We start from the raw sequence: 72,089 nt of genomic DNA, 5'->3' as shown, positions 1-72,089 counted from the left end.
CTAATATTGTTTATCCTTAACAACAAAAGAATAGCACAAGTAATAAACATAGATTATATCAAAAGAATAACACAGGTAATAATTATAAATAATTAAAAGATATACTAAAATAAAATATATAGTAAGAAAGATAGTTGCGGGTCACTTGTACATAATCAAAACGATTTTTTTTTTTTTTTGAAACGGCAAATCTGATATATAATAAAAAAGCCCAAGACTAGTAAGAAACTAGCCAACTGAAAGGTAGGGATGTTGAACGGGTAATTTTTTCGGGTTTCGGGTAATTCGGGTCGGATAATTCGGGTTTTTCATGTTAGAAAAATTACCCGTTACCCTACCCAAACTAAATTCGGGTAATTCGGGTTTGGGTAATTCGGGTATCGGGTCGGGTTTGGGTAATTCGGGTATCACCCGAAATATATGATTTTTTTTTTGAATTTCACCTAAAAATAAATTTAATGAAATAAATACGTCGTGCTTTATTAGTCTTGTTTATATAAACAAACAAGACATAAACGAAGTTACTCAAGCTTTGAACATTGAGATTTTCTACTCAATAATACATGATATATCAAGTATTTTTGTAACGATTTAATCTAATCTAATAAGATGTTAAAAAAACAAATACCTAAAGATCTTAATTTAAAAGTTTAAAATGTTTAAGATAAATGTAGTCATAAATTTTGCCATGTTTTAAAGTTTCGTCAATATAATGAGTTTGTTAGTTGTAATAAAAACTATAATATAGAAAACAGTTAAGTTTTAAAGAACGTGATGATATATAAAAATTACTTTTAATATTGTCAGTGTCGTATTGTCGTAATAAATATATTTATGTTTTATAATAATGATATTAGTTTAAGCGTGATCAAATACTTGTTATATAGTACAAGCTCTATAAGAAAAATGAAATTTTAAAATAATTTGGGTAATTCGGGTATACCCGAAATCCAAAAAATATACCCTTTACCCGACCCAAAAAAAATTGGGTAACCCGATTATCCGGAAAAATTTACCCGGTACCCGAAAAAATCGGACGGATAATTCGGGTATCGGGTATTTTCGACAGGGCTACTGAGAGGTAAAGAAACAGTACAAGAGAAATTAAATTGAGTACAATTACAAATATAGAAATGGAGAAATACTCCAATCAACTCACTTAATCGTCTATTTACCCACTCTATATTTCAGCTAAATCGTATATATTTCAGCTAAATCGTACGCCATGGATTTAATGTGATAGCCACTAACAAAAAAATTCACAAAATTACTTTCTTATCGCCTCTAATTAACAAACCTAACAATTGATTTCTTATATATTAATAACAATAACATCATAATAGAAATCATTGTGAATATAAAGTATAAATTAAATAACAAAACCTTGACATTAAATTATCACAACCTTTAGTATTAAATCGGTTACTGTTTTTATTATGTTTTTTTATAATTATATCAACAAGTATCTAGATTGCATTGGGCACTGTGTATTGCTTCCCTACTTTTTTTGTTCATCTATATTACCTCGCTAAAACAATGGATAAGTATTCAAAGAATTAACAAGTATTAAAAGGGTGAAGCGAACTGGAGAGATGAAGCACCGACAGAAGCATAAAGAGGTTGTACACAGAAAAGGCGTTGAGCACTCAGGCACCAGTGCAGACGACATAAAGAGAGCACACGACATGCAGTTTGTTAATCGGCGAAGGAGATTACCAATCCAGCAGGGGTTTTATTCTTCCCATGAGATTTGGCACATCTTTTTTCCAGCAACAAACATACTTTTTTGGAGTTTAATTTTTTCTCAAAGATTCTTTGAGTTGAAAAGGTTGTAAATTATATTAGTGTTTTGGTAATTTATAGAATTATGTAGTATCCTAAATTTTACTTAGTTTCCTATTAAAATACCAATCGTTTTGACTTTTAATCAGTGATTTTCTAAGATTTTTTTTAATGGGTTACTTATTTTCTTGATTAATTAGACTTTTTGTGATTTTTTCTAACTAAATCGCACATATAGATATTATCAGTAACTCTATAAAACGAGAGGGGCCTCCAAGGGATTTTTAAACGACTAATTACATGTAATGTAATATATGTATAAAGGTATAAATGAGTTTAACATCAGTGGGGGCCATGGCCCCCTCTGGCCCCAAGAAGGATCCGCCACTTTACGAACTAGTTTTAATTTAAGATGGTGTTAGTTTATATTTAAAAAATTGTTTGTTGATTTTTGTAAGCAACTATTGTTGTTTAAGATTGAAAAATTATTGATTATAATCGTGTGTTTGTAAAAAAATGATATACATTATTAGCAAAAAGTTAAAACAATAACAAAAAAAAGTTATATTAAAAAATTTAAAAATAATTAAAAACTATAAATTTGTTTTAAAAAATATAAAAATTTGAAATATTTTTGAAATTATATCTATCCAATATTTTTTTTTTTAAAAAAAAAAAACATCATTTTGTTCATTATGTTATGCATGCCTCCAATTTGCCAGGCATATTTGCTACATCACTGAAGCATCCATGATAAAGGAAAACCGAATATGCTAAAAAGGGTGGACACTTTTTACAAGGCTTAAAGACTTTACGAAATTTATTAAACATGTTTTACAAGATTGAGCTAAACAATGACTAATAAATCACTTAATTTCATGCACATGCAATAACGCGTACTGACATCTTATGGAAGTCTCGGCCACACAAGCAAGATTCATTCATAAATGCATCATTTAATTTGAAAAATACTATACATGAAACACCTGAAATTATTTGTACTCACCTCCTTGTCATTCTTCACCACAAATGGCTACCCTCTATCCTTGAAATCATTTTCAATAGCATTCCTTTTCATCGTCAACATAAAGAGGTATAAAAAAATAAAATCGCATAATATATAATAAAAAAACCATAATTTCAATAAGAAAAAAAAGTAATTACATATTTTTCAGGCTTAAAATTCGTAATTACAAAGCAAAGCACCATTCATAAAATCTCATATGATCCATACTTAAGTTGTTGGTAAATATAGTATCGATGATGGTTTTAAGAGTCAAAAAATATGTGTAATACCCGTTTTGATTTTCGGTATGGTATTATTATTATTTTTATAGTTAAAAATAATAATAACTAAAAAATATTAAAATAAATCATTTTATTTAATATAAATAATTTATATGTCCAAGGGGGTATTATCCTAATTCTGTAAAGTATCTTGCTAAAGAATTTCGGTTTAAGGGTAGATTCCGTCAGAATGGTCGTCTTCAAGGACTAAAGCTGACTTTTTCGAAAATTATTGTCTCTGTCTTCTCTAAACTGCAAGCAACAACACACTGGTTTCTGTACTGTTTTAGCACCTGCAAGACTTGAATATTTGAAAGTAATTTATCCTAATCTCTCAAAGGTCCTCCCCTTTGATTATTATATCGATTAGTTCCTTCCTTTTGGTTGTAAATCCCAAGATCAATCAAGGTTCCCTCTCTTGGCCACCATAGCTAGGGCTTGAGAAGAACATTGTTGTAACATTCGATCTAAACCAGCGCGTATGTATTGCACTACTGGAAATTTTTTGAGGGGTATCCCGGGCTACCCCGGGCTCTATATTGAATCCGCATGTGGCATTCCTACTTCTATGAAAAACAAATATGTAGTACAAAGCTAGGCTAAAAACTAAACAAAAAATAACACTAAATACAAGTTAGCATCCACACAACGTTACCATGCCGACGGTATGACTTTATCACCACGTACCTTGACTCTCAACATAAAAAAAAACTTGAATTACTTGAGTTGCCAAATAAGAGAAATGAAAGGAAAATAAAATTGTATTTTATGTTTCAAAATGTGAAAAAAGTGAAAACAAAATTAAACATTTTATTCATTTCTTTCTAAATCCTTCCAAATTGGAAGAAAAGTTGGGAAGGAAAGTTTTTATTCCATTTACTTCCACTTCATTTCTTTAATGAAACTCATAAACATCCATTTATTTTATTTTCTTAAAACTTTCATCCATTTCTTTTCTTTTTTTCTTGTTAAATTGAACTTGGAAACATGGTGTTAGTGTTTGTGGGGGGGGGGGGGGGGGGGGGGGGGAACTAGAAACTAAAAGATATACTTTATTAGAAAAATTCCAGCTTGGGTTTAGTTTGCAAAATTTAGGATTTAGAAGACTCGTTTTACTAAATGACTTGTACATAAGCATTAAGATACCTTAGTGAATTCAAATCTATTAAATATGAGTTAATATATTTAGTCACTAAATCCTAATTGTATTCTAATTGTGATTCTATAACTGTGATTGAAGTGTGATTAAAATTAGTGATTCTAATGACGACCTACCATTGGAATGGAATAAATGGTTTTCAAACAAAGTTAAACTTCAAATATGAAACACCCCTCATAGGGGCTACGTAACATCCCAAAAACACGACTCAAAAATTTTCATTTTTTTAAAATTACTAAAATAGTAATTCATATCATTTTCATAAAACCAAGTTAATCAAAGTTTTATCAATACCTCATCGTTATCAAAGTAAATCACAGAATACGAAAATATGTGGTGTGTGCTCTGTAATCATCACAAGCTCTTCCATTTGAAAACAAAAGTACCTGAAACATAATTGAAAATTATAAGCACAAAGCTTAGTGAGTTCCCCAAAATACCAAATACCATACATACATAAACACATAATGGGCCCTGCCCAATGAGTATAACGGGGCCTTGCCTAACTCGCGTAACGGGCCCCACCCTAACTCGCATAACGGGCCTCGCTCATATACAATTCACATAAGCATAACATGTAACAACATACAGAGTAACCATCACGCTCCGTCCAGTAAACATACAAGCACATACACATACACGTGTCATACATACAACGAGTATTCTAACATAACAAATCATAAGTCGGCATTGGTGCCTTCGACCCACTAAACACAGTGAGTAAACTCACCTCGCATTGCCGAATCTCACATATATAATCTCTGGCTACTGGTCCAACAAAATCCCCATGATATCAATCACAAAATAATCATCCAATCAATAATGGGATTCCAACTCACACAAAGAGTATAAACTAGGGTAAAAGACCTTTTTACCCTTCTCTATGATTGGCCCAAGGCCTAAGCGAAAACCAATAATCCAAAGACCTAAATTCCATATAAAAACCCAAGGCCCAAATATGGCCCAATTTTCCAAATTGGGCCCAAATCCGTTTTCCCCATTTGGCCGTTTGTACGCTTTAGGGTTTGTACACTAAGTGTACCTGTTTGTACACCCAACGCACTCCCCTATTTGGCTGTTTTCCATTTCTAGCTCTTAACCCATTAAGACATTACTCCAAAACTTAGATTTGACTTCCTTAAGATGATTTATCATGTAAAGTTGCCAACTTTACGTGCATGCATGAATTAATAAAGCTTTTAAATCTCAAAAGGACTTAACAAATGATTTAATGCATGCATAAGACCACCAAAACCATGAAGCTTGCACCTTTAAGCTCAAGAAACTTATAATATGCCCTGATCTAAAAGAATAAGCCCCACAAACGACTTAGCTCAACAAACTAACCCAAAATACCAAAAGCATAAAAACTATGACATGAAGAGATATAAACATATAATGATAAAGTTTGGGACTTTATAACTCAAAAGTCACCAAAAGATGGAGCTAAATCTCGATCTTTAAGCTTCCTTCCAATGAATGAATATTCCACTTCTTCTTCTTTCACTTCAAGGAGTATAAATCACCAAAAATCAATATCAAAGCTCAAGAACACTCAAAGAGGCTATTAGGGTTCGGGATTAGGGTTTTAGAGCAATAGAGGCTGGTAAAGAGGCCAACCGTAGGGACTTAAGGACCTTATATAGGGTGCAACACCCCAAAAATAGGAATTCCATATCATCCTCATACACCCAATGTACCCCTCATACGCCCATCATACGAGGCCTCATGTGACAACCCGATATTTCGAATTAATGAAATAACCTAAAAAGTCAAGAATTGTAATCTCTTTTGATATAATGAAATTAGCGTAAAAAATAAAATGTTCTAAAGCCTCTATTGGGTTGCCTAAAATGATAGTTATAGTGTCAAGGTTTTTAGAAATGTAAAGAACACTAAAATCTGAGTTATAACGAAGAAGTTATGACCAATCAAAAATTTGTGTCAAAACCGATAAAACACTAACAAATGTAAAAAGAGAAATTTCAATAAAATACTTTTTAGCCATAGGTATCTAAATGAAAGTCGTAGATTATACTAAACCGTGAACGTCCATAAAAAGAACGTCAAAATCCGGCTTCATATGAGGAGGTTATGAGTTTTCATAGCAGTAGACAGCTAAAAACTCGAAATAGAGATCGAGGGATTTTTGGCCGAAACAACCTAAATGAGAATCGAAGATCTCAACAATAGTAGCACAACGGTAAAAAGTCTGACAAAAACGGACACCGGATGAAGAAGTTATGGATTTTTAATGGACTTTTCCTGTCCAGTCTGTTAAAAATATAATATTAAAAATAAAGTCAAAATTAGCCGACGGAGTCTAAATGAGATTTGTAGAGCATAATCTCACCTACGTGTGGATATAAAGAATGTTGAAAACGGAGCTTGTACGCAGAAGTTACGGATTTTACAAGTTTGAGACACAAAACTCGAGGCTGTCAGGCAGCTCACGACGTGAACCTGTGACTGATGGGTTCCAGAGCCTATCAACGAGTTGTCAAGTCTACGGGAGGAGACAGGTTGAGCTCACGACGTGAGCCACCCATGCTTACAACGTGAATCCTCAAAATTCACCCCTATAAATAGAAACCGATGGTTTCGGGTTTAGGTGCTTAGTTCTCTTCTTTCTCGTGCCAAAGATCTGCGTTTTAATCCCCGAAGTCATCCTGAAGCCCCGGTCTTCACATTCAAGTTCTGAAGGACGGTCTTACACTCCCAAGATTCCCGAGAATTCCGAGAAATCAACTTTCTCCGATCGGAGTTCTGCTCGGTTTTCATCTCACCTTCTTTAATCTATCAAGTGAGTTCATACCCCTATAACTACATTTTCAAATGCTTTTATACAATTTTAAGAGGGGGAGGGGGGATACAAGAAACACACGATTATCCTCGCGTGAATAACATAAATCTTTTGCTATACTTTTTGTTATAATCAATCATATGTGATTTATAACTATCTTATGAAAATGTTCTCATGCAACCTATCACGATAACACTTTGTCCATTTTGAAATGAAACATATTGTTATATAAATATCAAACACTTTATTTCTATTTTTAGTATAAATGTTCAATGATGTTATTACAAATGTTATACTTTACGTACAAAGTCGGCACTACACTAGGGTTTACCATACAAGCGAAACACACTTTTGGAAAAACTATAATAGGTATAGTTTACAGGGAAATCATGAGATTTTACATACTATAAGTACTATATCAAAGAAATACTTTCAAATATAAGAACAAGTGGACTTTTCATACGTAAATCTATTTGATACTAAGTTTTGTGAGACTTTCAACTTAACGTACTTTCAAGTATGCCGTTAAAGTCATGTATTATATACCATAATCTCTTGTAGGGCGAGCGTGATACTTGTGTATAGATCTATACGGGATTGACAATCCCGCACCTAAACTGTTAGCTACAGTTGGACCGGCAGGTCTGGGGTAACAAACATCATAACATTCCAACGCCTGAAGAACGTTGTTACAGGTAGCCTAGGTCAATAGCATGGTTATAAAACTCACATGGAGTATTAAAAACACAATGATTTACGGGTTTATCAAACGTCTTAGTAATTTTATACATACATAAATCTATTATTCTAGGCATGACAATTACTAATGCATTACAGTTTTGGAACTTTTAAACTACCACACACTCATGGAAAAATATTGGATTTTTCAAAAGTAAACTCAGTGATTTTATACCAAACTTACAAATTGTATACATAAATGCTTATGAACTCACCAAATTAATTGTTGACACTCTTTCAAAACTACTTGTATTTCTCAGGGATTCAGTAAAACAGGTAGACTTCAGCTTTTGGAGAAGTGACACTAAGTCGTCAGTTTAAAACTCATTTTGTCATCATATTGTAATTTGTTTTGAAACCAGTATCATTTAACAATGTAAGTTTTAAATTATATAAATGATGGTTGTTTTACTTTCTTTACTATGTATTCAATTGTTACGACACTACATGAAGTTATCCACCCTCGAACGATTCCGCCATTCTGGTTTGGGGGTGTGACACCTCGGATCCGTGACCATCATCCACTAGTACGCTCAGCATACGCCTTGCGTACTGGACCTCGCACCATTACTCCCTGCGTACTCCCTATGTACGCCCCGCATACTAGGGTTATCCTTAAACCCTAAATTCTTTCGAAGGCCATAACCTTTTCATTATAAGTCTGATTTCAACGATCCTTATATCCAAGAAAAGGTAACGAGAAGCTCTACATTTTTCTCAACTCATACTTTCCTTAAAATTTCCCGAACAGAAATCCAATTTCCAAGAAAGCACGAGCTGACACTTTACCAAAATACCCCTTAGCTCCAAAAAGCAAACCGAACACCCAATTCATCTTAATTATACCACCCATACCCAAATGGGAAATGATTCGGGACAAGGCGTTACTGTTGGGTTTTATACAAACAATCCTATGTGTGCATGCAACCCTAGTTTGGATCTATGTTTTCTCTATTAGACATACAACAAAAGAACACAAATAGAAAACCCTAATATGAATATAATATTTTCGAAAATCACATATGAAAGATTAGATGACATACTTTTGTTTCTATATAGAAATAACAACTCAAACTTGAAGATCCTTGCTTTTGAGAACAAGTATCACAATTGTAGTACCTCTAATGGCTCACAAACACACTAGGACAAGAGGATGAATATGGGAGAGAGGAAAGAGAGTGACTTTCTCCAGAAATCGGCTCTTCTAGGGTTTCACAAGAGTAGGACGAAATCAAGGGGTCTATTTATACTTTAGGCTAGCTAGGGTTTTAAGGTGGTAGCCCTAATCCTTAGCTTAGGGCCTAAGTAAGTCCATTGACTCCCTTACCTTAGGGCTTGGACGAAAATACCTAGAACCTTCTAGGGATTTTCGGCCCTCCCTAATAAGAGTGATCCAATGGCCCACAACCTCAACTATCAAATAATTACAAAACAAACCCTGTATTTTTAGTCCGTTCCTTTAATCCCAAAATTAATTCCAAATTAATTTCTAATTAAATACTAATTAAAAATATGATTTCTAATTAATATATTATTCTTATAATATAATAATAAACCATATTTATGCCCCATTTTATTATTCTAAATAATAAATTCACCCTTTCTCTTCAATAGTCATCATGTCTAGTTGCCAGTGTGAAGGCAACCCAAAAGGACCATGCCACCATCAAATCAAGTACATACCAATTACAGTTATAGGATTAGACACATAATCCAACAGTATCCCACTTGGATAAGTCTAATAACTATAATTGCAAGTATGATTTCAGAATCTGACTAGCAATCGCAGCTATTAAAAGCCGCTGTCGAACTCTGACCTAGTCAGTTGCGTGTCCTTAAGATAAGGGATCATCTAATCCTCCGTTCTGCAAGATATCATGTAGAAAAATATATGGAACATAATCATTATCAATGTCTAACAGTTTGTTTCCTGATTTCTAATTTGTTTGACAATGAACTTAATTAAACACATCAATTCAGTCCCAACCGGGCCCCGCACATAAGTCAACACAAAATCATCAAGGGGCCTAAGATATCACTTTTACCCTCTTAGGATAAAAGGAACAAATAAAGTTTGACTTATATGCATTGTACTATTCACTCATCAAATCGTACACAACAACATGTTTTATAACATCAAGTTAATGATGCGTTTACACGTTATCAATTCACAACTAACCTGTAAACAACAACTCATATATCTCGGTTTAAAGACTATACGATACTATCGTCTCACAATTACTCGTGAAAAGTTCCATGAAGTATTCAAATGAGTGTGGGTTTAATCCAATACTCAAATCGTATTTAAGGAGTACTCGTGAACGTTGCAACAAACCTTTGCTATGTCTAAGCACTTAGAAAATCTACAAACCAATTCATGACAGTCTTGCCTCATTACTTACTCCCAAAGTATGATCGGCTACGGATAATTTGAATAATCCAATTATTTTGGAAGTAAAACATGCAAAAGTGAAACAATAGCAAACAATTGACACAAGATAGTAAACTTTACTCATAAATAAATCTCCATTACTTAATCATCAAATTTCAATTACATTTATCTATTACAAGTTTCTAAAAATATATCTAATCACTAAAACTAATATCGTCCTTTAGACCAATGATCCTCGCATGTTGAACATGCTTGATCCTACTTAGACCATTTATGAGGGGATCCGCAGGATTCTCTTCTGACGATACCCTGTTGACCACGAGGAGTCCTTATTCTACCCGATGTTTGATGAAGTCGTATTTTCTGTCGATATGTCTAGATCTACCATGATCCATTGGTTCCTTGATCAAGGCAACCGCTCCTTCATTATCGTAGAAAATCTCCATGGGATCCTTTATGGTTGGTACAACCTCAAGGTCTCTAATGAAGGTCTTCAACCATATAGCCTCTTTCGATGCTTTACTCGCAACTGTGTACTCTGATTCACATGTTGAATCAGCCACGGTCTCCTGCTTGGAACTTTTCTAAATCACTGCTCCTCCATTTGGAGTAAACACCCAGCCCGACTGAGAGCGGAAGTTATATTTTTCGATCTGAAAGCTGGAGTCACTATACCCTGACACTCTCAAGTCATCACTCCCACCAAGTATAAGGAACCAATCCTTAGTCCTTTTTAGGTACTTAAGAATGTTTTTCACTACTATCTAGTGAGCTCTACCCGGGTTCCCTTGATATCAACTAACCATGCTTAACACAAAAGCTACATCAGGGCGAGTACATGTCATGGCGTACATGTTCGACCCAACGATAGAAGCATATGGCACCCGAATCATCTTAGCTATCTCGACATGGGGACTCGGACTCTGAGTCTTACTCAGCTTGGTATTGCTCTAGATTGGTAAGTCCCCTTTCTTTGAATTCTCCATGCTAAAATGTTTCAACACCTTGTCCAAGTAAATACTCTAACTAAGTCCTGTTAGTCTTTTACTCCTATTTCTCAAGATTCTTATCCCCAAAATATAAGCAGTCTCTCTTAGATCCTTCATACCGAAGCACTTTCCAAGAAAGGACTTAACCTCTTGCAAGGTTGGAATGTTGTTTCCTATGAGCAGTATGTCATCAACATATAATACTAGAAAGCTAACTATACTCCCACTAGCTTCGACATACGTACATAAATCATCCTTACTTCTAGAGAAACCAAAATCTTTGACTTTCTCATCGAAGCAAAGATTCCATCTGCGAGATGCTTGCTTCAATCCATAAATGGATTTCTCAAGCTTGCACATTCTATTGGGGTATTAATACTAGGACTATTAATACCGAGTTACATAAACAAAGAAACATCTACTATAACATTGCTAAATGATTGTATGCCAAATTAACTGCTTTACATCATTCATCGGACATAAGCAAAGAACAACATAGGAAACTTTTGACCTTTTTAGCCTTCGAAAGGGAGAACATAGATTTAATTTCCTATGACTGTGAAATAAAGATATCAGAATATGATAAAGTCCCAAATGATTCATATGCTTATGGTATAGTGAAAATTGATGAATGTTTGGATGTAAATGAATTAGTTGACGTTGTGAATGAGACCTTGACCAAAAGTGAAAAAATCAGGATTTTGAAAAGAACTGAGAATTCGACATCTGAATCCTAAAAACAATTTTGCTGATATTGAAAATGATTTCAACAATATCAGTGAAATTGAAGAAGAGGAAGTTGTTGACTGTTCTCAATTGCCTGCCATTAATTTCCAATCTTTAGATAAGGGTAAAGAAAAATGTTATGATTCATCGGTTAAAGTTGACAAAGACCAACCCTCGACTTCGAAAGTTCATGATCATGATTATGTGATTGTTGAAGATAGTCAGACAGACAGTGATGAAGATGATGATGATGATATTCTGTAAGAAACAACCATTCCTCGAGTTGTTGTTGAACAAGTATACGAAGATACCAAAAAATTCGACACAATCATGAAAGAAAATGGTTCTCATTTTCTTGAACCAAATATAGTTTTGTATCCTAACTTCAAATGCTTAGATGAAGTTTTCTTTCCAAATCAAGTGTTTGTTACGTCAGGAAATAGTGAAACGATCAAACTTGCATTCAATTAAATTGTTGAAGAAGATAACAAGAACGTTTCGAAAGGAGGATTTTTTTGTAATCAAGGTACTGTAGAAAATAATCTCACCAAGAAGTCTTACACATTTCAAAGACAAAAACCAAGTTGAACTTGGGTTGTGAAAATAGAAAAATCGAAGGTTGAACAACAAAAGAATGTCAATGTTTATGTAAAGCCATCTCAAAAAGTTCAAAGATCAAAAGAAGATATTCAAAAGATCTCTAAAGAATATGGAATTACAATGAACAATGCTTGAAAGAAAACTTATTGGAAGAATTTTGAAACTAAAAAGAAACAACAAGCTTCAACAAAAATGTTTGAACAGAAAAAGACTCAAAGAGTTAAGACTAAATCACAAAAAGATTTTTCAAAAACCAAAGCGAAAGTTTCGAATTTAAATCAAACATGACATGTTCAAACTTCTTACCATCAGAATTATGTGAAAACTCAACAAACAAAGAATGTTATTCATCATTTTCAAAACAAAAGGTTTTCAAAAAATAATTCTCAACGACATGGTTTTCAATCAATGGACAAAAGACTTATCATCGTGTTCCACATCAAAATCAATTTTCATATACACAAAAAAGTCTTTTCAAAAACAAATGTTGGTTATCAAAATCGGTTTCAACCACATGTTTCATCAAGAGTACCAACACAAAATTTTCTTAAGATGGAAGTTCAAAGGAAACGAAAAGAACAGTTTAAGTCAGAACAACCTCATTTTCCAAACCCACCTTCGAAACAAACAGTTAAATTTCATATGTCAAAGGAAAAACCGATGTGAAAAATATCAATCATTGATTAGAAGGAAAAGGAAAAAAGTTTTCAATCCGTAAAATTCTCTCAAGAACAGATTAAGCATGCTTATGAGAAGTATTTGAATGAATCTTCTTATGGAAGCTCGTCATCTCAAGAATCAAATCCTACCGTTCAATAATGGAAAGCTATTCTGAAAGAAAAAGTCAGTGAGAAACGAACTCAGAAGAACGAGGCGAAAGTTAATGTTGATTCTAAACCCTTGAATGATTACATTTATGTACCCTTATCTAACGAAGTCGACTTAATTGATAGTTTAAAATCAAAAGTTCAAAATTAGATATTAGGGTCTTTGTTTCATCATGCAGTTTATTCTAATAACCAAGGATTCAAACAACCTTGGGGATCTAAATTCTTTCACTGGTTGTAGGTTTTGTGTGACGAGAAATATGATGATAAATGGTATATCGATATTGGTTGTTCTCGTCAAATGACCGAAAAGAAGGAAAACCTGAGAGACTTTCGAAGTTTGGAAAATACAGGTGTAATAAAGTTTGGCAACAATAACAAATGCATGATTAAAGGATATGGTAAGGTGACAAATGGCAAGTTTACAGTTAACAGGGTTGCTTATGTCGAAGGTCTTCAACACAAAATGATAAGTGTTTTGCAACTTGTTGAGGGCACTGGAAATCAAATTGTTTTTGATGGAGAAGGAAGTGTAATATCGAACTAAGAAACCAAAGAAGTTCTTCTGAAATCAAAAAGAAAAGGTGATATGTTTACACTTGACATCAAACCCATTGTTGGTATTCCTTCAGTTTGTCTGCTTTCGAAAGATTCTTCAGACATAAGTTGGCTGTGGCATCGAAGACTATGTCACTTAAATTTTAAAAATTTGAATAAGTTGGTGCTAAAAGATCATGTTCGTGGTTTGCCAGTTTTAAAATTTGATAATGATACTTTGTGTGCAGTTTGCGAACAAGGAAAATAACATGGACAAGGACATCCAATTGGTATTGATTCGAAAATCATCGAACCTTTGGAACTGCTTCATATTAACCTTTGTGGTCCATCGACATTTGAAACACTCAACAAAAAAGAGGTACATTTTTGTTATTGTTGATGATTTTTCTTGGTTTACTTGGGTATATTTTTTTCGTTTAAAATCAGAAACAACTCAAATGAAGAAAAGGGTTTGCAAGATCAAGAGTGATAATGGCTCAGAGTTTAAGAACAAGGTCCTAGGTTTGTTCTTAACAGACAAAGGAATTTCGTATAAATTTTCTTCTCCATACACACCGCAGCGAAATGGTGTTGTTGAAAGAAGAAATTGATCTCTTTGTGAAGCAACGAGAACAATGTTGACATATGTGAAAGTTCCACAATATCGTTGGGCTGAAGCAGTTTCGACAGCTTGTTTTACTCAAAACCGGTCTTTTATTCATCGTTGATTTGATATCACCCCATATGAAATCATTGAACGTCGAAAACCAAATGTTAAATTCTTTCATGTTTTCGGTTACAGATGCTTCATTATGAATCTTAAGGATAATCTTTCAAAATTTCAGTCCAAGGCTGATGAAGGTATATTCTTAGGATATTCGCATAATTTGGTGGCATACAGGGTGCTCAACAAGTGAACCAATAAAATCAAAGAAACATTTAATCTCACATTTGATGATTATTATGTCAAAAGCGTTGAAAAATATTTTGTACAAAAACCAATCATAAATGATTCAAATGATGAAACTGAAAGTTTGAATTCTTTAGATTTTTGTTAAGATTTAATTTTTGGTGTTCCTGATAGGGCTATTGATGCATAAATTCTTGTTGATGACAATCAAGTACCAGAAGCATCAAAACATTCTGATGTTTCGAATGTTACAGAAGATGTTGCTGACTTAAATTCATCAACAAATTCTCCAATACATATCGAAAGAACGCTAGTATTACCCAATGATCTGGGTTTTGTGGCGATGGTACCAAAGGGAAAGAAGATTTTTGATGATGGTTCAGAGTCAAATCTATCAGATTGTGAACTCTCCAAAGAAGATTATGCTTTGATGGTGTCCAACCCAAGGAGGTTTGCAAAGAAAAACTTTGGTCGCAAAAAAATCGAAACTGGCAGGGGAGCTATAGTTCTGAGAAAGTAAAGGATGAGAGTGTGAAAAACTCTCAAAAGGAAGAAACAAAGAAAGAGAATAAGCTCGTAGGTGACTCCGACTATGAGAGCAATTATTGTCATGGAAAAAATCATCTGGAAAAGGAGTGCATGCTGCGAAGGATGAAAGAAAAGAAGGAAGATGAAGATGATGAGGCTTATTTCCTTAGAAAGTTGGAGGAAGCAAAGAAGAAGAAAAGTTCTAATGAAGCTAAAATTTTATTTAATTATGCTGTAAAATGATGATGAGTTTGGTAGAGTCAAAGTGTGGTCTACTGACTCTGAAGATGAAGAGGTTCGTAGACCAAATCATGGAAGAAGCTTCGTGACGAAAAGTGATGATTCACAGTTTAATGGAAGGTGTTTGATGGTGACCAAGGAGAATTTAGAGCTTAGGGGATATGCTACAGAAGGAGATCGTGTCTCAGACAGCTGTTTCACTACGAAACCCGTTCATGAGCAGATTAGTGAGTGTGAGAGGATGATCAGCACGGTACAAACTATTCTTTATTCTCTAAATATTCTTATCTCTCGTTATGAAACTAAACTGGATAATTTAAATTTTGTAGCCACTAGTTTAGGTGATAGTTTAAAAAGAACTCGTCTAAATAATGCTAACTTAACTGATCAACCCGACAGGGTTTCGTCAAAAAGTGAAGAGAGGCCAATATGGATTGAAAAGTTGGAGTCAGACTTGTCTAAGTCTAGGGATGAGTTGATTTATTTGCAGAGAGATAATTTAGGTCTTTTAAAAAAGCTTAATAGTTTTTCTTTGATTGCCAAAAGTCTTTATTTTAATATCACTCCGTTACATCTTGGTTGTGAGATTGGAAAGAAAATTCACAATATGATTTTGCCCTTTCTCGAATTGAAAGAGGATGAAATTGACGCAAATTGTTACAGGTTCAAATCTATCATCTCATCTGATAATTTAAATTTTGTAGCCACTAGTTTAGGTGATAGAATCTTACATACAGTCCGAAGATCACAAAAACATGATAAAACAGCTTTTGGATGAAAATGACAAAACAAAAATTAAATATGATATTGTGCAGAAGTTCAACTCATTAAACACTAAGTTGAGTTCAGTAAACAAACTTAATGTTGAAAATTCATCTAAATTTGACGATGATAGTGATATCAGTGAAATTTCTATGGAGGATGAGGTTGATTGCTCTGAGTTTGTTAAAAGCGAACCTGAACCTACGAAAGTCTTAATATCCGAAAAGCAGTTGAGTTTGCTCGTTTATCTAAAAATAAACCAAAAGTTTTACAAGAAAAAGCAACTGTTTTTCCAAATGTTCAAACTGTTCCTAATCAAGTTTTCACAACTAAGGGACTCAACAAAAACCAAACAGTAGAATTAGTGTCCATGGTCGAAGATGACAAAAAATATGGATGCAATGAGTTCTTCTGGAAAGCTCTAATCAATAATGCAGACAAAACCAAAGGTCTATCTGAAATGACTTCTTGGAAAACGAAGAGTAGATACGTGGCACAACCTTTGAATAAAGCCAACTCGAGCTACAAACAGGAGAGTCCCAGTGGAACCAAATATGTTCCAAGCGATAATTCATTGGTTCGGATCGAAACTTCAATTAGAAAGCCAAAGGCTAACATTCATAAATCTTCTGAGCAGTTCGCAGCTCAAAAACGCCAAAGGAATGTGAGATATAACAAAAATCTCAAGGAAAGAAAGCAGTTCTGGCAATCTAAGCATCCCAACTTTGTGAATAAAGAAAAATCATGCAATCCAAATGTGAAAGTCTCCACACATATGAAACCTAGGAGTTTTTTGCAAAGTCAGTCTCAATCTTCACATGCTTCCAAACAAAAGTTTTTTTCAAAAATCCGCTTTTCCAAATCAAACGAAGCCTATAGAAAAGTCAAGGTCTCACAACTTTCCTAAAAAAATGTTTCACTTTCTTCCAAGACTTCGAAAGATGTTAAGGAAAAAGGAAAGATGACTTCGGAGCCTAAAATTCCAACCAAGAAATCTGAAATTAACTCAAACAAAGATGGGAAGAAATTTGTCAAGCAGCAAATCCAAAATAAATAAAATAAAATATCCTCAAAGGATACGAACTCAAAAGATAAAAGGATTATTGTTTTTTCAAATCACAAAGAAAGATAAAACCACTTTAATAAAACAAACTTATCTGGTTGATGCTTCTATTACTTTTCATGTTTCTGTGAAAACCTCACGAGGACCCAAACAACTTTGGGTTCCTAAATCTGCTTGATTTTTGTAGGTGATTCGTGATGAGTGGTTTAACTCTGAATGGTACATAGACAGTGGCTACTTGCGTCACATGATAGGAAGAAAGGAAGAACTGCGAGAGTTCAGGGCACTAAAGGATGGAAGAAGAGTGAAGTACGACAACAATTAACTTGGAGAAATCAAGGGCTATAGGATGATAACATATAGAGAGTTTTCGATTTGCAAAGTCGCATATGTCGAAGGACCGCAAGACAATTTCATTAGTGATTCGCAGTTGGTGGTTGGTACAGGATTGAAAGTTTCATTCGATGACGAAGGATCCAAAATCAATGAAAAGCAACCACAAATGTGATGTTAAAGTCAAAGTGTAAAGGGGAAACGTATCCTCTCAATCTGAATCCAATCAAAGGAAAGCCGACCATCTATCTACTTACGAAAGCTTCATCAGATGATAGCTGGCTGTGGCATCACAGACTTTCGCACCTCAATTTCAAAGACATCAACAAGCTGGTTGTTGGTGATCATGTGCGAGGACTTCCACTCTTGAAGTATGATAAATAACATCTTTGTGTAGCCTGCGAATTAGGGAAGTAGAGCAGGAAGTGTTGGAATAGGTGTTGAAGCCCATAACTATGATTGGTATGTACTTGACCCGAGAGTAGCATGGTCCAATTGGGTTGCATGGCACCGAAACAATATAATAGATGGATAATTGAGAAGAGGTTATTTATGGTTTATTAATATATTATAAGTTCTAATATATTAATATGAAATCATATTATTTAATTAGTATTGATCAAAAATTAATTTGGAATTAATTTTGTGATTAAAAGAGACTAATTAAATATAAGAGGATGATTTGGTAAATCATTCATTCTTATAAAGTGGGCTTATGATCCATAGTTCTTCATGTTGGGATAAACCCATGTGGTAACCCATGGATACTACATCGAGGTTTTAACCCATGGAGCATGAGGGATATGGAAAGTCATTAGGGTTTACATGATGTAAACCTAGTTTACCACACTATATAAGAACCCCTCTAGTTCATGAAATAGGTACTTAAGTGGCACTAAGGAGTGACTAGTGGAAACAAAAGAGGGCTAGCCAATTTTATGAGTGCATGTGACCTCCTCTCAAGTTCCTCCATTGTTGGTGGTGTTGTGTGATTCCATTTGAGGTGAAACACTTGGGGCACTAAGTTCTTAAAGGACCAAGGCTTCCAACTACAACAAAAGGTATGTCATCTAACTTGTTTTAGTACCCAAGTATCAAAGTTTTGTATGCTAGCTAGGGTAATAGCTAGGAAAGTTCAAGTTTGCATGTATAATAGAGAAAACATAGATCCAAGGTATTTAAGGTTACATGCATACCTTAAGAGTGTTAGAATGCTCAAAACCCAATAGTGGTATCAAAGCGTAGGCTTGTTTTCAATTATACTTGATGCTACTTGTTGTTTAAGCTTCAAAAATCGATTTCTGTTGTTCTGGACAGTGGACTCGTCGAGTCCAAGAACAAACTCATCCAACTCGCTGACTCAGTTCCTGCACTCGACGAGTTGGTGCTCCAGAATGCAATTTTTTGATGTTTTTGGATAGAATTGGAATAGGATCATTACTCTAAGCTGTTTTTGAACTTATAAACCTGTTTTTGATGTGGTAATGATCATGCTTATCAAATTCAAGAGATAATTGTCAAAGTTTCATGTTTTGTATTAGTTTTTATGGTTAGGCTAATTACATGAAATCTGTTTGATTTGAATTGTCTTGCTCTTATGAGTTTAATTTAGATCATAAACAAATTGTTTGATTTTCTTGTTAGAATTTTGATCTAAATGATTTTGATGAATTCCATAACTTGTCGTCAAGTTATGGAAAATGAAAAGTTTTCTTTTAAAGAATTCATTAAAGTTATAAGTTATGAACTTGAAGAGTCTTTTTCTCATAAATATTTTTTATGAACTTCATAACTTGTCCTCAAGTTATGGGATGTCAAGAGTCTTTTCATAAAATCTTTATTAAACTCATAAGTTATGGATTCTAAAAGTTTTGAAAGTTACAAAAATTACCCTCAAGTTTTGAAATTTATAAATGTAAAAGTCTAACTTTTGAAACATTTAGTTACAAACCCTAGATTTTTAAAAGTTAAAATTCAATCCTTACACTATTATAATATTATAGGTTTAATATATATATATATATATATATATATATATATATATATATATATATATATATATGTATAAGAGTAAAGTCTATCTTACCGTTAGTAGGCCTGATTCACGAAGCTGCTATATAAAGGGGGGGGGGGGGGTATAAGGTTAGTGCCTATAAAATGGCAGTTTAATGGGTGTCCATTCTCACTTACAGCTTCCTTGACTGGTGAAGGCTCGTTAGCCGAACGGGTAGGATAGGACTCTAATTCTCCCTTCATTAATATCAAGTAAATAAACACTTATAAATTCTCAAATCTTAGTTACTTAGGAAAATGTGAATATGGTGCTAACCCATGAAATTGCACTTTGCACCTTGTTGAGTCGTTAGTGGAGCGTGCGTGGTTAACCGACACACTAATCTGGACTAACAGTGCATGGCAAAGGGTAGCTTGATGTTAATCATAGATTAATGGAGCAGGTATGGTTAACCGGAACATTGATTAGGTGGTTGTAACATTGGGTGTACCAAGCTAATTTGCATAGTTATTCACAACTTGTTTGTGATCCTTGGAAATCCCCATCACAAACCTGAAGGGCACACTTGAGATTTAAACATGCTGCTGAATTGTTCAATGAGTCGCAAATGATATAGGGGTTTCAATTCACTTAAAACCTTAAAAAAAAATCTTTTTCGTTTTTTGTGGTGGAAATTGGTAAATCGTCATTTACCTACCTTCAAATATTTTGCAGTTTGGATTACGGCATCCCTCTTCCAAATTGTAAAATATTGTGTTGGGTCCTAGCCTTAATATTTCATTTGGGTGTTTAATTAAGGATTAAATCAACTTACTTGAATTTCTTCCTTTATAGATGTCTAGTTCAGATAACTATGTTCTCCCCAAATCCTTTAGAACAAGCTTTCCTATTGAAGATGATGTCCCGCGGTTGGATCGTCGAATTCATACTTCACTTCCTCCACCTCCTTCAATAATTCTCCCTAACTAACAAGTTCAAAACCTTGAAAAAATCAAGGTCACTCAATCCCTACTTGCAATGAAACATCAAGATGGAAGTTGGAGATGAAGTCACACATGGACAGGTTAAGAATGTTGGGTTTCGTTGTTCCAAGGAAGTTGGCTATCGATTGGGTTCTTCAATCACTTCCTGAGTCATATAGTGAGTTCATTAAGGACTACTATGTGACAGGCCACGACATGACCGTTATTGATCTTTCCTATTTGCTTGTTGCTGAATCAGCAATGATTTGGCGCACTGGAAAAGCAAATTTGATTGGAAGATCTACTCCCTAAACTTCCATAGGCATTGACAATGGAAACATTGGAAGTCCAGAAAAGATTTCTATTTCTAAGGGAAAGAGAAAGGCTAAGAAAAGGGGCATTGGTTGCGAAGCTGCCCTGACAACCTGAAGGATCTGATAAAAGGTAGAATCGAAAAGTTTAACTCTGCTTTAGGTAAGTCTACTGTCTAACTCTATTAAGTTACTAATTGTTGATTCTTAATACATGATGTGACAAGGTTGAATTTTGATGTTTTTTAGGATCATGCAAAGGGAAGGAAGCTTAAAGGAAGAGTATGTTGAATATGATCGCAAAGATTGATTTCAATCGCATGGTTCGAAGATCGGATTTTTGACCTGTTGCTTAGGAGTTATGATAGATTGCTAGGAAATATGTAATAACATAGTTTTTATTTGTAATTGCATTCTAAGGAAAAGTTTTTTTCTGCATTTTATAAATAAATAAAATTTGGTTTTATTTTATCTCCTTACAATGGCATTTATGAAATTGATGTTTGTATGTTTGTATGTTAGCAATATGAATTTGATTCTTTCGTTTGTGGTAATGTCAAAATTTGCCAAATAAGGAAAGCTTATGATCACCCAAGTTTGAATTGGATAGAAACTTGGAATCATACAATTTGTTTTATGAATGAGAATTTTAATCTTTGGTAAATTAAGACTAATTCCTTGTTCACATGTATATGTGAGTCAAGTGAAGGACTAGAAGAACGGGTACACTAGGTGTGCACTGGTCAATATCTACCACAAAGAATGATAAGACTATTCGTCATGATTTACTAAAGTTTAGTAAATATGGTTATGCTTACAAGTTTAAGTATAATTCTGAACATTGGAAGAGTTTCAATGTATGACCAACGGATAAGAAGAATCAAATTAGGCAGAAGGATAAAAGTTTCTCCAATCTAAAAGGATGGGAGAGTACCTTAATATCATGTTTTATGATCATCTTAATGATTATGGAAAACCATATCACAATTGATCCTCTAAGGACACCTTAGTGCACTTGTATGGCTAAGAAGAGGAATCATGAATTGTTGAAATGGTTAAATCAAGAAGATGAGTCATACTTCGTTCCCAAAACAAGTCTTAGAGTCATACTCCAAGATCGTAACCTTGAGTGACATAATCTTTAAAAGGGTTTAAAAAACTTATCAAATGCAGAGTAAAAGTTATCTACTCTTGTACATATGAAATTGGTAAGTTGAGATGTTTTGGATAAAACAAAGACCAACTAAGGCCAATTGTGTGAATTGTTAATCTTGATAAGAATCCGTACTAACTCTTGAATATTTGTTGGTCAAGGAATGGATCATGACAAGAGAACCTTATATGTCAAGAGATCAGTGGAAGTCTTAAAGATCTTGAAAGTTTTATGAACTAATCAAGAGTAAACCTATTGTTAAACACTAGCACACGAGTTGATGTTTGTAACCTATCGTGTTGACATATTCTTGTTTCTGTGCCCATTCCAATAAAGTTGACTATGCATATGATTTCTGTGAGTTCTAAATTGTTTGCATAACAACCTAGGAAGCAATGGTAGGACCTTGTGCTACTAGGTGGTAAGAAATTAATATTGAAGAAGTTCAGTTCATATAAGTTTGGATTTATCGCTAACCTTGTCTTGTGATTATGGTTATGACAAATTCACATAGATAGGAACACATACACCATAAAATCTAAGTGTCATAAGGTTTCTCTCCGATTCATGAAAATGATGGTGAGGAAACACTTTCACTAAGTAGATTTTAAGGAGATAGCAGTTGTGATACTTGCATTCTCAAATTTGATTATGATTACGACATCCCTTTTCATAATTTGAATTGTGAGAAATGGAAAAGGGTCTAAACATTACAGATTTATGGTTGTAAATTCTAAAATTGTTTAGACACACATGTGATCTATCTAAGATAAGGTGTATGATTTTGAGAAGCCTATATAAAGTCTTATCGAAGCATCTCGTATCAGAAATATGAACTTTGGTAAGAAAGCCAATAAGTATTAATTTCTAGAAGTTCAGCTGATTTTTGGGTACATTGCAAAGCTAGTAGGAGCATAAGTGTTATGTTAATAAAGATAATAATTATTATGCTAGTGCGAGCATAATTATTATGGAAAATGTTGCAAGTTGGCAATGTTAATTATAGAAAACAAAAGTTTCAAGTCGCAAAGTCATAGGGTTTGAAAAGTTGTTTTGCTATAATTAAGGGAGAGGAATTTATACTTCATTTCATATCTAAAAGTTTAGATTGTGAGATATTAATCAAATTTAGTCAAATTTATATGAATGTTATGTTGGAATGGTTCAACATAAGGAAATTCTATATAAGGAAAGGTTAATTGCGTTCTCAAAATTTGTTTATGATTACAGCATCCCTCTTCATAATCAAAATTATGAGAACATGACCAATAGAAATATTATAGCAAAAGACTGATTAAGTATCATGTCTTTATGTTAGACATTTTGAATCGTGTCCCATATGCTTCGGGTATAGGATCGATTGCATATGCTATAATATTTCCGTGTTCTAATTTTCCAAATGCCTAGGGCATTAAGCAGGAAAAAGGAATAGAACCGGATTTGACAAAAGCGGTTAAACAAATGTTAAGGACAATCTAAGGTTCGCTAAAGATTGGTCGCCTAAGGACAGTTGGTAGTATAAAAATGGATGGACCATACTGACATATTCTGCAGAGAGGTAACTCTTGTTCAGAAGTGATAGTTAAAATGGGAATATGGAATGTTTCCATATTGGGAGTTGAAGAATAGACGAGAAAGTTAGAAACTTTTATGCAAGAAGGATGTTCAAATGAATGTACTTTGAATTTGAGAGTTCATTTCCATAGAATTGTATTGTAACAATCTCCAAAGGAATATTTTGTAATAACATTTGTCAAGTCTCTGTGACTTTTGGTACCTGGACATTACAAAAGAATCATTGAATGTTATTTTAGAATCTAACACTTTCTAACAGTGACAAGAATTTGGAAATCTTACACTTACAACAAGGATTTAGAATTGTGAAATGAGCATCATTGAAATGTTTTTCAATTGATCTATTTCACAAAGTCAGGATCATAGACAAACATTGTGTGCATGACATAGCTATCATTTAGACAAACATAGTGTGAATGCTTGGAGCATGGCATAACTATTGTTTTAATTCAAGTATTAATTTGATTATTCAAAACATTATACAATTATTGATGAGTAATCAATATCACTCAAAAGTTTTGGAGCCATATAGGATTAATATTATTCTTGTGTTTCACTTTGCATGTTTTGACTTCCCGAATAACTAGGTTATTCGAACCATCCACAGTCGATCATACTTTGTAAGTAGGTAATGAGGTAAGATTGTCATGAATGGTTTTGTATGTGACATCCCCAAAATCACATCCAGAAAAGACCGGTTTTGTTTATACTTTATTTCAAAATCAGAGTAACCTTTTAATAATAGAGTTGCAGAATTTGTCCCAAAACAATAATATGATAAAGAGTTATCAAAAGCATTTCCTTAGAAATGTATTTCATTAAAAGACTCAGGATGTCATGTTCAATACAGTACATAAGTATAAACAATACAATATAAGCCTTACTACATTATTTCATATCTACAAGCCTATATCTGTAATCCCTCATCCCAACACATCACAACTATGCTCGAGCGCCACCACCTGTAATACATAAAACTGAGTGGGTCAGGCTTGGGAACCTGGTGAGCACATAGGGTTTTCAACCCATAATAAATAAGTTTATTAATTTCATCGACCAACAATAACCCGATTATCCGTTCCCGTTATCCTCACATTACGTCCCTAAACACCTATCATAAGGGACCTATCCTAAGGATCATCATCGAGATGGACAATACTGCTAAGGGGGTTCCTCAACAATAAATGTCCTAAAGGCAACTATGAGGAGGATGGTGTACTGTCACACCCCGCTAAAGCGGAAACGCAAGGTATGACAGCGATAACGGTTTCATTGCAAAAGATAAAGATGTTGGGTTTTAGCCATAAGAACTTTCCTATGTGCGCATGCAAAACCCTATTGCTCGGATCTAGGCTTTCTAATAAACATGCTTTGAATCCAAGACTTCTAATAGCTAATTAGGTTAAATAACAATGATGAAACAGATCTAGAATCATACCTTTGAGTTCCTTGTTGATCTTGTTGTCTTGGAGCTTCTAGAGTCACAATTGTCACTCCTCTAATGGCTTACAAACACCAATAGCAAGCAAGATGATTTAGGAGAGTGGAGAGGGGAGGAATTCGGCTAGAGTATCCTTGCTTAAGGTTGTGTATCAGGTTGTACACGAATTCCCCATCCCAAGGGCCTATTTATACTTGTAGACTCCTTAAGGGTTTCACCCTAAACCCTAATTGGATAATCTTCTCTTAAGGCTATCCAAATCCATTCCATAGATAACCATATGGACGATTTGAGCTATCCTAAAGCTCTTAGAATCCGTCCAAGGTCCATCTCAATGGATTTACAGTCTAAAGTCTAACTATCAGACAATTGACAGTTTATACCCTCTTATTTAATTAATCTCTTTAAGTCACCAAATTAATACCAATTAATTTATAACTTATATTAATCAAATAGCTAAATATTATTCCTTATAATATTTACTCTCTCTTAACAAATCATCCTTCAAGTTGCTATGGTGAAGGCAACCCAAAAGGACCATGCACCACCGAATATAGTTATAGCCTTAGACACTATTCCAACAGTCTCCCACTTGGATAAGTCTAGTAACTATACAAGTACAATACGGTTTGCAATCGTAGCTCTCAAAGACGCTGTCAACTCTGATCTAATCAATCTTGTCCTTTAGATAAGGGATCGTACAGTCCTCTGTTAGATATCATGCTGACAATCCTATGGAATGGTTAGTCTAGCATTTAGATTTCTCAATCTTCGATTTATTTGACATAGAACTTAATCAAACACATCAATTCAGTTCTGACCGGGCCCGGCACATAAGTCAAAACAAATCATCGAGTGGCCAAGATATCTCTTCTATCCTCTTAGGATAAAATTTACAGATAAACTTCGACTTATATGCATTTACTTATTCATTAATCAACTATACACAACAATGCGTTTTATAACACCAAGTTACTAATGCGTTTTCGGATTATCAATGCACAATCAATTAACAAATAATAAACCATATATCTAGGTTTTAAGACCATATGATATTATCGTCTTGCGATCACCTTTTATATCGTATTCCATAAAGTGATTCCAGCAAGCGCGGGTTTATTCCAATGCTCAAAACCAGTTCATAAGCACTCATGAACGTTGCAGCAACCCTTGCCATGTCTAACACCATTTAGACATTCTACACACCAATTCATGACAATCTTCATTCATATCTACTCCCAACATATGAACGATTGTGGACCATTTGAATAATTCGATTATTCCTAATAAACTCAATTATTCTGGAAGTCAAAACATGCAAAGTGAAACAATAGTTAAACAACTAACATGTGATGGTAACTTTACTCATAAATAAAACTCCTTTATTTAATCATCAAATGTTAATTACATTTATCTATTATACGTTTCTAATACTATCTAATCTATGCTAATATCATCCTTCAGCCCAATACTCCTAGCATGCTGCAAGTGCTTAACCCTACTCAGTCCCTTCGTAAGCGGATCTGCTGGGTTATCTTCTGATGATATCCTCTTCACTACGAGTTGTCCTTCTTCTACGTGATGTCTAATGAAATGATATTTTCTGTCGATATGTCGAGATCTACCATGATCCCTCGGTTCCTTGGTCAAGGCAACCGCACCTTCGTTATCACAGAAAATCTCCATGGGCTCCTTTATGGCCGGTACAACTCCAAGATCACCGATGAAGTTCTTCAGCCATATTGCCTCCTTTGACGCTTCGCTCGCTGCGATGTACTCTGATTCGCACGTTGAATCAGCTACGGTTTCCTGCTTGGAACTTTTCCATGTCACTGCTCCTCCATTTAGGGTAAAGACCCAGCCCGACTGCGAACGGTAGTTGTCCCTGTCAGTCTGAAAGCTGGCGTCACTATACCCTCGCACCTTTAAGTCATCACTCCCTCCAAGGACTAAGAACCATTCTTTCGTCCTCCGAAGGTACTTAAGGATGTTCTTCACCGCAATCCAATGTGCTTTGCCAGGGTTCCCTTGATATATGCTAACCATGCTCAAAGCGAAGGCTACATCAGGGCGAGTACAAGTCATAGCGTACATGATTGAGCCAACTGCGGAAGCGTATGGTACTCGGCTCATTTCTGCTATCTCAGCTTCGGTACTTGGACTTTGAGTCTTACTCAACTTGGCATTTCCTTGTATCGGTAGTTCTCCCTTCTTTGAGTTTTCCATACTAAAACGTTTTAGTACCTTCTCCAAGTAAGTATTCTGACTAAGTCCAATTAGTCTCTTACTTCTTTCTCTTACTATCCTTATTCCCAAAATGTAAGAAGCCTCTCCGAGGTCCTTCATAGCGAAGCACTTCCCGAGCCAGGACTTAACCTCCTGCAGAGTCGAGATGTCGTTTCCTATGAGTAATATGTCATCGACATATAGAATGAGGAAGCTTACTATACTCCCACTGGCTTTGACATATACACAAGATTCGTCTTCGCTTCGTACAAATCCAAACTCTTTGACTTTCTCATCGAAGCAAAAATTCCATCTACGAGACGCTTGCTTAAGTCCATAAATGGACTTCTCAAGCTTACACACTCTATTCGGATGCTTCGAATCCACAAACCCCTCTGGCTGAGCCATGTAAACATCCTCAGCCAACTTTCCGTTAAGGAAAGCGGTCTTGACATCCATTTGCCAAATCTCATAATCATGAAATGCGGCAATTGCTAGCATCACTCTAATAGATTTAATCTTCGCAACTGGTGAGAAGGTCTCATCATAGTCAACTCCGGGAGTTTGAGTAAAGCCCTTCGCAACCAATCGCACCTTATATGTGTGTACGTTCCCATCCACGTCGGTCTTCTTCTTGAAGATCCACTTGCACCCTACGGTCTTACGTTCGGGCACGTAATCAACCAAATTCCAAACTTGGTTATCGTTCATGGATTGGATCTCGCTATCCATCACCTCTTTCCATTTCGCAGACTCCGGGCCTGCCATGGCTTCCTTATAGTTATTAGGTTCATCAAGATTTACTAGTGTACCATCACTAATATACGTGTCCCCTTCGGTAGTAATATGAAAACCATAAAACTGGGGATGAACTCTAACTCTATCGTAACATCTAAGAGGTAAGGATTCGTCAATCGGTTCAACCGGAGTTTCCTCCTCGGGTTGAATGCCAGCGGTAGAGGTTCCTTCATCTATCGATTCTTGAATCTCTTCAAGTTCGATTTGCCTCCCACTGTCTCCTCGGCTTATGAGTTCTCGCTCTCGGAAAACTCCTCTCCTCGCAACAAAGATAACATTATCTTTCGGTCTATAGAAGAGATATCCAAAGGAAGTTTGCTGGTAGCCGATGAAAATACATCGCTCACTTCGAGGTTCAAGCTTGTCGTGAGTATCTCGTCTTACGAAAGCCTCACAACCCCAAACCTTGATATGTGCCAACGAGGGAGCTTTCCCCGTCCACATCTCGTGAGGTGTTTTGGCAACCTTCTTAGTAGGGACTCGGTTAAGGATATGGGCGGCAGTCTCTAAGGCATACCCCCAAAAGAAGATAGGTAGTGAAGCACGACTCATCATAGAGCGAACCATATCCAATAAGGTTCGATTACGCCTTTCTGCCACACCATTTAACTGCGGTGTCCTAGGAGGCGTCAATTGCGAAACTATTCCACACTCCTTGAGATAATCGTGGAATTCAAGACTTAGGTACTCTCCTCCTCGATCGGATCGAAGCATCTTGATTTTCCTGCCCAATTGATTCTCCACTTCATTCTTGAACTCTTTGAACTTTTCAAAGGTTTCTGACTTTTGCTTGATTAAGTAGATATACCCATATCTACTATAGTCATCGGTAAAAGTCACGTAGAAGCGGTTCCCATCCTTCGTGGTTGATCTAAAAGGTCCACATACATCGGTATGTATTAGGTCTAATAGTCCCTCACCCCTTTCACAAGTACTTGTGAAGGGTGACTTAGTCATCTTTCCAAGTAAACAAGACTCGCATGTGTCATCTTCCCTAAGGTCGAATGACTCCAACACTCCATCCTTTTGGAGTTGGGCTATGCGTTTCTTGTTGACATGTCCAAGACGACAATGCCACAAGGATGCTTTATCCACACTAGTGGAAGAATCAATATTCAAAACATCATTTCCTAAGTTATCAACAATCATAACAGTTTCATATATTCCATTACATGGTATAGCTTCAAAGTAAAAGACACCATTTAGATAAGCCAAAATAGAACCATTCTCATTATTAAAAGAAAATCTAAATCCTTGTCTATATAAACCATGAAATGAAATGATGTTTCTAGCCATTTCTGGCGAATAGCAACAATTGTTCAAATCTAAAAGTAAACTATTCTTAAGCACTAAAGAATACACTCCAATCTTGGTCACAGGTGACGATCTTCTGTTCCCCATGATTAGATTGATCCTTCCTTGCTCCACATCCCTACTTCTTCTTAGTCCCTGCACATTAGAACAAATGTGATAACCACAACCGGTGTCAAGAACCCAAGAAATAGCATGATTAGAATCGTTAGATTTGATTGCATATATACCTGCGAAAGATGGCTTGATCTTTCCTTCCTTGATGGCTTGCAGGTAATCCGGGCAGCTTCTCTTCCAATGTCCTATCTTGTGGCAGTGGTGGCACTCTGCCTCCTTCGGGTTAGAGCAGGGCTTAGAGGGATCAACTTTGGTCCCACTAGAATAGGAACCATCTCGGGCTTTCACCTTTCGATAGTTATTTGAAGAAGCTTTCCTCTTCTTTCCCTTCCCTTGACCAATAGCCAAGACAGGAGCAGCGGATGGATTGGGAGTTGGTGCAACAGACTTGTCCTTGAAATTGCTCTCAGCAACTCTCAAGAGACCTTGGAGTTTACTTAGAGTGACCTCCTCTTTGTTCATGTGGTAGGTCATCCTAAATTGATTATACATCGGAGGCAAAGAGTGAAGCACCATATCGATCGCCAAGTCTTCGCCGAAGTCAACATTTAACTTGCGAAGGCGGTCGACATACCTTTGCATCTTTTGCAAGTGCACGGTAAGAGATTCTCCATGACCCATCTTGGCGGAAATCATGTTAGTGAAGATCTCGTAACGCTCTTGTCTCGCGTTTTGGTGGTACCTCTCCAACAAGTCTTGATGCATTTCGTATGGATACATGTCCTCGTAGGACTTTTGGAATTCGGAGTTCATGGTGGCGATCATGATGCAATGTACCTTCGTTGCATCTCGCTCATGAGTTTCAAAGGCGGTGATTTCGGCAGGAGTAGCAACTTCGGGGTTGATTTTCTCGAGCTTCTCGTCGAGGACATACTCTTTATCCTCATAGCGAGCAATGGTGCGAATGTATCTTATCCATTCGCCAAAGTTCGTTCCATCGAAGGTGACCTTTTGGCAAAGGCTCATCAACGTGAAAGAACTAGCAGCAGCGTTGTTTGCGTTTGACATCTATAGAAAGGACAAAGATTGATTAGAATAAGAATCCCTAATTATCACCCAATAAGAAAATTAGGGCTAGGATCCAACAATAACATTTACATACTAGAAAAGGGATGCCGTAATCTAACATGCAAATAAATTGAAGGTAAGTGAATGACGATTCACTAATTCTCCATCACAAAACTTAAACTTTTAGTCCTAAGTGTTTTTGAGAATTCCTAGGTTCGGATGAGATTCATTGAACTATTCAATGGCATGTTTAAATCTCGATATGCCCCTCTTGTTTGTGACTGGGATGCCGAGGATCACAAAGCGGGTGTGAATTACCATGCAAATTCACATGGTGCCTTCATTGTAACGATCACCTATTCGATGTGCCGGTAAACCACACACGCTCCATCGAACTATGATAAACAATGAATCACCCTTTGCCACCTTCGCTTAGAACCAATTAGTGTGCCGGTAAACCACACACGCTCCACTAACATCTTAGCAAGGTGCAAAGTGTAATTTCATGGGATTGCATCAATTCACTTTTCCTAAAGTAACTAAGATTGGGAAATTTTTAAAAAATGTTTAGTTACTTCGTATTTCTTATTATACTTTTAATGAGAGGATGAGGTTGCCCTATCCTACCCGTTCGGCTAACGACCCTCCACCAATCAAGCAAGCGGTGGGTGTGAGTGTACACCCATTAAGCGCTATTTTATAGGCCGCAACCTTATACCCACCTTATAGATCGGCTTCGTGAATGAGGCCTACTAACGGTAAGACTAGCATTTAGTTATACATATATATATATATATATATATATATATATATTATACTATTAATATCATATTAGTATAGGGTTGTATTTTAAACTTTTAAAATCTAGGGATTGAAATTTAAGTTGTCTAAATTAAAACTTTTAATCACAAATATAAATTTCAAAACTTTAGGGTAGGTTTTAAACATTTAAAACATGGAGGATCAAATAACAAATAATTTCAATTAACAATTAATATCTTAATTATCTTTATTTGATTTATCTTTGATTTCTTTGAAGATAATTACCAAAATAATCAAAATAATTAATTAATTATCATATAAGGAAATTAAATATTTAATTAGTTGATAATTACCTTTAACTAGATCAAGATAACACTTATATTTATCAAAAAAATTGGATTTATATTGATCTAATTAGTTTATGGAAAGTTTGGATAAGATAAACACAAAGAAATCCCGAATCTAGCCATTCCTAACGCCTGGACTCGCCGAGTGCACAAGGGGACTCGCCGAGTCAGGCCTACTCGACGAGTCCACCTTGGAACTCGACGAGTCAGTGACTCAAAACCCAAAAATTCGAATTTTGCAGGTTTGTTTCAGTTATTCAAGCAACAATTTAAAGAAAACCAGTCTAGGCTCTGATACCACTGTTGGGTTTTAGCCATAAGAACTTTCCTATGTGCGCATGCAAAACCCTATTGCTCGGATCTAGGCTTTCTAATAAACATGCTTTGAATCCAAGACTTCTAATAGCTAATTAGGTTAAATAACAATGATGAAACAGATCTAGAATCATACCTTTGAGTTCCTTGTTGATCTTGTTGTCTTGGAGCTTCTAGAGTCACAATTGTCACTCCTCTAATGGCTTACAAACACCAATAGCAAGCAAGATGATTTAGGAGAGTGGAGAGGGGAGGAATTCGGCCAGAGTATCCTTGCTTAAGGTTGTGTATCAGGTTGTACACGAATTCCCCATCCCAAGGGCCTATTTATACTTGTAGACTCCTTAAGGGTTTCACCCTAAACCCTAATTGGATAATCTTCTCTTAAGGCTATCCAAATCCATTCCATAGATAACCATATGGACGATTTGAGCTATCCTAAAGCTCTTAGAATCCGTCCAAGGTCCATCTCAATGGATTTACAGTCTAAAGTCTAACTATCAGACAATTGACAGTTTATACCCTCTTATTTAATTAATCTCTTTAAGTCACCAAATTAATACCAATTAATTTATAACTTATATTAATCAAATAGCTAAATATTATTCCTTATAATATTTACTCTCTCTTAACAAATCATCCTTCAAGTTGCTATGGTGAAGGTAACCCAAAAGGACCATGCACCACCGAATATAGTTATAGCCTTAGACACTATTCCAACAAAAGATACATCACCATAGCAGTATTTAAAGTTTACAACCCATAGCTTCAAAAGAAACAAAATACAAGTTTTTCAAAATAACATTGTTCAAAATATAACTTCATAATAGCTTCAACACGATGCAACATGCTCTATGATAATGAATCTTTACATCCACTTACTAATTATTTCCTGAAAAAGCATGTAAAACGAGCGTCAACTATGAAAATAGTTGGTGAGTTCACAAGTTTATAAAATCGAGCGTACAACAAGGCTTTTCGTAAATACAAGTACATTGCTTTAATGATAAACAAGTTGATTGCTATTAAGGAATACAAGTTTATTGCTATAACGAGAAACGAGTTTGTATGTGTATGAGCAAACAATGAGTCTCAACCAAACCTATGACTGAAGCCCTATCGAGATCTATGCTTATCGTTCCATAGATGAATATGGTATCATGCACTCCAGCGATTCGGGCGAGTAAGGAGTTGTCAATTCCTAATAGCGCTATCCATAATGACCATTGGCTCAAAGAGTTAATGGTTAGAGATAAGGGAAGGGCCTTAGTACGATAAGTTCTCATGTTCCGTGTTGCATAAACATACATAAAGATACATAGCAATACAATAGCAATCAAGTTTGATAATAAACAATGTAAATACATCATGCAAACAATAGTTTTTCTGGACATGCTTTTCCACCCCAAAACATAAAAACCGAAAATAAGGGAGTGCGTGAATACTCACGATGTTTCATGTAGGCACAAGCGGTACTTCGGGATGCACCAACGTCTTACTACTGGGATCCTACGACATCAAACACACACACTAGTGAGTTTCCATGTCGATATCTAATGCTAATATACTAAACTCTACATATAGGGAAATGCCAATTTATGTTTTAATATTGGATTTTATATCAATTGGTTACACTTTTTCTGAAATATTGAATTTTACAAGTCGTGTGATTAATTACAACTTTGGAATATTAATTTTCCAAAATTTTAAGTCTTTATAACAACATAAATTCACGAAAAATAGCATTCAAGGGATAAAAATTCTCAAACTTTTTATTTAACTGATATTACACAATACAAGGCTGGAAAAAATATAAAAATGGATTTTCAAGCTGTTTAATTATATTTTATGATTTATGGGCATTTATTCCAATAAAAATTGAAATAAATAGAAAACAGTTTCCAAAATTACCCAAACTTTTTATTTATTTGTTATTATACATAACTAGGTTGAGAAAAATATAAAAGATATTTTTCAGTGGGTATTTCTATTTTTCCTTATTTTATCCCTTTAAATAGTCATTAATTAAAGAAATAATATTAAATAGTTAAAATAAATCACCATAAATTTTTGTAACATCATTTATAGTATAAATGACCTGGGAAAAATATCAAAAGTGGTTTTCATAATGTATAAACTGGTTTTGGGTATTTATGTGTATTTAAGTGTATTTTAGTGCAATTAACTTTAGAAAATAAGAGAAAAATAGTTTAAAGTAGATAAAAATCTTCAAAATTTTTATGTAACCTCCTACTGTATAATATGATATCCTGGTAAATTTTCATGAATTTTGGATAATCAAAACTATTTTTCCCATTTTTAGACCATTATAATTACCACAAATTGGGAAAAATAGCTAGACATGATTAAAAATCTTGAAATTATTTTCTGGAGTCACCCATCACAGGTAAGGTATGCGAAAATTGTTAGATACAATTTTCACATCCTCTAAAGTGGTTTTGTAATTTATCATGCCCTAAACAAAAGAAAATTAGAAATCATATGAAACAGTAACAAAAATTGATGAAATTTGGTGAGGGGTCATTATTCCCCATAAGGATCATCCATGAATTTATTTAGGATTTATTGACCTCTGGAAGTATTTATATGATTTATGCCCTTGGTTTTAGCAATAATTCTAATAAATCAAAGAAATAACAAAAGCTCTTGAAATTTGGCAGAGAAATGAGAGAAATTTCGTGAGTTTAGAGAGAGAGAGGAAGAGAGTGAAGTGTGTGAAGAGAGTGAAGTGAGAAGAGTGAATAGAGAAGAGGTGGAGTGTGGGTTTGAGTTTAATCATGAGTTTTGGGAAGAGAGTGCATGGGTAGAAGGGAGAATGGCCAGATTTTTGAGTGGATTAGGGCCTTCTCTCTCCTCAATTCAAATTTTATAAAAATCCCTCCTTAATTTTTATAAAACCCAAGAATTTTTATAAAATTTCTTCTTTATATAGTTCTTGATTTATTTAAAAATCTTTGTATTTAACCAATAGTTTATGATTAACACTTGATAATTTAATTTCTATTTCATTGATTATAATTCATAATTTGATTAATAAAAATTTGATATTAGGAAGTTTATAGCCAAATTTTATAAAGTTTTTAAGCTTTAAGATTCATAAATTTGGATTTTTGGCTCTTTAGGGTTTTTGGAATATTGTTTGATATTCAACCTTGAAGTATAATTAGAATGTTTTAATTTATTTTTAGAGTTTTATACCCTATTTCAATTATAACAAAGCTTGAAGCTTTATTCTAATTATAGTATTGGCATTTCCTATTGTAGCTAAGCAACTTACTAGAATTGTAAGTATCAAGTATATTAGTCCTAAACCTTAGTTGGATCCTAGTTTATGCAAGATTTTTGACCTAATTTATACTACTAGGTCATGGCATGTTGTGCAAGAATGGTTTTTATAAAGATGAATGAGTCCGAGAATGACCTGAATTGATAGTTGTCACATGTACACCGGTGAACACATCGTTCACAAACACCTACAGGTTGCGAGCCTGTCAGCGTTCCACTGGACTGTCTAGAAGAGTCCGTGGTCGTCATCTATACTCCGCTAGATGACTGGATCAACAACAACATCGAGGCCTCTCATCATTTTATCACACATCGTCTTATTACATATACCCATGTTTTACCCTAACATTTTTGTAGATATAAAGTACATATACAGTTTAAATCATTTAAAACTTGTATAAAAACATTCATCCAACATAGATAGCAAGTATACAGATAATATGCACACATAGCACGTAATATATAAAATACATTATATCTATGTGTAAGATGAAAGTAACTATGCACTCACCTAAAAAGGTGGTGATTCCGAACTCAAACAACGCTTCGATTCTTAAAAAGAATTTCCTTCGACGAAACCTAGTATTATTACCACTAGAGTTTAGTCTATTATTCGTCGACACTAATTAGTAGTCTAGCTATTATTACTATTATATAAGCGTTAAAAAATACTTATATAAACCGTAATAATAGCCCAAGTATTTATTATAAGTTCCTAATAACGTTACTATAATTAAATAAAAACTATATTAAAAATAACGTAGGCGTAGCTCACTTACAGCGGGTTTTATAGAAAACCATACTTTGCTTGGAGCAGCATTTTCGAGCCGAAAATCTCTTCTTCTCGGAGCCATCGAGCACTCCGAGGCTTCTGCCTCGTGCTAGGGAGGTTCCCTAGGTTTTTCGGGGGATTTCGGGGCTAGAGAGAGGTTCTAGTGAGAGAGTAGAGAGAAGAAAGAATGAGAAAAGTGTGAAGAAAATGAGGGTGGAAGAGGTGGTATTTATAGGGTTAAATGTGGCTGAACTTGGTGCCACATATCACCATCTGGTGGCAAGCCTTGGGGAGAAAGCAATGGCCAAGATTGTGCCACATCACCCATTTTTCGCACAGCACACTTCCGACTTCTAAAATCCGTAACTTTTACATACGACCTCCGTTTTTGACGTTATTTATATCCACGCGTAGGTAATAATAAGATCTACAACTTTCGTTTTGACTCCGTTGGCTAATTCTCGACCGATCTTAAATTTAACAGTACAAGGAGATTATACTGTTAAATATCCGCGTAAAATTCATCACTTCTACATACGGACTCTGTTTCCATCTGTCTTTTTACCATTGATTTCCTATTAATGAGATCTTCAACTCTCATTTAGGTCGCGTAAGCCAAAAACCGCTCGAACTAAAATTCGAGTTTCGGGCCGTGCACTACTAAGCCGAATCTTAGAAAAATCATAACTTCCTCATACGAAGTCAGATTTGGGCGTTCTTTTTATGGATGTTCTCGGTTTAACATATACTACAACTTTGGTTTAGACCACTAAGGATAAAAAGTCTTTCATCGTAAATTCACTATTTACGTCTCCCGGTGTCGTGCAGGTTTTGTCGTAAAACTTCGGCGAGCCATAACTTCTTCGTTATAACTCGGATTTTGGCGTTCTGTATATCCCCGAAATCCTTGTTTTGAACACTACAACTTTATATAAATATATCGGACTTATCTCATACTTTAATTTTGATGCTTATTTTTATTCTTTATTAATTATACATTTATAATTAAATAATAAGCACATAAATACACATAATTCACATAATACTCAAATATTTCATCTTTATTACTTCAAAAAGAGTTACAATAGTTGACCTAGACTATTACATTGTCAAAAATACTTAGCCCTGAAACCCAGGCGTGACATTGTAGTTTGTCTAGGACACAGTGGCTGCAATGTTCATGAGTAGTCCTGGAAAAAGTTTTGAGTATTGGATTCAACCCATGCTCATTTGAATCACTTCATCGATTTTATCACAAGTGATCATGAGATGATAATATCTTATATTCTTCAAACGGAGACATGTGAGTTCTAATTGCAAGTCAGTTGCACATCGACATATGTAAACACACCAGTAACTTAGATGTTATAAAACATATCGTTGTGTGTAATTTCATGAGTAAGTACAAGTGACCATTTGGGTCGAAGTTTATCCGTTCCTTTTACCCCATGTGGATAAAAGCGATATATGTGGGCCCCTTGATGATATAGTGATGGCACCAGGCCTAGACTGATTTGATTTGTTCAATTCGTCGGTCGCCATAAATCAGACATCCGGAAACGACGGATGGATAGAAAGAATGATTATAATCCATGTCTCAGTCCATATGATATCTAGAATAGAGGTATGTATGATCCCTTATCTAATGGATGTTTCATTGACTAGATTATAGTTCCACAACAACTTTTAAAAGCTTCGATTGCTAGTCGGGTTGGAGTCATGCTTGCAATAATAGTTATTAGACTTTTCCAAGAGGGAGACTATTGGATTAGGTGTCTAAGCCCATAACTATTATTGGTATGTACTTGACCCGAGAGTAGCATGGTCCATTTGGGTTGCATGGCACGGGAACAATCTACAAGGATGGATCATTGAGAAGAGGTTATTTATAGTTTATTAATATTTATAAGTTCCAATATATTAATATGAAAAGAGACTAATTAAATATAAGGGGTTGATTTGGTAAATCATTCATTCTTATAAAGTGGGCTTATGATTCATAGTTCTTCATGTTGGGCTAAACCCATATGGTAATCCATGGATACTCCATGGAGGTTTTAACCCATGAAGCATGAGGGATATGAAATTAATTAAGGTTTACATGATGTAACCCTAGTTTGCCACACTATATAACAACCCCTCTAGCACATGAATTAAGTGGCACTAAGGAGTGACTAGTAGAAACACAAGAGGGATAGCCAATTTTATGAGTGAAAGTGACCTCCTCTCAAGCTTATCCATTGTTGGTGGTGTTGTGTGATTCCATTTGAGGTGCAACACTTGGGGGACTAAGTTCCTAAAGGTCCAAGGCTTCCAACTACAACAAAAAGTATGTCATCTAACTTGTTTTAGTACCCAAGTATCAAAGTTTTGTATGCTAGCTAGGGTAATACCTTGGAAAGTTCCAGTTTGCATGTATAATAGAGAAAACATAGATCCAAGGTATTTAGGGTTGCATGCACACCTTAGGAGTGTTAGAATGCTCAAAAACATTCAGGAAGAGTCATCTAACCATTCTGAACACGAAAGTCATAGAACCACTTGAGCTTTTTCATATAGACCTTTGTGGTCCTTCTGCAATTGAAAGTGTTGGTGGCAATAAGTACATTCTTGTAATAGTAGATGATTTTTCCAGATTCACTTGGGTGCATTTTCTTAAGTAAAAATCAGAAGCCACGCCCAAGCTTAAGGATTTCATAAGGCATATTGAAATACAAATGCGAAAGCTGGTTCGCAACATTCGCAGTGATAACGGGTTGGAATTCAAAAACCAAGCGTTTGAAAATTTTCTGACTGCAAAAGGAGTTACTGACAACTTTTCAGCTCTTTACACTCCACAACAGATCGGGGTCGTTGAAAGGCGAAACCAGTCTTTGTGCGAGGATGCGAGAATTATGCTTTCTTTTGCGAATCTGCCACTATACTTTTGGGTGGATGCGATTGGGAAAACCTGCTTTTCAAAGAATGGATCAATCCTCAATAAGTGATTCTCTATCATTCCATATGAAATCATAAATAATCGCAAACCTAATGTCAATTTTTTCCATGTTTTTGGTTTCAGGTGCTATTTTTCAATTCCATAGAGAAAATAAACAAATTCGATGTGAAAGCTGATGAAGGTATTTTCTTGGGGTATTCTTTAACTTCTAAAGCATAAAGGGTTCTTAACAAAAATCCCAAAAGGATAAAAGAAACATACTATGTTACGTTCGACGAAACTTACTTGAAGAAGTTTTAGAAGAATGATAGTTCGACATAGGAGATCTTTCCTAAACCGAATCTTGCTACAAGTCCACTCTCCAATTTCTACGAGGAGTTCATGAACTTATTCGACGAACCTGAAAAGGCCATCTCCACTGAATCAAAAGCAGCAAATGATAAGGAAGATGAACTGAAGAAAATCATTGACCATGCTGCGAAAGATATGTAACACGAATACCCCACTTCGAAAGACCCTGAAGTTCCATCTCAATCAACAGGTGTGAATGCTACATCGCAAGGAGAGGGATCTACTTCAACCTCCTCACCTAAAACACCTGTTTAAGGGGAGAACGAATCCCCTGATGTCAGCTCAGAACCACGTTTCCAGGGGGATAAACCGAATCCAGAAGAAAATCTACATATACATCATTCGAGGGGGGGAATGAAAATGCGAATGATGATTCGGATGTGTAGTCTGAGTTTGAAGAAGTGAATGCAGAATTAGATCCAACATATGATCCTAATTACCCTCCGTTAGCTAAATGGACCAAAGATCATCCAAAAACCCAAGTTATAGGAGATTCGTCTTCAGGAGTTCTTATGAGAGCACGATAAAAGGAAAAGTGAACTGCATTGTTCTCTAAAGTGGAATATTAAATGTTTAACTCGTTATCTCCAAAATTGAACCTAAAAATGTTCAAATTGTGCTTGATCACTCTGATTGAGTACAAGCAATGCAGGAGGATTTCAATGAATTCAAACGAAACAAAGTTTGGAGACTTATTTCCACTCCAAAGGATGCATCTGTTGTTGGTCTAAAATGGGTATTTTGCAGCAAATTAGATAAAGAAGGAAATGTGATAAGGAAAAAGGTGTGAATCGTTGTCAAATGATATTGTCAGGAATAAGGCATTTACTATGAAGAAACCTTCATACCCATTGCAAGTTTGGAATCTGTTCACTTCTTTCTGGCATACACAACAGACAAGACTTTTGAAGTATATCAGATGGATGTCAAGTGTGCATTTCTAAATGGGGAACTAGAAGAAATAGTGTATGTGGAACAACCACCAGGGTTCATAAACGAAAAGTATCCGAACCACTGTTACATTTTGGACAAGGCAGTTTATGGTCTAAAGCAAGCTCAGAGAGCCTGGTACAAAACTCTAACTCTTTTTTTAAAATAGGCTAAATTTAAACAAGGCTCAGTCGACCCAACCTTCTTTCAAAAGAAAGATGGTGACCACTTGATGATCGTCCAAATTTATGTTGATGAAATCATCTTCAGATCTACTAACCCAAGCTTAACAGTTGAGTTCCAAAAGTTGATGGAAACTAAGTTTCAGATGAGCTCCATGGTTCCGATTAACTTTTTCCTTAGCTTGAATATAAGATAGAGTTAGGAAGGTATCTTTATCAATCAAGGGGCTTATACAAAGACTTTGCTCTCCAAGTTTGGAATTGTGGGAGATTCAAAGGTGAAGGTTCCACTAGCATTCGAAACGAAACTAACACCGTCGCTAGACAAGCCAGCTACTGATTTGACTATCTATCGTCAAATGATAAGTTCATTGATGTATCTGACTGCTAGTTGTCCAGACAATATTTTTTCCATCTGTTGTTGCGCCAGGTTTCAAGAGAATCCTCGCGAACCCCACATGACTTCTGTTAAGAATATCTTCAAGTATCTCAAGCAAACATCCTCACTAGGAATATGGTACACTTGAAGTTCGAGTTTCTTTGTTCAAGAGTTTTCGGATGCTGGTCTTGGAGGTTGTGTTTTAGATCGAAAGAGTACAATGGGGGGATGTCAATTCCTTGATGGTAAGCTCATAAGTTGGCAATCTAAAAAGCAAACTTGCGTATTCCTATCAATTGCTGAAGCAGAGTACATAGCCGCTGCCTCTTGTACTTCACAAGTAATCTGGATTCAAAGTCAGCTTTGTGACTATGGTATCAATATTAAGCGAATCCCCTTATATTGCGATTCTGAGAGTGTCGTTCGTATTTCTCACAACACAGTGCAACATTCAAAGACCAAACACATCGCACTGAGGTACCACTTCATCAAAGATCATGTGGAAGATAGTAATGTCGAGATACACTTCATTAGATCAATTGATCAATTAGCCGACATCTTCATCAAAACCTTGCCTGAACAAACCTTCAAGCGCATTCTTCAAGGCTTAGGAATAATAGAGGTTGAATCTGTTCTGAAACCACCTTCGCGGTCATAAAAGTTTTGATAGTCCTACGAATTGGAGCGAACACTCTTGTTCATTGTGGTTAGGAACTTCATGTATCCTTTGTACATTTTCATTAATTCTTTTTTACTTATTTCTGTTTTTATTTCTTTTTCTGAAAATCGAAAAATTCAAAAATATTTTATTCTGTTTTTATTTCTTTTTTAGAATATTGAAAATCCAAAATTATTTTACTTCTTTATGTTTTTTTTTTCCGAAAAAATACAAAAATATTTTCTTTATTTCAATTTCTTTTTGTAAAATAATCAAAAATACCAAAAATATTAGATAATTGAGCAGGTTTGAAGATTCATATCTTGGTTATCTCAATTACGAAACGATGGGGCTAGTATAAAATTCCTAATCTATGCCCTAGTTAAGTGTCCCTAGAAGCATGTTGATGCATGTAGTCCGAAGCCTCAATGACTCTATGCTGAAGCCTTAATGAATCAATAACACCAATGGTTTTTTTTCAAGTAAGTTGTATATTCACATAAGTAATGAGCTACCTTATTCTTCTCGCATTGAGTTAAGAGTTTGATACTTGGTCACTTTTGCATAGCTGAGGTACACTATATCTTTGGAACCACCTCCTACTACTTCTCCATCACTTCCACAATCATAAATGTAACCCTTGAGACTCTTAGAAATTACCACTAAGGTTTTTTGTTACACAACTTCTATGTTTATGATCTTAAATTCATTACTACCACAAATTGAGTGAAACCCAAAATCCAACACATTTTTACGAATTGACGGTGAACAATTAAATGTTCTAGATTTTTAACCAAGGAATTAATGAATGTCCACTTTCGTGGTTTGTACCAAGAAATCTCTTTTTTCTTTTGCGAGATCTTAATGAAATGTTCTAGACCTAAGATGTTTCTTTCCAATAGATCCAGTTTTATTTTTCTTGAGATTTCTATATTTATCCTAGTCACTTACAATAATTCCAAAGCATACTTGTATTCTGGCTACACCGGTCAAACAAGTACTTTATACGAACATTCGGACTTATGTTGAGTTTCGGATTTAGTTGAAGAAGAAGTCACCTCATTCGCCTTATTAAAAGAAGCCTTTCACTGTTTCTCTACAAGCAGATGATCGTAATTCAATGGGACACCACACAAGCACCTCAAAGTCTCTCTTGACTGCGAAGGAAGAGATTGTTGCCCAGAATCCATCAGTTTTATGTCTTATATGATATCACTAGATCCCAAAGAAAACTCGCTTTATTTCTTTATCTTTGCCACACTCTTACATGAAGATCTTTATGATTTTAAAAATTTTGGTTCGTTTTCCTATTGGTTACTTCCAGGTTCAGAGTACTATAGATGGTGATCAATTGCGAATGAATGCGGCTGCGAAAGTCAGAATCTGAAAGGACGATTCTAAAGGATAAGATTTGAAATTGGGCACGTGGAATTTAAAATGGCTCCTGACATGATGCCTACTTTACTGCTGCCTGACACACATAACAATTGTCAGTCACGCCTTTTTAGGCCCCTTTTTAGGGAATCAAAGTGCCAAACTTCATATTTCTCTCTCCTGGCGTATGGTATAAAAGAGTTTTGTCGTTTCATTATTCATTATCACTTTCAAAGATCTCACAATACTATTGGCAACTTCTCTCTCTCTCTCTCTCTCTCTCTCTCTGCTATTCATCTTCATCTACAAGCATCCATGGGTTCCTCCTCAGAAACTAAACAAATGGCGCAATCCTCGATCCTCACCCTGAAGTCAAATCAAAACATGATTCTTGACCTTGATCCTTCGAAATACGATGGCTTTCTTCATCCGATCATTGAGTGCCTCCGATATTCTCCTCTGGTAATTGCTTTGACAAAATCTGAAATTGTGCCAATGGTTCATCTATCCATGGCATATTCAATTTTTAGTTATCAGAAGACTGAAGAGATGATTACGTTTGAAGTATTCAACAAGAAAAATCACATTACCAAGTCTCGATTCTATTCTCTACTAGGGCTTGCATAATGGGGTAACTTCTTCGACCCTGATTCCATCACTAGTTCTGCCATTATGGAAATGTTTTACTAGATGGGGTACAAGGATGTTCAGACTGCTCTTTCAAAATTCAAGAAACCTAATTTGCCACCAATATGGAATGGGTTGTTCACCCTCCTGTTTAAAAGCTTCTCTGAAAGGGTAAAGGGCTCTGATTATGCCAACGAACTCTTTATGAAAATCATGTATGAAGTCTACATAGGTATCAATCTTGATTTTGGTACGGTGCTTTGGGCTAAACTGGTCCAAAGTACTCATTCGACTACCTGTCACAACGAGATTTCATGTGCTCGCTTCTGGACGATTGTGGTTCAAAGGGACATTAAACGGATAAACATTCTTGTCCTTGAAGATTTTGTTATGGCTGCAATTTAGATCTTCCACACTACCAACATAATTTTGGCTGACAACTCCAAATTCTAATATATTGGATCTATTCCGGAGGTAATGCTTCACGATGTGCCTGCTGCAAATGAAGTTCTGCACACTTATCGAACTCTACCAATTTCTGTATTTCTCCCTCTTAGAGATGAAATGCGAAAGACCCTTGAAGAAGCTGACAGACCTGAGAAGGGAGGCAAGAAAAGGCCTGCGAAGGTTGGTCCATCTAAACTAGTTTTAACTCCCAAAAAGCGAAAGGTCAAGAAAGTTTCTTGTCGGCCAAGATCTCCAACTCCGAGTGAACAGAAAGATTCGCAGTCGAAAATGGTTTTGGAGACTCCCGTTAAGGAAAAGGTTCATAAAGAGGATATATGGCAGCGACATCTCAATTGAAGGTTTGGGAGCCTACAACTACGGACCTTAAGGTAACATTTGAAATCCCAACCTCTGTTCCAATTACCGAAGATCTATCCAATATTTCCCATCCTTTCACCCACATTTATCATCTCCACTCCTATCACCATTGCCCCTTGACCACCGGTATATCTAGGTGTTTTGCAATCACAAAACCCACTCTTCACAAATTCAACTACCACTACAAGTACCATTGGTGAACCTCCAGTGTTTGTTAATGCATCTGATGCAAGGGCAAATACTTTAGGTTTCGCTTTTGGCCATTCTACACCATCCGTTTCTCCACTTAGACAAGATTATTCGGATACCATTTTTGGAGGTGATGTCAATTTTAGGGATTTTACCTTCATTTCTTTCCACGTTCTAGATGAAAGCGATCATGATGCACCAGTCACTCAAAGGCAATTCAAAGTCATCATTAAAAAGCTGGATTCATTGATTTATTCTTTCAATAATTCATCTAACAATGCCTATTCTCAGGAAGCAGTCAAGGCTTTAATCAAAACAACATTAAAGGAACATGCTGCAAAGCTGGACAAAGCGAAAAAAGCCATGGTGGATTCGACTGCTACATGCAAATAAGCAATCGAAAAAGTCGATAAACTAATTATTAATGCCCAAGCCTTCATGAGCACTTTTCAAAGCTCCTTTGAGTCCAACACTACAAAATCCAATGAAGCTATATCAAGTCTAATTGTTTTCCTTCGCACAGAGAAGGAGGATCTTGAGAAGGTTCGCACTGGAATCAAATCTAACAACTCCGAGCTCAACATATCAATCACATCCAAAATTGTAAAGCTTCAGGAGGACTTGGTTGTTGAGCGTAAAATAATGGTTGCATGCAAGACAGAAAAAGTGAAGGTGTTAACTGTGAAGCTTGAGACCGCTGAGAAGAAAGTCGATGAGCACCTATTTGAGGGAGCTGTTGCAAAAAAGTTGTGTTTCAGACGTGAACTCATTGCTGTCGAACATCATTGAGGCTCGTGATCCGTTGACCCCTATCACTATTAGGAAGCACCTGACAGATAATCTCAGGCCCGCGTTCGCAATGTTAAATCGACTTGAGGGTGTTTTGGAGTTTATCTTACTTCCGAAACAAGGGGGAGAATCTGAGAAACATCCATCCTCTAAAGAACCCAAGAAATCTAGTGAACCGAAAAATCCAAAGGGATCTAAATCTGAACCGAAGGGTAATGTATCTTCGGGTTTAAGAGGAAATGAGAAAGTGTTAGAAGAAGGAGAAGATGAAGAAGATGAAAATGAGAAACTGAAATGCAAGGCTCATGATGCAATTCTTGATGAAAATATGCACATTGCAAGAGAATCATAGGAAAAAGAAAAGGATAAACATGAGGCTCAAACTGCTCTAGTTGCGAAGAAACTTTTACTTCCTCCTTGGAGGGAATTTTGAACGAGGCAGTTGACAATTTGAGCCTTCACTAGTTGGAGCCTGTTACATCATTCAAATAGGAGAACACTCTTGATTCACAACTCGATTTACCCATCACTCCGAAAGAATTCCTCTTTCGTTGTATTGATGTGATTGCGAATGCTCCATATTATGATGCGAACATTGATAAGTCTACGATGACTTTTTATTTGAAGTATGGCAAACCTCAGTACCAGACCTGGAGTTCGAAGAAGATCAATGCCATCATATTATTGGACCTATTCAAACCGAGAGTCTTGTTAATGTTAAATTCAAAACCACTCGATGTTCTGTGAATCTAGTGTTTGAAATCTCTCTTTGTAGACTTACCATGCTTAATTCCTTATGATTGGGTCATCCTGTTACATTTTTTGATGCAAGATGAGAAGCAATACAAACCCATTGTTGCTCACATCAAAAGAAAGTTGGTTTTGTACATTATGAAGTTGCGAAGTTTGATGTTGAAATTGCTTCAGTATTACAAAAGAAACCAACAGTCCGTCCTCAAGGCTCAACGAGTGATATTGAGAAGATGTAAATGGGGAAAATTGAAACTAATAAATGGACCATTATGTTTCAGAGAGGTTCACGAGAAAGAGGAAATGTTTATAAATGTCTGTTCACACTGCCAGATAAGCATCTGTTTTCTACAATTTGCTTAAATTACACTTTGGATATCGCAGGCAGTTGCAATGCAAACAATGATCTTGCGAAGAAGTGTTATTCAGACATGATCCAATGGTATATAGCTTTTCGCAGTACACTTCTCAGCAACATGACCAAGCTTTTCAAGACTCAGAAGCGAACACAATAATGAAGAGCCTCCCACCTCAATCAACGTAAAGGGGGGAGATTGTTGGGTATTTAGTGTTGGATATTTATGGGCTTTTGTATAGTTTGTTTTGTATCCGAGTTGAGCCTACCGACCGTATCTTATTAATTAGGGTTTCACAATTTAAGGTGCATGCATGCATCGTATCTTGTAATCGTCTAATTGCATTGTAAACCCTACACACCCTCTACAGTAGAAGTTCTTTGTTGAGCTCTTATGAGGTTGTGGCTATTAATCATTCAACACACATTTGATCTATATTTTGTGTCTTAGATTACTTTTGCTATTAAACCTAATTGATCTTACAAGATTTATTTCTAACATCTTGTGAGTTGAGCAACTCCATGGTTTAGGATTGCTAGATCCAATCTCTTTGACCATTTTTTATGCATAAAGGTGCCATTATGGAGGTTGTTTTGATCCCATGCAAAAGTTAAAGGTCTTAAATGAGGTTTTAATGAGAAACATGAAGTATAGGGGACACTCATGACATGCAAGGGCATAAAGTTGCCAACTTTATGCCTTAGGACATCTAAATGGACTCAGATCTAAAGTTTGATGTTGAATTCCCAAGTATTGAGTACTTAATGGTCGATTGTACATGTTTGGCTTGTACGCCAGGTGTAGTATTGTGTACGCAACGTGTACTGCATAAGGGGCTAGTACACTGAGTGCACTAGAGTGGTACGTAGGGCATACACACTCAGATGGGTTTAGGCCTTGTTTTGGTTTTGTAAGCTTATTAGGCGGTATGGACCCATTTAGAGTTTTAGACTGATATTGTGTTTTGGTCCATAGTTGCTTTAGTTGGGCCTTATTGGGCCATGCGGCCCATTAATGATTTCATCTTGGACTTTAGACCCATTATCAAAAGGAATACTTTTGGGTCATTATGGAAGAGCTTAGTCTTAAGTGTTTAGACTCTTTGATTAGGTTGTGCTATAATACTAATTTAGGGTTAATTGTATCATTATTCAGTGTCTGGTTACAAACTGTTAGACGAGCAACTCTTGTATTCAGCCGACTGAGGTGAGTCTTTTCACCAGACTTATGGGTCGAAGGCACCAAGGTCGGCCCATTAATGGTTATGAGATTATTTATATAGGGATATGTAATTGTTTGTTATTGGATTTATATGTGGAGTTGTGTGTAGACAATGGGAGTGATGGGTTTTGAGCATTCTAACACTCATATGGTGTATATGAAACCCTATAAACCTTGGATCTATGTTTCTCTATTATAGATGCAAATATTCAGTATTCCAAGGTTTCATCCTAACTAGGATAATATGAAGTATATACGATACAAGAATCTAGTATAATGACATACCTTTTGATGGAGCTTGAAGTCTTGAACCTTGAAGAGCTTAGCGTCCCAAGTGTTGCACCTCAAATGGTTCACACAACACCAAAAACAATTGGAATAACTTGAGAATAAGGATACTTGCACCAAAATTGGTTTTTCCCTCTTGTGTACACACACTAGTCCCCATTTCATGAACCATAGACCTCTTTATATAGTGTAGAGGATTAGGGTTACATTTATGTAAACCCCAATACCTATGACCTTTCATTTCCATAGGATCCAAGGGTTAAAACTCCATGGACTATACATGGAAGCTTACCCCAACATAAATGAACTTGGCCCATCCTATATATATATATATATATATATATATATATATATATATATATATATATATATATATATATATATATATATATATATAGGAGTCCATATTTAATTAGTTCCTTTGGATCACTAAATTAATTCTTGATCAATACTAATTAAATAATATGATTTCATATTAATATATTAGAACTAATAATATATTAATATAACTCGTAAGTATCCTTTTTCTCATTTTGTCTATCCAATTGTTCCGATGCCGAGCAACCCAAATGGACCATGCTACTCTCGGGTCGAATACATACCAATAATAGTTATGGGATTAGACATCTAATCCAATAGTCTCCCACTTGGATAAGTTTAAAACTATTATTGCGTATGACTCCAAGATTCCGACTAGCAATCGTAGCTCTTAAAGCCGCTACTGAACTCTAACCCAGTCAATGACGTTGTCCATTAGATAAGGGATCACATATTCCTCCATTCTAGATATCATATGGATTGAGACATGGATTATAATCATTCTCTCTGTCCATTTGTTTTTTCTTGATTTCCAATTTATGACAACTCACTAATTAAACAAATCAAATCAGTCCAGGCTTGGCCAAACACTTAGGGGTGTCATCACTAAATCATCGAGGGGCCCACAAATATCGCTTTTATCCCTACAAGGGTAAAAGGAATGGATAAACTTTAGCCCAAGTGTTATCTTGTACTTACACATCAAATTACACATAACAATATGTTTTATAACAACCAAGTTACTGGTTGCGTTTTCATATGTTAATATGCAACCAACACGCAATTACAACTCATACGTCTCTGTTTGAAGAATATAAGATATTTTTGTCTCATGATTCACTCGTGATAAAAACCATGAAGTGATTCAAATGAGCATGGGTTTAATCCAATATTCAAAACTTCTGAGCACTCATTAATGTTGTAGAAACTCTTGCTATGTCCAACACCTTAGACATCTACAAGCCAACTTCATGACAGTCTTGATTCATACCTACTTCCAATATATGAGCAATTGTGGAGAATTTGAATAACCCAGTTATTCAGGAAGTCAAAACATGCAAACTGAAACACAAGAATAATACTAATCCAATATGGCCCAAGCACCTTTGAGATTAAATAGAACACCTTTTATTTAAACACCATATTAATTACTCATTTTTCATTGTATAATTTTTCAAATTTATCAACTTAATACTTGAATTAAAACAATAGTTGTCCCATGCTCCAAGCATGTACACTATGTTTATCCAAACAATAGTTATGCCATACACCAAGTATGCGTACTATGTTTGTCTATGATCCTTACTTTGTGGAATAGACCAATTGAACATGATTCCAATGATGCTCATTTCACAACCCCAAATCCTCACGGTAAATGTAAGAATTCCAAATTCCTGCCATTTACTGAAATCTATTAGATTCTAAACTTATATGCACTGATCCTCTTGTAATGATTATGCACAAAGTCACAAAGACTTGTCAACTGACATTACAGAGTATTCCAATGTAGGTCAATCCCATGGAATTAAAATCTCATATTCAAAGTACATTGCTTTGAACATCCTTCTAGCATTAAGTTTTCTAATCTTACACAAATTGAATAACTTCCACCTATGGAGACATTTCCACATTCCTATTTTGACTATCATTTCTGAACAAGAGTTGCCTCTTTTAAGAATATGTCAATTCAAACAATCTACACCGTACTTCCAACTGTCAATTAGCAACTAATCTTTTGTAAAACCTTAGATTGTCCTCGAAAATTGCTTAATTATTTTAGTCATATCCAATTCTAGACCTTTTCCCCTCTTAATGACCTAGGCATTTGGAAAATTTAGAAAGGATAAATATTATAGCACATGTAATTGATCCTATACCTGAAGAATATGGGACACGATTCATGATGTCTCACATAAAGACATGATCCTAGACCAGTTTTTTGCTACAATATTTTTTTTATATTTGCCATGTTTTCATAATTTGACTATGAAGAGGGATACCATAATCATAATCGAATTTTGAGAATGCAATATATATAATTTCCTTAAGTTGAACCATTCCAACATAAAATTCATATATATATATATATATATATATATATATATATATATATATATATATATATATATATATATATATATATATATATGAAAATAAAGTATAATTTCCTCTCCCGTAATTATAAAGTATAATTATAGCAAAACAACTTTTCCCAATTGAAACTTTTGTTTTCTATAATTAACATTGCTAACCTGCAACACTTATCATAATTATCATACTCCCACTAACATGATGATTATTAGCATAACACTTATGCTCCCACTAGCTTTGACATGTATCCAGAAATCAACTGGACTTCTAGAAATCAATACTTTATTGACTTTCTTACCAGAGTTCAAATTTCTAATACGAGATGCTTTGATAAGACTTTATCAAAATCATACACATTTTCTTAGATACCTCACATGTGTGTCTAAACAAATTTTAGAACTATGAAAAGGGATGTCGTAATCATAGTCTCAGTTGTTTATGCCTTTGCTATTTCTCACAAGTCCATGTTAGTGTGTCGGTTACCCACACACGCTCCACTAACGACTTTGAGAATGCAAATATCATAATTGCTATCTGCTTAAAATCTACTTAGTGAAATCGTTTCCTCACCATCATTTTCATGAATTGGAGAGAAACCTTACGACACTTAGATTTTATGGTGTATGTGTTCCTATCGATGTGAATTTTTCAAAACCATAATTACAAGACATGGTTAATGACAAATCCAAACTCATATGGACTGAACTTGTGCAATCTTAACTTCTTGCCACTTGGCAGCACAAGGCCTACCATTGCTTCCTGGTTGTTATGAAAACAATTGAGAACTTGTAGATATCAGATGCATAGTCAACTCAAATGGGCACATAAACAAGAATATGTCAACACGATAGGTTACAAACCTCAAGTCGTGTGCTAGTGACAAACAACAAGTTTTATTCTTGATTAGTTCTTGAAACTCCTTCAGGATCTTTAAGACTCCCACTGTCCTCTCTACATACAAGACTCTCTTGCCAAGAACCATTCCTTGACAAAAAAAATATTCAAGAGATAGTGTGGATTCTAAACAAGACAAACATTTCACACAATTGACCTTAGTTGGTCTTTGTTTTATCCAAAACATCACAGCATACCAATTTCAAATGTACAAGAGTAGAAAACATTTTACTCTTACATTTGACAAGTGTTATAAACCTTCTTTAAGATATGTCACTCAAGTTACAATCTTGGAGTATGACTCTAAGAATTGTTTTTAGAATGAAGTATGACTCATCCTCTTGATTTAACCACTTCAACAATTCAGGACTCCTATTCCTAGCCATAAGAATGCACTAAGATGTCCTTAGAGGATGAATTGTGATATGGTTTCATAATCATTAAGATGATCATAAAACATGATACTAAAGTACTCGCCCATCTTTTCATATTTGAGAAACTTTTATCTTTCTACATAATTTGATTCTTCTCATTTGTTCTGCCATACATTGAAACTTTTTCAATGTTTCAGAATTATACTTAAACTTGTAAGTATAACCATATTTACTATACTTTAGTAAATCATGACGAATAATCTTATCAATCTTTTGTGGTGGACTTGACTAGTGCACAAGAATGTGTACTCGACCCCTTAGTCCTTCACTTGACTCACATGTACATGTGAATAAGGAATTAGTCTTAATTTTCCAAAGATGAAAATTCTCATTCATCATACAATACAACTTGCAAGATTCCAAGTTTCGGTCCAATTGAAACTTGGGTGATGAGAATCCTTCCTTATTTGGTAAATTTAGACACTACCACAAATGAAAGAACCAAATTCATATTTCCATTATTGCTAGAAACATACAAACATCAATTTTCCATAATGCCATTGCAAAAAGATATAAAATAAAAAAAAAACAAAATTTTATTTATTTATAAAATATGGAAAAACTTTTTCCATACAATGCAACTTTAAATGAAAACTATGCTATTACATATTTCCTAGCAATCTATCATAACTCCTAAGTAGTAGCTCAAAAATCCAATCTTTGAACCATGCGATTGAAATCCATCTTCGCGATCAGATTCAACATACTCTTCCATTAAGCTTCCTTCCCTTTTCCTGATCATGCAAAACATCAAAATGCAAACTAGTTAGTCACATCATGTATTAAGAATCAACAATTAGGAACTTAAGAGCGTTAGATAATGAACTTACCTAAAGCATAGTCAAAATTTTTGATTCTTCCTTCTCTCAGATCCTTCATGTAGTTAGGGCAGCTTCGCAACCAATGCCCCTTCTCTCGATAGTGAAAATAAATAGACTCTTTGGGAATGGTACACAGGGCTATCACATACATAGCCTTTCCCTTTACCTTTTGGTCAAGCGGGTTAACCAAGGTCGATCCCTTTCCATTGGGAAGGGAAAGTTTTCTGGACTTCCAATGTTACCATTTTCAATGTTCATGGAAGTTTGAGAAATAGACCTCCCACCTATATTTGCTTGACCATTGCGCCAAATCGTTTCTGAGTCAGCAGCAACAAGCAAATAAGAAAGATCAATAAGGGTCAAGCCGTGATATGTCACATAGTAGTCCTTAATGAACTAATTATATGACTCAGGAAGTGACTGAAGAACCCAGTCAATTGCCAACTTTCTTGGAACAACGACACCCAACATTCTCAACCCGTCAATGTGTGACTTCATCTCTAAGACATGAGTACACACAGGTCTTCCATCTTTATGTTTTATTGAAAGTAGGGTTTGAGAAATCTTGAACTTTTCAAGTCTTCGAGTTTATGGGTCAGGGAGAATAATTGGAGGAGGTGGAGGAAGAGAAGTATGATTTCCATGATCCAATCGTGGGATATCATCTTCATTAGGAAAGCTTGTTCCAAGAAATTTGGGAAGATCATAGTTGTCTAAACCAGACATCTACAATGGGAGAAATTCAAGTTAGTTGATTTAAGTCCTTAATAGAACACCCAATATAAAATATTAAGGCTAGGACCCAACACAATATTTATAACTTGGAAGAGGGATGCCATAATCCAAGCTACAAAATATTTCAAGGTAAGCGAATGGCGATTCACCAATTTCCACCATGAAAAACGAAATAGGTATTTGGGTTTGAATTGGATTTTAAACTCCTAGATCTTTTGAGATACATTGAAAATTTCAATGGCATGTTTAAATCTCAATTGTGACCTCTCAAGTTTGTGACTGGGACGCCGAGGATCACAAACAAGGTGTGAATAACCATGCAAATTAACATGGTACCCTTAATCTTTATAACCTCATCGACGTGTTGGTTACCAACACGCGCTCCACCGATCTATGATAAACATTAAGTCATCCTTTCCCACTCTTACTAGTCCATGTTATTGTGCCGATTTCCCACACACACTCCACCAGCAACTTGGTAAGGTACAAAGTGTAATTTCAAGGGTTAGTACCAAATTCACATTTTCCTAAAGTAACTAAGATTTAGAATTTATAAAAAGTTTAGTTACTTTATATTTATCATTATACTTTTAATGAGAATTATAGTCCTTGTCCTACCCGTTCGACTAACGACCCTCCACCAGTAAAGGAAGTGGTGGGTGAGAGTGTCGACGCCCATTAAGCTGCCATTTTATAGGCAACAACCTTGTACCACCTTATAGACCAGTTTTGTGAATGAGGCCTACTAGCGGTAAGACTGACTTGATCTTATATATATATATATATATATATATATATATATATATATATATATATATATATATATATATATATATATATATATATATATATATATATATATTATTAACTTATAATACTATAAAGTATAAGGGTTGAATTTTAACTTTTAAAACTCTAGGGTTTGGAATTAAAGTGTGTATGAGACTTTAAAAATTCCAAAACATGAGCGCAAGTTTTAAACAATTCAAAAACTTTTGGATTTTCATAACTTATAAGTTTAATTAAGGTTTTAAAAACTTTAATGAAGAGACTCTTGAACATCCATAACTTGAGGACAAGTTATGGAGTCCATAAAACTATTTATGATGAAAAAGACTCTTTAATTATGTAACCTATGAGTTTTTAATGGATCTTCAAAAGAAATGACTTTTGGTAATCCATAACATGAGGACAAATTATGGACTCCATTAAAAACATTTAGATCAAGAATTGACTAACAAACAATTTGCAAATAATTCTTATGTTCTACCAAAACTCATAAGTGTATGAACAATCATATTAACAATTTCAAGAATCATATAAACACAAATAAAACTTAAAATTTTGATAATAACTTTGAAATTGGTTAACCAGAATCATTACCAGATCAAAAACAGATTTTATAAGTCCAAAACAATTTAAGGTAATAATTCTAGACCAATTCGAGCCTTAAAACTTGAAGATATGCTGTCAGGGGGTCCAACTCGTCGAGTACATGAACAAACTTAACGAGTTGGATGAATTTGTGCTTGGACTAGTCGAGTCCCCAGTCCATTCAGCTTAAAAGTTCAATTTTTCAGCAATTTACATCAAGTATAAAGTAAAACAAGCCTAGGCTCTGATACTACTGATGATTTTTGAGCATTTTAACACTCATATGGTGTACATGCAACCTTATAAACCTTGGATCTATGTTTTCTCTATTATACATGCAAGTATTCAATATTCCAAGGTTTCATCCTAACTATAATAATATGAAGTATATACAATACAAGAATCTAGTAGAATGACAAACCTTATGATGGAGCTTGAAGTCTTGAACCTTTAAGAACTTAGTTCCCCAAGTGTTGCACCTCAAATGGTTCACACAACACCAAACACAATTGAAATAACTTGAGAATAAGGATACTTGCACCAAAATCGGTTTTGCCGTCTTGTGTACACACACTAGTCCTCATTTCATGAACCATAAAGATCTTTATATAGTGTGGGGGATTAGAGTTACATTCATGTAAACCCTAATACCCATGACGTTTCATTTCCATAGGATCCATGGGTTAAAACTCCATGGACTATCCATGGAAGCTTAGCCCAACCTAAATGAACTTAGCCCATCATATATATATATATATATATATATATATATATATATATATATATATATATATATATATATATAAGAGTCAATATTTAATTAGTTCCTTTTGATCACTAAATTAATTCTTGATCAATACTAATTAAATAATATGACTTCATATTAATATATTAGAACTTATAATATATTAATATAAATCGTAAGTATCATTTTTCTCATTTTGTCTATCCAATTGTTCGGATGTCAAACAACCCAAATGGACCATGCTACTCTTGGGTCGAATAGATACCAATAATAGTTATGAGCTTACACATCTAATCCAACAGGGAGGAGCCCATCACATTTGGAAAGACCGTAGGAGGAGCCTATGGTGTAGGGATATAAGACCATGGGGGTAGCCCATGGTATTCCAATGAAGACCATGGAGGGAGTCCATTGAAAACTTATATGTATATATGTATGCATGGTAATATGTAATTATATGATTGTGTGTTTTGGGAAGCTCACTAAGCTTGTGCTTACAGTTTTATTGAATGTTTCAGTTACTTCTATCGATAAGGGCAAGGGACCGACATGATGGCGCAGCGTGCATTCTCCGATTCCTTAATATTTAGCTTTCGTACTCTGAACATTTAAATAATATGGCTATTTAATGGGATTTTTGGACACCTTGTGATTGATATTTAGGAAATTAAAAGTTACAAACTTTTGTAAAAATTGGATTGTTACAAGTTTGGGCTTAGGTGTTTGAGTTTTTAATGGGCCATTTGAGTATAAGTGTTCTAGACTAGGAAGAATGGTTGGGCTTTAGGGTAAGGCCCATGTAAGGGGTTTGCATCCAATTTGGTAAATTAGGCCTTGGTTGATTATTTGGCTTTGGGCCTTTTAGATTGTAAGTTTGGGACTTTATCTTGGGCCAAGCTAGGTTAGGGGTAAAATGGTCTTTTTACCCTGAGTATGGATTTATGGATATTGATTGGAACCTAATTGTTTATTGGGTTTTGTTTTGATTTTCATAGTTTGGGGATCTGTCAGTTAGCAGCTAGGGATTTTTTGTATGATTCGGCAGTACGAGGTGAGTTTCTCATTGGGTTTAGAGGGTCGAAGGCACCAATATTGGCCCATGTTTATGCTATGATTAGTATGCTAGCTGTCTGCATGACTCTTGCATGTGTTATGTGTTTATATGATTATCGAGCGGGGATCGATGTCGGGCGGGGCCTAATGATTATTTTGTATGTTATGTATCTTTGTGATTATTGCATGTGTATATGTTTACTTAATATATGTTATTTGTATGCTGTGTGGGGCACAAACTATTACCGAGCGGGGCTCGATGTCGGGCGGGGCCCGATTCCAGACGAGGTCCGATGCCGAGCAGGGATCATTATGTGTCTATTTGTTTGTATGGTATATGGTATCTTGGGGAAATCGCTAAGCTGTGTGCTTACGATATTCAATTTATGTTTCAGGTACTTCGGTTTTCAAATGGAAGAGCTCGGAATGGTTGCAGGGCACACAATACATGTATCCACATTCTATGATTTACTCTGATTCGATAATGTTTTACTAAATCTTGACAATCATGGTTTTATGGAATGATATGTATTAATGATTTATTAATTTAAAAATGAAATTTTATGTCATTATTTTTGGAATGTTACACATAACTTGGACAACGAGACTGATTATAATCCATGTCTCGTGTCCGTATGGTATCTTGTAGAATGGAGGAATATTTGATCACTTATCTTAGGACACATAACTAAATGGGTCAGAGTTTAACAACGGGTTTTGGAAGCTACAATATGATGGTCGGTTTGGAAAGCAATTATAGTTATTAGACTTATCCAAGCGGGAGATTGTTGGATTAGGTGTCTAAGCCCATAACTATATTTGGTATAAACTTTAATTGATATTAGCACAGTTCTTTTGGATTGCCCTCAAACCTAGTAATTGAATAGGATCGCTTATATATATATATATATATATATATATATATATATATATATATATAGATAAAGAGAGAGAGAGAGAGAGAGAGAGAATGATTTATTAATTTATTATATGGTTAATAAATTAATTAGAAGTCATAATAAATGATTTATTAATATATTTTGAGAATAATATATTAACTGGAAATCATATTATTTAATTAATAATTAATCAGAAATTAATTGGAATTAATTTTGGGATTAATTGGATTAATTTAAAGTGCAAGGTTTGTTTGGGTTTTTATTGAAAGTTGAGGAAAAGAGTCCATGGACCTCATTGGACGAGGTGGATGAAAATCACTTGGGCAAGCCCAAGGAATTTCATCCAAGCATTTTGCATAAGGAAGGGAATGGGTGGCTTGGTCACCAAGCGAATGGATTAGGGTTTCCTCCTTAAACCATAACTTTGGAACCAAGCTACCTCAACTATATAAAGGTCTCCCTAACACATAATTTCTTCTATGGCCTCCCTCTAAGATCCTTGGAGGAAATCTTGGTCCTCTCTCTCTCTCTCTCTCTCTCTCTCTCTCTCTCTCTCTCTAAGATCCGTGGACGAAACCCTAACTACAACCCTTTAATCAAATTGTTTACAAGTTTATTTTAGTTTCTTCATGTTTTTAAAGTAGAGTGTTATTTTATTATTTTACTTTTGCAAATAAAACCCTCTTTTGTGATCAAAGTACCTTGCGCAAAGAGGTATAGACTTTCAACCCGTGTATTTGTGGTTCGACCCTACTTGACTTGTACTACTTTTTAATGTATTAAAGCAGTGTATTTGGAGCCCATTTTATCCCCATTATTTGTTGGGTTCGACACCCTTAACATTGATTGGTCTAAATGCCTCTTCAGTCGAAGATCTGTTACTATATATCTTCTTTATTTTGGTGGTTCTCGTGTGTCTTGGAAATGCAAGAAACAAACTATTGTTTCTCATTCTTCAACTGAATTAGAGTATAGAGCTTTAGGACCTGTGGCTTGTGAAGTGATCTAGATTCTGAAATTGTTATTTGATTTGGGCATAAAAAATTCAATTATTGTGAATATTTTTTGTGATAATGAGTCGTCCATTAAGTTGGCATTAAATCTTGTGTTTCATGAAAAAACCAAACATTTTGTGTTTAATATGTTCTCATGGATGGTCCTACTAAAACTACTGGTGGAAGTGGAAAGGATGCTCAAAATAACTTTGATGATCCTCTCTACGTTCATCCTTCTGATAATACTGTCACAACTATTGTTACAATGAAATTAACTGATAATGAAAACTTTAGTCTGTGGAGAAGTTGTATGTCTAGAGCTCTTAGGGACAGAAATAAACTTGGATTTGTTGATGGAACTTTAAAATAGAATGAAGTTGATGAAGCTAAAAAAATCTAAATAGGATAGGGATAATATTGTTGCATGTTCTTGGATTCTATCTTCTATTTATGATTCCACTTATTAGAGTCAAGCTTATTATGATGATGCTGTGGACATAAGGAAAATATCTTTTTAAAACTTATAATAAATCTGATGGATCTATTGTTTTTAATATTCACTAATAGATTAATTCTCTTAAAGAAAATGGAATTTGATTTTCAGATTACTTCAATAAGCTTGATTCCTTGTGGAAGGAATTTGATGGTCTTACTAGTTTAACTGAGTATACTTGTTAGGCTTCAATTAAACTTAAAGATCATTTGAATATCACGAAACTTATGCAGTTCCTTACTGGTCTTGATGAATCTGATAATCAAGTCAAGAGCCATATTTTACTCATGGAACCATTACCTAATGTCAAAACTACTTTTTTGATATTGTCTAGGGAAGAGTCTCTTCAAAGAAATGGTTCTTTGTCTTCCCTTCAGTCTTATCAGTCTTCATCTAAATCTCAGTCTATTGCTTTTAATAGTGAGTTCAATAATAGATTTAGCTCAAATAATTCTAATAAAAATAAGAATCAAGTTGTTCAGTGCAAGAATTGTGGTATTAAAGGTCATTCCATAGAAAATTGTTACAAGTTAATACGCTATCCTAAGGACTCAAAACCAAGGAGTGAATCTAACAATCATATTAACTTTAACAAAAACTTTTATGTTAATTCTGCTACCACTTCTTCTGGGAGTTCTAATACTTCCAATTTATCTAATTCTGTTAGAGATTCTGAGTTTCATCAGCTTACTAAGGATCAGTACATCAATTTTTTACAACTTATCACTGATAGGAAACTAATGAGGAAGAAATTGCCAGTGCTAATAACTTTCTTTTTTAAAGATTTTAATTCTTCCATTAATTGTCAAAAGTGGATTATTGATTCAGAAGCCAATCAACAAATGATTGATTCTAAATCCCTTCTACATTAGATTATGGATGTGTCTAAATTGGATCTTCTTCTTAGTCATCCTAGTGGTACTTCTTCTAAAATTGAAACAATTGGTAATATGAGCTTTTTTGTTTCCTTAACCTAGTTTGATGTCTTTGTTGTTCCTGATTTTAATGTAAATTTGTTATCTGATCATAAAGCTTGCAAAGATAATAATTGTGAGGTCATTTTTAGTGATCATAGTTGTAAAATTCAGTGTTTACAATCAAAGGAGATAGTGTGGAATGGTAGAGAATCCGGAGGTCTCTATTACATAAATAACGTGCCTTAAGGTATTTTTTCTAGGATTAACAGTGAAATTTAGGGTTTACAATCAAAGGAGATGGTGGGGAATGGTAGAGAAACTGGAGATCTCTATTACATAAATGACGTGCCTTAAGGTAGTTTTTCCTAGGATTAACAGTTCTTCCTGTATTTGTTGTGTTTCTAAAGTTACGTGGCATTATAGAATTGGTCACCCCTCTGATCAAGCTTTAGTTTCTTTAAAAAACAAACTTAAATTTGGCAATGAAGTGCTTCCTCTTTCTGATATATGCCATAAAGTTAAGCAAACCAAAGAATCATTTCCTGTTAGTCAACATGTCACATCTAAACTTGGTGAGTTAATTGATCTAGATGTATGGTGAATCAACATGTCACATATAAACTTTGTATATATGTTATTTTCATTAATTTTTCTTTTATTTCATGCATTCACTCCTAATTTCCTTTAGGTCCATTCCATTCCTTTTGTTCTTTTCATCTTAGTTTCTTTTTAGTCACGTATCGTCTTCTCTAGGGTGATTCTTCATTTTGTTCTTTTTTTTAGGACAATAAAGGTCTAATCTTAGGAGGTTTGAAAGGTGCATTTTATGCACCTATTTTGCATGTTTATTTTCGTCCTTTCATAGCATTCTACTTCATAATTCTTACATTTAGTTAATTATTTGGGCAATTTCATATTTTTATTAAGAATGCCTAGTACTTCACTATTTTTGATTTATTTTGTACGCATTATGGAGCATGGAGCTTGGACCATGGAGCCTGGAGCATGGAAATTGGAGTATGGTGCATGGAACTTGGAGCATGGAGCACGGAACATAAAGAGAATATGGATCGGTCATTCCATGGAAGAAAACATGAATACTTAACCTAAGTTCTTGTTGCATTATCATCATATCAAAGGACTACGTTTGAAATACGGTTCGTGTCACACCGACACGGTTTGTGTTTATCATTTCTCATCTTATGTTTAAGCAACATGACTCGTGCTGAAGCTAAACTGAAGAAGGAGCCAACAGTAAAGACTTTAGCAAAAAGCATGGTCCATGCTAAAAACACATGGTCAAGAAACATGGCCATGCCAAAAATACATGGGCAAAAGGCATGCCCATGCTAAAAATGCATGGTCTTATGGCAAGCATGTGAGCAGTTAATAAAACAAGGGAGGTCACTACACTCTTCACAGAGACGGTTTTGGGAGCTTTCTCTAGCGATTTTGCAAAATTTTGAAGAATTATAATCATTGCAACCAATTTTGATTTCCATTTGTATGCATTAAACATTTCCAATTCCTTCTTTCTTTTTTATTGTTTTGTTCTTAGCCATGTGTGGCTAAGAAACCCTAAGTTCTAGTTTTTGTTCAAAACATGTTGATTGCTTGACTTGAAGCATATAATTTGATGTTTGATTTGTGACTCTATTCTATTGATTATGTTTTTGCTAAAACTAGAACCCTTGAATTTGATTTGTGTTTGATTGGCCACCTTCATAAATTGAGTTTTTGTATAGTTAATTAACTTTTAGGGCACCTAATCGTTTTATTAAGTTAACAATTGGTAACAAACAATAAGTTTTCTAATTGTAAAACATATATCACATATTTTCACACATTCGAGCATATGAGAAGAAATGAACATTGTTGGGAAGCTTGTACAAAACTTAATGCAATTTTTAAATACAATATAAGAGCATGTTTAGGTTAAATTAGTAAAGCTAGGTCTAGTTAAAGAGTGTGTTTTGGTTAGATAATTTGGCAAGTGAGAGGTATTAGAGAGTGTTAATATCTTTCAGTACCAACTTAGAATAGCAATCATGAATTACATCAAGTCATAATCAAGTTGAACAACAACACAGAGAATTAGAACCCTTCAATCAAACTGTTTACAAGTTTATTTTATTTTCTGCAAGTTTTTAAAGTAGACTGTTATTTTATTATTTTACTTTTGCAAACAAAACCCCCTTTTGTGATCAAAGTACCTTGCACAAAGAGGTATAGAGTTTTATCCCGTGTCTTTGTGGTTCGATCCTGCTTGCCTTGTACTATTTGTTAGTGTATTAAAGCAGTGTATTTGCAGTCCATTATACCCCCATTATTCGTTGGGTTTGACACCCCTAACACTGATTGGGCTAATTGCTTCTTTAGTCGAAGATTTGTTACTACGTATCTTCTTTATTTTGGAGGTTCTCTTATGTCTTGGAAAAGAAAGAAACAAAGTACCGTTTCTCATTCTTCCACTGAATTAGAGTATAGAGCTTTAGGACCTGTGACTTGTGAAGTGATATGGATTCTGAAGTTGTTATTTGATTTGGGCATAAAAAATTTAACTCATGTGAATATTTTTTTGTGATAATGAGTCAGCCATTAAGTTGGCATTAAATCTTGCGTTTCACGAAAAAAAAAAAAAAAACCAAACATTTTGAAGTCGAACTTCTTTTTGTTTGAGAAAAAAAATTGAAAATGGTGTTTTAAAAGTAAATAAAATTGAATCTTTAAATCAAAATGTTGACATTCAGGGGCGGGGTCACCGGTGTCACCGGCAATCCCTCATTTTTCCGGCCGTAGTGGAAAAAATTTCGAAAATTTTAAATTTTTTTATTTTTTCTATTGTTGTGCAACCCCTAACTTTCCCGTGCAACCCCTACTATGAAATCCTACGTCCGCCCCTGTTGACATTCTGATCAAAAAACTTGGAAGTGCTCAACATGAGTATATTTCTGGTCTACTTGGTTTAGTTGACGTGTTTAAAGAATAAATCTTTTTTTGTCTGAATTAATGTTCAGTTTGGGTTGGGGGGTTGTTGAAATATTTCACACTTTCTTATGGTCAAACTTAACATTATTTCATTTTGGGTAAGATTTGTATGTTTCTATTTCTTGATGGTTATATTGTGTAACTTATGCAGGTTTGTTGGGTTTTAACGTGTGTCTTGGGTTTCTACATGGAGTTTCTGCTGATTCGTTTACTAGGTAGTATTTATTGTATTTAGAGCTCTTTTGTGTAACTCATTCATGTCATCTCTCTAATAGAACTCTCTCGTTTGTAATTAGGGTCTATACAAATTTAAGGATTGTTCTTATGTGATGTAACGACCATATCTGAGGTATTATTTTGTTTTATATTTCTTAATTTATTGTAATTATGGAAGTGCTCAACATGAGTATATTTTTGGTTTACTTGGTTTAGTTCATGTGTTTAAAGAATAAATGTTTTTTTTTTGTGAATTAATGTTCAATTAGGGTTAGGGGTGTTGAAATATTTCACACTTTCTTATGGTCAAACTTAACATTATTTCATTTTGGGTAAGCTTTGTATGTTTCTATTTTTTATGGGTATATTGTGTAACTTATGCATGTTTGTTGGGTTTTAACGTGGGTCTTGAGTTTCTACATGAAGCTTCTACTGATTCGTTTATCGGGTAGTATTTATTGTATTTGGAGCTTATTTGTGTAACTCACTCGTGTCATCTCTCTAGTAGAACTCTCTCGTTTGTAATTAGGATTTGTACAAATTTAAGGATTGTTCTTATGTGATGTAAAGACCGTATTTGAGGTATTATTTTATTTTATATTTCTTAATTTATTTTTGGGCTAAATGTAGATAGAAGGATTAAGGAATGGACTTAAGCTAGTGGGCCGAGAAAAATTGGGCCACCCATAAGTCGCACGCTGGGCGTAGCCTTCGTGTACGCAGGGCATAGAGGCTCATTGGATTCAGGGGACGCGGGCACGTATGCATAGCGTACCAAGAGGTACGCCCAACGTACACGAGCAGATGCCAAACCCTAATTTTTAGGGTTTAAGACATAAAAATACCCCATTATAGCCTCCCCCTGGCCTCCTTACCAATTCCTCACCCTCAGAAAACCCTAATACGCCCTTATACTCCGTTGTTCTATGTGTTTGTCTTTTGAGCTCATTTTTAGTGAAGAAAATCTTAGAAGAAGAGAAGAAGAGTTGGAGAAGAAGACCTTAAGTATCTTGAGATCAAGGATCTGGGACTATTGCATCTTTTGGCTCTCAAAGGAGGTATAAAGTTTCAAACTTTCCTCTTAGAAGCTTAGATCTAGAGTTATGAAGCTTTGTACCTTTTTAGGTCCAAAGGATGGACCTTTATCATACAAATTCGATTTTAAGCTTAAGGTTGCCACCCTTGGAGCTCAAAGTATCCCTTTAGTAGTAAAGTTTCAAACTTTAAGGCTTTTATGTAGCCATCCATGAGATCTAGCCATTTCTATGGAGATAGTTACTATTATTCTATGTTTAGGCTCATTTGGTGGGTTGCAAGCCACCAAGTGATCGACTTTATGGGTTAAAATGAATTATTGGACTCAGATCTGTAGTTGGGACGTAGTGTCTTAAGGGATCAAGCAGCTTTGAAGAAAATGGCTTAACAAGGGAGTACGCTAGGCGTACACGCCAGTACGCATAACGTACAACCCATACAAGATGTACGCGTAGCGTACAAAAGAGTACGCTCAGCGTAAACTAAGATTGTGGGTTTCACGTTATTGGGCCTCGGTATGGGCCATTTTTTTTTGGCTTAGCAGGTGTTGGGCCGTGATGGGACCCAGGAGTCAGTTAAGGGTCCAAGGACTAGTTTGGGCTTGGGAGGAAAGCCCATTTGAGGAGGTGGGCCCAATTTAGAAAATTGGGTCGTTTAAGAACTTTAATGGGCCTTAGTGGATTTGGAAGGACTAGAAAAGGATTGAGCCCAGGTCATGGTCCAATTTGGATCAAAAGGGGGTAAAATAGTCATCTTACCCTTAGAAGGATTCTCAGTTTTTGACTCAATGTTTACTTTGGTCATAATAGTCGGGGAGTAGTTGGAGTAGCGGTCAGAGTTACCTTCGCACGAGTTTCAACAGGCAGATTGAGAGGTGAGTTTTCCTTCAGTAGGAACGGGTCGAAGCCACCAATGTCAGACCGTTTATGTATGTTAGTATATCTCGGGGTTATCCCGATGTAGCTTTTATGTTCCGGACCTCGGTCCGATGTCGGGGCGGTCCCGAGAAGAGTATATGTATGCTTCATGTCTTTGTGATTCATGCATGTTATGTGTTATGTATGACGGGGTAAGCCCGATGCAGAACTAGCTTATGTGTACCGGACTTCAGTCCGATGTCGGGGCAAGCCCGAGGAAGTTTATTAGGTTTATGTGATATGTCTTATGATATGTTTTTCGGACTTCGGTCCGATGTCAGGCAATGTCGGGTGGGGCCCGATGCAGTGGGAAAGGCCCAGTATGTGTTTGTATGTGTTATTGTATGGTATGTGGTAGTCTTGAGGAGCTCACTAAGCATCATGCTTACAGTTTTCAGTTTTGGTTTCAGGTACTTCCACTAGCAAGGGGAAGGGCTCGGGATGATCGCATGGCACACACCGCACTTTCAGCCTAGGATTGTTTTAGACTATGATATTTTCTTATTTGATTTTTATACAATATTTGATATGATGTTTTGAGATACATGGTTATTGGTTTTTTTTACGTTGACGGATGAATTATGGTTTTATTAATGATTTTAAAAACAAAATATTTGGAATGTATTTTCTGGGATGTTTCAAGTTGGTATCAGAGCCTTGTTTTGAGGGATTCGGGCGCACTTTCAAGTATATCTAAACACAAACTAAGGAATTGGTATAGAATTTTCAAAAGAAAAACCCTTTTATCAAAAGTAGTTTTGAGAAAAGAAAAAGAATTTTAGAAAAAAGTATAAAGAAAAGAACTTTGAAAAGAGAAAAGGGTGTGGTGCATGTAATCGGCCGAGCTCAAGTAAGTACTCCCAAATTACCAACACAAGTTTATGTTATGATATGTGTATCAACTTTATGAGAACTGCATGCTAGATTAGGACTAAGGATCTAAAAAGGATGCCTTATGTGCTTGTTATATGTGTATCAGCCTGATGATAATTGCATGCTAGTACAGATTAGTCAGTATGATAGCCTGAGTATTATATGCTTGATTATGTGTACTGAATGCTCGAATGTTGCTTGCTTTGTGCTTTTAGGAGTTCTGGATATCTTTTACTAACTAGTAAATGAATATGTTAAGCTACATATTGCAAGGACTAAATAATTTCAGAAGGTTAGGTTTAGCCTTATTTTGTAGCTCTCGTTTGAGTCTAACCATTGTAGGGTAGAACCTTTCATTCGAAGAATTATCTAGTATGAGTGATATGAAATAGTATTCGCGAGCTAGTTAGGAGAAGAAAACAAGGACTTCTTATGCAACTGATGGTGGAGAGTGGGATGGTGATTACCATAAGGCAAGCCTACGATGAGAGTAGCATAGAGCAGTAGCAGTAGAAGGGACTTGGTGGAGTCAAGATAGATCTTGAGGAAAGTACGGATAGATGTGGAAGGTAGTATGGTCCCGTACTACTGAAAGCAGAGGATCTATACTCGAATCAAGGAAGGTTGAGATAAGACCAGGGAACTTGTAGTGTAAGTGATCCATCGCGTTATGTTAGTATTCTGATGTTGATAGTTCAGGTGCAAGGGAGGGATCGGGCTCAGGCTCTGGAGTTGAGCAACTAGATGAGCAGATTAGGGAGTCAATCTCCTTAGAGATCACATGTAGTATTCTTGAGAAGACTCTTGTGATATTCGGTTCGATCAAGGAGGGTATTCTGGAGCTTATGGACGATAGATTTAGTACTTTCTGCACTGAGGTGGCGACCATGATGGGGCCGCGCACGCTCACCTTCAGGGAGTTCAAAGCATGTGGAGCTCCCGACTACCATGGGGCTTGGGACCCCATTACGAGTACTAGGTGTTTGGATGATGTCACCAACGCATTCCGCACTAACAGATGTCCCAAGGGGGACAAGGTTAGACTAGCATCCTATATTTTGAAGTACAGGACACATGACTGGTGGGAGGAGTTTGGACAAGCCATTTGTGATGATACAGTTTTGGATGAGATGACCTGGAGGAATTTCATGACCAGGTTCAGTGCCGAGTTCGCACCTATTATTGAGGTGCAACAACTTGCTAGAGAGTTTCTAAACCTCCAGCAGACTACAGAGACAATGACGGAGATCACTGTCAAGTTCAGGGAGAGAGCCCTTCTTATTCCGCAGTATGTGGCAGACGAGGAGATGAAGAAGGCTCGGTACCATGAGATGTTGAGGAGTGATATTAGACAGTTTGTGAGCCGCTCCAGCTGTAAGATGCCGGAGGACATGATTATAAGGGATCGTGATAGATAGAATGATTTAGAGATGGAGAGGAAGAGGAAGCCAAAGGTGGCTTCTGGCATGGCGAGTTCGGGTAAAAAGACCAAAGTGTCTGACCACAGGTCTAGGAGCCAGCTGATCCGTAGCCGTTGTGGCAAATGCGGCAAGTTGCACGATGGCGTGTGAAAGGAAGGGAGTTCCGACTGCTTCAAGTGCGGCCGAACTGGGCATATGAGCAGGGATTGTACTATTACTACCACCACCACTACATCATCTAATCTAACTTGCTTCCAGCGCAATCAGAAGGGACACAAGCGGTCCCAGTGCCCGAGTTTAGCAACTGCAGGGCAGCTGGCAGCACCCGCCCCTGCAACATTGAGGATTACGGATGGTCGTCAGGGCCGGGGTGAGACGCCTGTTGCGAGGAGCAGGGCTTTTCAATTGACAGCTGAAGAGGAATGAGCAGCTCCCGACGTGGTGACTGGATCGTTCTTAGTGAACGATATATCAACTTTGGTACTATTTGATTCGGGTGCCACCTGATCTTCTGTGTCACTCGCGCTCAGCAAGTGATTTGTAGGGGCTTCGGGGGAGCTGGGTTGTCCACTGGATGTGGAGATAGCATATAATAGGACCGTCAGGGTCACGAGAGTTCACAAAGGATTTATGCTAAAACTATTCGATTAACAGTTTTCAGTGGATTTGGTTTCTATTCCTTGCGAGGGAATAAGGTTATAGTTGGTATGGAGTGGTTGAGCCCCTATGGGGTAGTGATCAACTGTGAGCAGAAGCTAGTGAGGGTTCGCACTCCTAGTGGGGAAAAGTTAGTGATCCATGGCGAGACGCCACAGAGAGGACCAGTGTTCTGTTCAACAGCGAGGGCGAGGCACCACTTTCAGCGGGGTGGTGCAAGATACGTCGCCTATGTCATGGTTACCTGGGATAAGGGTAAGGCGACATTTGATGATGTACTGGTAGTGCGAGAGTACCCGGGTGTATTCCCGAAGGATTTACCTGGGATACCTCCGGAGAGGCAGGTTGAGTTTAGTATTGACCTAGTCCCTGGTGCAACTCCGATAGCCAAGTCACCATATCAGTTGGATCCTCCCGAGATGCAGGAGTTGTCTACGCACATGCAAGAGCTGCTAGACAAGGGTTTTATCAGGCTGAGCAGTTCACCATGGGGAGCCCCGATTCTTTTTGTGAAGAAAAAGGAAGGGTCACACCGCATGTGCATAGACTACTGGGAGCTGAACAAACTAACAGTGAAGAACCGTTACCCACTTCTGAGGATAGATGATTTATTTGAACAACTTCAGGGAGCATCTTGGTTCTCCAAGATTGATTTACGTTCAGGGTATCACCAAATGCGAGTCAGGGATGATGATGTATAGGAAACCAATTTTAGGACTTGCTATGGTCATTATGAGTTTGTGGTGATGCCGTTTGGGATCACCAATGCTCCAGCCGCATTCATGGACCTCATGAACTGCGTGTGTAGGCTGATGCTGGATCGGTCTATAATAGTATTCATTGATGATATATTGGTTTACTCCAAGACTCAGGTGTAACATGAGGAGCACCTGAAAGAGGTGTTGGAGACACTGAGAAGGGATAGACTTTTTGTGAAGTTCTCCAAGTGTGAGTTCTGGTTGCGCGAGGTGCAATTTCTTGGGCACCTCGTTAACCAGAAGGGTATTTTAGTAGATCCGGCCAAGATAGAGGCCGTGATGCAGTGGGAGATTCTGAGGTCTCCAACTGAGATTCGGAGCTTCCAGGGTCTGGAAGGATATTATAGGAGATTTATCCAGGACTTCTCCAAGATTGCGGTTCCGTTGACCCGACTGACTAAGAATTCGATGATTTTTCGTTGGGGATCTAAGCAGTAGGCAACCTTTGAGACGCTCAGTCGGCGGCTATGCGAGGCACCGATTATCACTCTGCTAGAGGGAGTAGATGACTTTGTATTTTACTGTGATGCTTCGATCACAAACATGGGAGCAATGTTGATGCAACGGGGTCATGTGATAGCTTACGCCTCGATATAGCTGAAGCCCCACGAGGATAACTATCCGACATACGATTTTGAGTTGGGGGCTATAGTATTCGCCCTCAAGATTTGGCGAAATTACCTCTATGGGGTCCGTTGTATCATTTACACATACCGCAAGAATGTCAGATACCTTATGGATCAGCCGAATCTGAACATGAGATAAGGTCGGTGGTTAGATGTGGTAAATGATTATTATTATGAGATCCTTTACCACCCGGGCAAGGCCAACGTAGTGGCCGAAGCCCTGATCCGTAAGGTGGCGGCGGCCCCGATCCGAGACATCTATCTGAGGATAATAGTGATTGCTGGAGTAAATACAAGAGGCGTAGGTTGAGGGCATGAAGGAGGAGCACCAGAAGTTCGAGCGGATCATAGGCCAGGTGGCCTCATTTGACTATGATAGCTGTGGGTTGTTGACCCTGCATGGAAGGGTCTGGGTACCGTAATGGGGTGAGGTATGGTAGATATTGATGGATGATGCCCATAAGTCTAGGTTCTCCATCCATCCAGGGGCGACGAAGATGTACAGAGATATTCGACCCGATTACTTATGGCCCTAGATGAAGTGGGACGTAGCTTGGTACATGGAGAGGTACCTAACCTGCAGGAAGGCCAAGGCAGAGCACCATAGGCCTCGTGGTAAGATGCATCCGTTAGACATACCTGTGTGGAAATGGGAGGACATCACTATGTATTTTATCACTAAGCTTCCCAGGACAGCACGTGGAGTTGATGCGATTTGGGTCATCGTGGATAGATTGACCAAGAGTGCCCATTTCATACCGATCTTGGAGAGCATATTGGCCGAGATTTATGTGCGAGAGGTAGTGGCACGATACGGAGTGCCTGTCTCCATGGTGTCAGACCAAGATGTCTGTTTTACTTTCAGATTTTGGAAGCGGTTTCACGATGAGATGGGTACTCGTCTCCATTTCAACATCGATCTCCACCCCTAGATGGACAGACAGAGCGAGAGGACGATCCAGACTCTCGAGGACATGCTTCGTGCATGTGTTTTGGATTTCGGTGGAAATTGGGATACGTATCTTCCGTTAGCGGAATATTCGTATAACAACAGTTACCATGCCAATATAAACCAGCCTCCCTTCGAGATGCTCTATGGGAGGAAGTGCATGACCCCAATCTGTTGGGGTGAGGTCAGTTAGAGGGTCATGGGGAGTATGTAGGTAATACTCAAGTCCACCGAGCAGATTCAGTAGGTTCGGAGAAAACTCTAGACTACTCAGAGCCGGCAGAAGAGCTACGCCGACGAGCGGCGTTCAGAGTTGGAGTTTCGGGAGGGAGACATGGTTCTCCTGAAGGTTTCGTCCTGGAAGGGTGTGATACGGTTCCAGAAACAGGGCAAGTTGGGCCCCAGGTATATCGGCCCTTTCTGAGTCATAGTCCGGGTGGGCAAGGTAGCGTACAGACTAAATCTTCCTGCCGAGATCAGCCATATCCACAACACTTTCCATGTTTCCCAGCTATGGAAGTGCTTGGTTGATGATTCAGCTGCGGTACCCCTTGAGGATATTCAAGTTGATGACAGCTTGAACTACATTGAGAGACCAGTGGTGATTCTAGATCACAAGATGAAGTAACTGAGGAACAAGAGGGTTAAATTAGTGAAGGTGCAGTGGCAACACCGTAAGGGTTCATAGTGGACTTGGGAGCCTAAGGAGGAGATGAGGGAGCACTACCCAGAATTGTTTCGAGGATGAAGTCTGATTCAAGTGGGGGTGAATTGTAACGACAGTATTTATTTATTTCTTAATTTATTGTTGGGCTAAATGTAGATAGAAGGATTAAGTAATGGACTTAAGCTAGTGGGTCGAGAAAAATTGGGTCGCCCATAAGTCGTACGCTGGGTGTAGCCTTGGTGTACGTGGGGCGTAAAGGCTCATTGGATTCGGGGGACATGCGCACGTACGCACATCGTACCAAGAGGTACACCCAATGTATGCAAGCAAATGGCGAACCCTAATTTTTAGGGTTTAAGACATATAAATACCCCATTATAGCCTCCCTTTGCCTCCTAACCAGTCCCTCGCCCTTAGAACCCTAATACACCCTTATACTCCATTGTTGTGTGTGTTTGACTTTTGAGCTCATTTTTAGTGAAGAAAAGCTTGGAAGAAGAGAAGAAGAGTTGGAGAAGAAGAACTTGAGTATCTTGAGCTCAAGGATCTGAGACTATTGCATCCTTTGGCACTCAAAGGAGGTATAAAGTTTCACACTTTCCTTTTAGAATCTTAGACCTAGAGTTATGAAGCTTTGGACCTTTTTAGGTCTAAAGGATGGACCTTTATCATGCAACTTCGATTTTGAGCTTAGGGTTGCTACCCTTGGAGCTCAAAATATCCCTTTAGCAGTAAAGTTTCTGATGGGTTTTGAGCATTCTAACATTCCTATGGTGTACATGCAACCCTATAAACATTAGATCTATGTTTTCTCTATTATACACACAAATATTTAATATTCCAAGGTTTCATCCTAACTAGCATAATAAGTAGTATATACAATACAAGAATCTAGTAGAATGACATACCTTTTGATGGAGCTTGAAGTCTTGAACCTTTAAGAGCTTAGTACCCCAAGTGTTGCACCTCAAATGGTTCACACAACATCAAGAACCCTTGGAATAACTTGAGAATAAGGATACTTGCACCAATTCAGTCTTGCCCTCTTGTCTACACACACTAGTGCCATTTCATGAACCATAGACCTCTTTATATAGTGTGGAGGATAAGGGTTACATTCATGTAAACCCTAATACCCATGACCTTTCATTTCCATAGGATCCATGGGTTAAAAAATCCATGGACTATCCATGCAAGCTTAGCCCAACCTAAATGAACTTGGCCCACCATATATAAGAGTCCATATTTAATTAGTTCCTTTT

This window comes from Lactuca saligna, chromosome 6, assembly GCF_052625555.1.
Source record: "Lactuca saligna cultivar CGN05327 chromosome 6, ASM5262555v1, whole genome shotgun sequence".
Lineage (NCBI taxonomy): Eukaryota > Viridiplantae > Streptophyta > Magnoliopsida > Asterales > Asteraceae > Lactuca > Lactuca saligna.
The sequence above is the reverse complement of the archived record's forward strand: the minus strand, read 5'-3'. Positions refer to the sequence as shown.